This window comes from Vicugna pacos, chromosome X, assembly GCF_048564905.1.
Source record: "Vicugna pacos chromosome X, VicPac4, whole genome shotgun sequence".
NCBI classification, from domain to species: domain Eukaryota; kingdom Metazoa; phylum Chordata; class Mammalia; order Artiodactyla; family Camelidae; genus Vicugna; species Vicugna pacos.
In genome coordinates this window covers 71,518,965-71,591,053 of record NC_133023.1, presented here as the reverse complement: position 1 = coordinate 71,591,053, position 72,089 = coordinate 71,518,965, and the positions used below count along the sequence as shown (strand labels likewise).

Genomic DNA, 72,089 nt, shown 5'->3' with positions numbered 1-72,089 from the left:
TTGATTATTTTCACTCATGGAAGTAAGTTCCCCCTACTGTGTCCCTGTCCCGTTGTCACATGGATAATTGGCATTATGTTGGAGGATGGGGTGAACCATGGAAGGTACTTGGAACTGCTTATAGCAACAGATATTTACTGAGTATCTACTGTGTACCAGGCACTGTTCTAGGCACTTGTGGTACACCAATGACCAAAACAAAAGTAAACAAAACCCCTACCTTCATAAAATTTACCTTCTAGTGGAGCTTGGTGAAAATGTATGTCTTCCCTTGTTTTTGTCTCTCTCTTACACTATCAGCCAGACTTGAACTAGGACTTTTCCTTATAGCCTATGGCATTGAAGGCACTAAGAAACCAAGCAAACATTTTAACATTCTGTTCGCCAAGAGTCTTTAACTTTCTTTAAGTTACTTGCAAAGCTCCAAAAGGTCATAAGTGAGGTGGAAGCTACATCCTGCTGGCAGCATATTGTTTCCAAAGTGCCAGATAAGCCTGCTTTTGCAACAGCCTGGGAGCTAAAGACACAATCAGACTTAACTTCTGCTGGTTGTTGTTGCTGGGTACAGTAATAATAATAACCAGCCTAGCATTCACTTTGTGCCAGATACTATTCTAAGTTTTTACAAGTAAAAACTCATGTAATTCTCACAAGAACCTAACGAGGTAAGTGCTATTATTAATGTTTCCATTTTACAGATCAGGACACTGAGGCACAGAGAGGTTAAGGAACTTTGCCCAACTATTCACAGATGGTTTACAACCAGGACTCGAATCCAGACCATCTATCTCCAGAAACTGGGCTCTTAATCAATGCACTTGGGCTTCTTTGTTATGTCAAGAAGATGATTTTCTAAGAACTCAACACTAGAGAAATTGTCCTGAAGCACTGATTACAAATAGGAGCACTTTCCTCTTCCAATGTCAAGAATAGAATGGCTAATTTCTTCTAAGAACTGTTAGCCAAATAACTAGCACTGCCTCCGGCCACTACCTCAGTCTTGGAAGAATTCCTCACATGTTCATTTAATTTCTCATTCTTTTCTTTCCATCTCGTGCTTTCTCTCATATTTCTTTTCTCTAATATAGATTTGTAAATTCCGTGTTGTATTTGTGCGTGCTTCCTTTTTAGCTCTCATTCTCTCCCCAAACTTCATCATCAAACTCACACAAATAACCTTTTGGAGATGCTGAAATAAGTCTGTTTCCATAGCAGCAGTTTTCAAATAACTTTTTTTTTTCCAATTGGTACAGTCTTTTAAGGTCAATTAGAAAATTACATTAGCTATTCATGAATATGCTGATATTTCAAGAGCTGCATTGTTCTTATTCTGATGAAATTCTATTAATGAATTACAGCTATGGAAGGACAGAATCAAATAACTTGCAGAAAAAACTGTTCTTTAAAAAAGAAATATAGCTCAGGTTTCCTGAATCTCAGAATTTAAGTAGCTTTTAGTCTTCACTATCAGTACTTTAAGGTCAGGAAGAACATCCTATCTTTTTTTTTTTTTTTGCCCGGTATCTCACAGTGCATAGAAGGTACTCAGTAAACATTTGTTTATTAATTAATTAGTTAAAAATTAAAGATTAGGACTTCTGGTGTCAGTCAAGATAGAGTAAGTCAACTATAGCTTATTTTTTCCACTGATTACAATTGGAACCTCTGGGAAAACTATAAAAAGCAACCACCAGAAGGAAAATATAGTAGCATGTTCTTCCTCTTGCTAACTTGTGTATATTGAGGTAGGTAGAATGGCCACCAAAGCCGTCCATGCCCTAATCTCTGGAACCTGTGACTATGTTATGTTACATGGCAAAAGGGACAGTGACATGCATTTGCGGTCATGGCCGAAGTTAGAGGCAGAGGAAAGAGAAGTCAGAGAGATTTAAAGTATGAAAGGGACTCAACATGCCATTGTTGGACATGGAAAGCATGAGAAGGAATGCAGGCATCTTTTAGAAGCAAAGACTGTCCCCAGCTGACAGTCAACAAGGAACTGTAATAGGGAAGAACAAATCTGACTCCATATTTGATCCGTTTAAAGAAACGGATCTTTCTTTTTCTTGGATCCATTTCTTTTATTTTAACCTTTGTATTCTATTGCTTTTGCTACAAGTTAATCACTGAAGGGATGTTTCCTATAGCTTAAAGTTATATAATGGTCCATCTCCTGGAACCCTGCCTCCCATTGCCTGAGTGTTAAGCTAAAATACCTTTGTTTAAGCTCATAGGAAACATCTTGACCAGGCCCACCTGTGAATGGCTACAGGAAAAAGAAATTAATACTGTCCACCAACCAGAGTCTGGCCAGAACCAGGACATATTTGTAACAACTTACCACATTTTTTACTTTACCCCCTCATCTCTCTCTCTTTGTTCTATAAAAAAAAAAACAGAACATCCAAACCCAGGCAAGATGGTTCTTTGGGACACTAGTTCACCATCTTCTCTATCTGCTGGCTTTCCGAACAAAATCGCTATTCCTTGCCCTAATAACTTGTCTCTCGATTTATTGGCCTTCTGGGCAGGAGTAGTACAAGCTTCGAATAGGTAACCAGAAGAGGGGACCTTAGTGGTCCAGATGCAAGGAAATGTATTGGCTTACACCTGAATAAGCTTGGAAGCAAATTCTTCTCCAGATTATTCTGTAAGAAATGCAGCCCTGCTAACATCTTGACTTAGGTTTTGTGAGGCCTTGAGCAGAGAGGATCCAACTGAGCCATGTTGTGCCTGGGTTTCTGGCCCGCAGAACTGTGAGATAATAAATGAGTGTTATTGTAAGATATTTTATTTGCGGTAATTTGTTAAGGCAGCAGTGGAAAAATAATGCATATTTGGGTATCAGAAGCGGGATGGTTACACAACAAATACCGAAAAATGTGCAAGTGGGTTTGGAACCCTGTAGTAAGTGCTGGTTGGAAGAATTTTGAAGAACATGATAGAAAAAGCCTATGTTGCCTTAATGCACTGTCAGCAGAAAAATAGATGCTGCCCGTGAGGGCTTGGAAGAGGAAATTTAAAAGAAATCGGAAATCACTTTAGAGAAAGCCTACACTATATAAAATCTACACTTGGAGGATACTATTGGTGAAGGCTCAAAAAAAAGGTGAGGGGAGGAACATATTTTTAAAAACTGTAGGACAGGGACCCTAGTCATGCACTGACCAACAGTTTAGTGGAATTGTGTCCTACAGTTCTGTGGAAAGCAGAATTTGTAAATAAAAGTCTGGTCATTTAGATGAGATTTCCAAGCAAAGTATTGAAGGTACAGTCTTTTTTTTTTCTTGATGTTTATAGTAGAATGCAAGAAGAGAGAGTTAGTTTAAAGGATGTATGGTGAAACAACAAGGAATCGGGACTTAATAATCTGGGAAATTTAGTGTATTCAGATGCTAAAAGGTCAGAGTATTCAGTCAGACACAATGCTTTTTGAAGAGATTAATGGCATGACTCAGATCCCCTCAAACAAATCAGGGAACTCCTAGGAATTTTAAGGATGTTATCCCTTAGACATCTCAGCAGAAGCCAAAAATAGAGAAGGGATTATCTCAGAAAGATTTGTAGACCTAACTTCCAATGAGCTGAATCTTTGTGACATCCACAGGAGATCCACAAAGTTCTTAAAATTTTATACCAGTAGAAACACCTGCCAGCTTGGATTGAAAAGGACAAAGAGAGTACAGAATGAAAGAAGGCTGCTGAACTTCCAAAATGCTACTGGCAGTAAGCAGACTGATAAAACTACTCAGCTGCAAACATGTGCTATCAATCATGAAAAAGGAAAAATGACTCAGAGGGCAGAGCCAAGAGCTGAGAGAGATGAGCTTAGAGCGTAGAGGGCAAAGCTGAGAGCTACAGAAAATTATTTCCAGGTAGTGAATGATAAGGGAGCTTGACTGGCTGGATTTCCAAACTCTTTTGGGCTGGTGATTCTTTTTTTACTATCCAATATCTGCTTTTGGAAATGAAACATCTCTGATCTACTATCGTATGCCTGTGCTACAAGTGCATGCTCGGAGCAGATAACTTGTTTCTTTAGTTTCACAGGTCCATGGATGGGAAGAAACTGTGCCCTAAGAGTTGAACTTAATGGATTATAGTCAGAGCCTCATCCACATCTGATTTAGATAATGAGACTTGGGATTATTAAACTGATGACATTTATATGATTTTTTTTTGGATTTGGAGTTGATGCTATAATGGTATGAGAACTTTGAGGACCTTTGGATGAAGTGAACATATTTTTCATTTGGGAGGGATATGAATCTTAGTGAGTCAGAGGTATTCTGGTCAATAGAATAGCCCCAAAATTGTCCACAGCCCTAACACCAGGAATTTATTAATATGTTAACATTATATGGCAGAAAGGAATTTGCAGATGTAATTAATGTCACCAACATTGAGATACAGAGATTATCCTTGATTATCTAAGTAGACCCACTGTAATTACATGAGCCCTGAAATGCACAGAACTTTTTTTTCATCTGAAATTAGATAGGGCACAAGGGAATGTCAGAAAGATTTAAAGCATGGGAGGGACTCAACTCCTTGTTGCAAAAGGGAAACACGGAAAGCATGAGAAGTAACACAGGTGTCCTTTAGGAGCAAAGACCTGCCTCAGCTGTCAGCCAGCAAGGAAATGGGGACCTCAGTCTTACAACAACAATTGGGTGTCCATATGCAAATACATAAATAAGCAAATAAACTGTGATTTAATCTGGCAGCAAAGTATAATCATCACAAGGAATATAAGTGGCCTAGATTCATCCATTAAATTATACAACATCTCAGACTGAGTTAAAAATAAAATTCAATAATATGTTGCTTACAAGAGACATGCTTTGAGCAAACAGATAAAGAAAAGCTAAAACATATGAAGCCAAACTAGTTAGAAAGTACTAGAAATGAACAGAAATTGAGGGAAACCAAATTGTAGCCTGATATGTTCAACTCATCAATCCACAACAGATAACACAAAACAAAAACTATATAGCATAGAGGAAAATTAAATTAAATAAATAAGACAGAATTAACAAACTTGCTTTGAAGTCTATAATTCACTAATTAAGATCATACCTTTTTTCAAAATGTTTCTTTTTGTACACAAAATTTTACAACATAATATATCAAACAAAGTCAATTGTGCAGAAATATCACAGGCTTATTTTTGGTAATGAAACTTAAAATTAGTACTATTGAACAAGATCAAAAGCTTAGGAACAAAAATGGTGCACTCCTAAATAATGATTTGGTCACACACTACATTAGAAATATCTGATTATCTTAAAATAATATTTATAAAGCAACAATATTTATGCAGCCCTTACTATATACAAGACATTGTTCTTTATGTATATAGTAATCTTTTTATTCCTCTCCATGACTCTATGAGATATATGTGTGTATGATTATTATTATTAAAACAATTCTCAGTTAAAAGGGAATTATACAGGCAAAGAAGTAGTCAAAAGTAAGTTAACTAACTTTAGCAGTTCCTTTTATTGAGAAGATAAAGCAACTGTCCTTGACTGTACAGATAAAACTCATCGAGTTGAAACCTACAAAAAATTGTATAGGGATATGACAAGTTCAGTTGGGGTATCTTGAATTAGAAGTGGCTGAGAATATGAAAGTGAAGTTATCCAGCATTGTTCTAGAATTGTAAAGCTGGGGACATCAGGCTCCAGTTAATAGCTGAGGCAATTTACCTTGCTATGTTAAATCAATCTCTTCACATATCTTCTATTGAAATAGACTCTGAGCTCCTTCAGGGAAGAGACTGTGTCATATTCATAAATGTGATTCCTCAGGTAGAGAGTAAAGAATGAGAAGGGACAAAATCAATATTCTTTGAAGGTAGATAAGTTTGAAGGTGAATAAAAATGGAAATTGAAGAGCTGTATGCCTAAAGGTGTAGTTGACAAGATATTTAGGCTAGAATGGGCCAGTTGTGAAACCTGGAGGGGCCTGACAGATTGGGAGAATTGGGAGGTATCACAGGCCCGTATAGAACACTAAAGAATGGGAAATGAGAAAGTGGAAGAAGCGGAAAGATATGAGGATGTGGTTAGAAAGAATAGTTTCAGAATTCAAGAATCCAGATATTTACAAGTCCTAGGGCATGGCCACGAGAGAGAATTACAGGCATGTTGGTGAGACTCTTTGATGGACTAAAAGATAGATATTAGCATTGTGAAGCTAGGTTATTAAATGAGTCATTACCATGATTTTGAATTTGCTGAGAACAAATTTATTCATGATGACAAGAGAATAAATGAATGGGAAACTGAGTGAAATATCAGATCCCTTCTTGGAGATGGGGAGCGCCCAAGATATTTGTTCAAAAAAATTGAGTCTAAGAAAAGCATGGGCAAGAGGTGGCAGCTTCAAAGAAGGAGATGTTAGAGAGCAAAAGTGGTGGGAAAATTATCTAGATCTTATAAGACTTTGAGCTTCACTCTTCTACAAGTCAAATATCCCCCAATATGTTCCATCCATCCCTTTGGTTTGGCATGCATGCACCTCAAACATCTCTCCCTTCATGGACTCATCTTCTACCTACTCTTTAAGATTCAGCTCAGGTGTCACCACCTCCAAAAACACCCTGTTGACTTCCTTAGTCTGGGTTAGGTGTCCCTCTTCTGTGTCTCCATTATAAATTCACCAATTACAATTAATTATAATGATTATAATTATAATTATAACTTGCATGTCTTTCTCCTCCACCAGGACCATGTCATAATAAACACTCTATCCCTAGTTCCCAATAGTGTCTGACACGTAGTAGGCACTCTTTAAGTATGTATTGAATGAATATTCTACTTAATCAAGTTCAATTTTATTAAGGTTTTACTTCACTAACTCTCATGTAAAAACCTCATATATAGCAAACATGACCTCTAATTTCCTTTTCATTTCATAAACTACTTCTCAGTTAGAAGCTAATGTTCAAGATTTGGCTTAGAACTTTGCTAAAAATGAAGAGCCTCAAGTCTCCACCTAGAAAGTTTGATTTAGACAGTCTAGCATGGGGCTCAGAAGACTAACAAGTACCCCCATGTGATTCTGCTACATGTAATCTGAGCACCACATTTTGAAAAAAATTTCCTTAAATGAAGTGCTGGTGATAAGGTGAGGTTAATGATACACAAAGAATGTCCTGAAAGACATATTTGGCATGATTGTTTTAGCATTTTTCATTTCTGACATAGATTTTGTCACAGTGAACCATCATCCAGTCATGTCAAGGTTAGTTTTTCAATAATCTCTAAATATGAGTTGAAGGATTGATAGTACACTGTGTTATACACAAGATGAAAAGATAGTTGTAGCCATAATTCATAACAAAAACCCAACATGACTGGATTTTGATTTTTTTCAACAGCTTTACCCAGGTGTCAATAGCAGAAACAGTTACCTTGCTAATAAGCAAAATACAAAATATTTTGTTCAATAATTCTTAAAGCTAATCATTTGATTAAAAAAACAAAGAATTTTTCATGATTTCAGTCCCCTTTTGTTATTATGTAATATGTTAGATAAATAAAAAGGTAAGAGGAATAATATACATACATACATACACCTGTACCACCATTACAAATACAGTTATATTCTGTTACTACTGTCCAATCAACGTTCCCTCCTCACACTCAGAAGAAGGTAATATCCTGAATTTGGTGGTTATCGTTCCCATGCTTAGCTTCCCACCTTTATCAGAAATATATTTATCCATAAATAAAACATGGAATTATTTATACAATTTCATTGTATTCCTATACTAAAATTTATTTTCCCTTTTTCCTGTTAATATTGCAGTTTCTTATTTCAACTTTGAGTTTTAAGTTCTCCAGTTTCAACCTCCCAGCTCCAACATCTTTTTAATGCTCCTAATTTGTCTAGTTCCCTTTTGACAAACTTGAGAGGCTCAAAGTCTTCCCATTCTCTATTGCCACCATCAATTTTTTATTAGTTCTTTCTAATCCTAATTTATATGAAGACTTTTGGACAATTGAGTATTCAGAGTAGACATGCAAATGATTTTCCTGTACATAAAAGTTGAGATTATCCTTAACTTTTGTTTATGGAAACTTTTCAAATACACCTGGCATAAAGGAGCATGTGTTGGTATGTAGCCAAAGTGACTCTGCAATTCAAGGAGGTTAACAAGTGAATTATTATCATGTGTTTTGGAGGAGAACCATAAATATTTGTTGAATAGCACTAATGAATAGCACACCAAGAAAAGTCTATTAGACAACTGGTAGGTTGAACTGCTTTACAGAATTGATCAAGTTGTTAAATGATGATATGTCAAGTAGGAGTCAGGACCTAGGCAACACGATGGACAAGATTTGAGAGCAGAATGGGAACATGTCCAGTCAGGGCTCAAGTTTCCACAGGCACAGACTGATCAACAGATGGATCCCTGTGATCGATATCTATTTGCCACGCCAGCTCCACTCCCACCCTTCTCCATCTCTATGTCCTGGGAGTCTAATCATTATGGATTACATCAATAAGCTTCCATGCTCACTGACTTACAGTTGGGTTTGGCCTAAAGGGAGCCCTGGAAGGGGATAGCAGAGAGGGAGCTGAGTGAGTCGTTAGTGTTTATGCTCCTGGCTCTCACCCTGTGAGGTCAGCTCAGGCTCCTTTGTCCCTTAGTCTCTTGCCAGCAGAGGCAATAACTCTGAAGAAAACCCTTCCAGCTGTAGCACCAGGAATGGTTGCCTTATCAATTGGAATTATTCTTCTTTGTGAATCACCATGTATCAGTGTCTTCAGGACCGCAAGAATGTGGAGGGCACTATGGGAGTGGAATATAAGGATGTTAAAACAAGGTGGATGAGACTTAAGACTCTAAAGAATGAATGCATTGGCATGGGTATATTTACTTAAGATTCAGCATTTAATACACTGGCTCAAGAACCTGGGAATAGCATTAACAGTCTACTAGATTAGCTAATTGAATTTTGGACTCAACTATGGCCTACAGCTAATGAGGTAGAAATGCTAGGATTTTCTTTGCATACACTGGAGAAGTGGTTCTCAAAAGTCATCCCTAGACCAGCACTGTAAGCCTAACTTGGGAACTTATTTTATTGCAAATTCTTGGGGACCGCCCCAGAATTACTTAATCAGAAATCCTTGGCATAGGACCCAGTAATGTGTGGTTTACTAAACCCTCCAGGTGATTTTGATGCCCACTCATGTTTGAGAACCACTGCACTAGAGGAAAGAGGCCAAAGGCCCAGGGAAATGGAAGTGTTGGAATGGACTCATTATATGTAATCTTCTCAGCTCTGTAATGGCTATGTTACTGAGTCCAGGCTCATACTGCTCACTGCACAATAAGCCAATAAATCAATAGATGAAATGTTGGGGGCAAGGAATAGAGACTTTATTCAGAAAGCCAGCAGAGGGAGAAGATGGTACACTAGTGTCCCAAAGAACCATCTTATCTGAGTTAGAATTCAAGCTTCATTTATACTAAAAGGGGAGAGGGTATGGCTGGTTGTTGCAAACTTGTTGGTGCTGACCAGACCCTCCAGGGGATGTGATAATCTTGTCCACGTAGGTCTGGTCATGAAGTTCATGTAAACCTCCAAGGAGACAAATGTTATTCTCTGTTCTGCAACTTTTTAACTCTATATGAATGAACAGTGTTATACTTTTAAAAGTCAAGCCTGGGAGGCAGAGCCTTGAGAAAGAGCAATTATGTATATTTCAGGCTACCGGCAATATTCCTTTACAAAGGTGCAGAGCCAGCATGACTAAGCACAGGCAACAGAGCACAAAGCTTACAGATAAAGGAATAGATCTAATATGGAGTCAGGTTTGTTCTTCTCTGTTACAGCTGAACTCTGGAAGTCAGAGATAACAATAGAGGGTGTTGTGGTGGATTTGTGTTACCTGACATCAGTGGGAACAATGGGATGCTGGTGTGGTAGAGGTTAAGTAGCAACATTTAACTATCAGAGATGAGATATGTGCCATTTTTCCAAAGCCAAGGAATGTAATGATAATCAGAGTATTTTGACCTAAAGCAAACCATGGCAATGCCCAATTCATCACAGAGTCCCTAGAATTAAATAGATTGGCAACCTACCAAGTTGCTAGTTAATAATGAAGGCTTGAAAAATCCCAAATCAAGTTAGAAACCTAACTTGAGTCACCACCCTGGGATCCATGGCCTCTTCTCAAAAATCCTCACATTTAATCGGGTCAAAGCCCTTCAACTGAGGTACAAATTGTGAACATTTGAGGAGGGACTTTGCAATTTGTGGCCACAGGCTTACATTATGAGCCCTCCCTCAATTCTTCCCCAGTGAGACCTTCAGCTATTAACCCAAGTAACTGTGCACTAGAGGAAGGAAAATACCGTGACCTTCTGGGGATTAATAGGTACTTACCTGGAATTCAGGCTGATGAGTACTAGAGACAAAAATGCCAGCGTAGTCCACTGGGCAAACTAGAGACTTAGTGAAATTAGGTGAGAGATGGAGTCTTGCCCCACATCCATTTCACAATATATCCATTTGGAATGTGGAGCTTTTCTGTTATTTCTCTGATTGCAGAGTATATACAGGAATCGGTAAGTAACTGGCAGAATTTCACAATATCTCCTTTCCTCATGGAGATAAACTGAAATACGTTATAGAATTGATCTAAGTGATGATTTGTCAAGTGGGAGGGCTATTATGGTAGAAAAATAACTTCATGGAGGGCTATTATGGTAGAAGAAGTGAGATGGGGGCCTCTTCCTAGATAACAAACCAAAAACTCTTGGAGAATTTGCAGAGATTAGTGCCACCATCAAAGACTTTAGAGAGGCAGGGGAAATGATACCTATAACACTCCCATTTATCACACTTGTTTGGCTGGTGAAAAAGCCAGATGGATCATGGAAAATGACAGTAGATTATTGCAAATAATCAGGAGGTTATGTCAATTGTAGCTGTGATTTCAAATGTGGTATATTTACTGGAGCAAATCCGCACAGCCTGGAATCTCGCATGTGGCTACTGACCTGTAAAATGCTTTCCTGTACCTTCTAATCAGTAAGGAATATCAGAAACAGTTCACATTTGCATGGCATGAACAATGGTATGTTATTTACTATGTTGCATCAGGGCTGTGAACGCTCCTGCTCTCAGTTATAATATAATCCAGAGGGACTTTGATCATCTTGACATCCTGCCGAATATCACTTTGGCCTATTAGACTGATGATATTATGTTAATTGGACCTACTGAGTAAGCAGTAGCAAGCACCGTAGATCAGCTCTTATTAAACTTCACTGGTGAAGGATCATTACTTTTTTAACTTCCATTTTCAAAAAATTTTAATTAATTAATTTTTTTCATTTCCTCAAAGACTGACACTTTTGCAAAATATAATAAACGTGAATTAGTAGAAAAATATTTATGTGATTGGATGTTTCAACTCTGTCAAGTTGCTATATGCGTTTTAAGACATTTTTCTCATTTCTATTTCTATTTATCTTGTTGCAAATGACAAACAGTTTAGGAACTGGCACAAATCCATGGAACATACTTTCAGTAGCACTGCCAGAGATGCCTTAGTAAGACATATGAATGCCAGAGAGTAGGAGATAAACTATGAAAAAACACAAGACCCATCATATTAGTGAAGCTTCTAGGAGTTCACTGGTCTTTCATACATTAGGATATTTCCTTCCGTAATGAGAGATAAATTGCCTAACGTTTTAACACTCGCCACAAAAAAAATAGGCATATTTTTGGCGGTCTTCTCTGGATTTGGGAAGCAACATAAAACACATTTGTGCTGCTCTGACAGATCCACTGGTAGTCTGTAAATCTTCTAATTTTAAGTGGGTTCTAGAAAAGAATGGGCTCTCCTTCAGTTCCAGGCTGCAGGGCAATACAGTTGACGACTAAGGCTTTATGAACCAGAGGTCCCAAAGACTTGAGAAGTTTCTGTGGCAAATAGATGTGTTATATGGAGCTTCTGGCAAACCCCAATGGCATGATAATAACACCAAATCCTTTGGTTTAGGAGAAAGGTCTTACCCTACTCTATTTTCAATTAATAAAGCAGTTTCTGGCTTAAGAATAGGCTCCAAAAGAGACTTGTTCATCATGAAGTGATGTTATCTGATCCACACAGCCATGAATTTGGTCGTGCACAGGAGAATTACATTAGAAAATGGAAGTGGCATATACCTGGCCTAAACAGATCCAGAGGGGAAATGGAAAAATAATGAGCAGATGACCCAGTAATTGTGTTCCTTGGTATTTAATCAAATGAATCAAAAACTTTTGTCCACACAAAAATTTGCACATGAATGTTTATAGCTGTTTTAGTCATAAGTGCCAAACTTGAAAACAACCAAGATGTCCTTCAGTAGGAATGGATAAACTGTGGATGAACATCCCGACAATGGAATAATACCCAACAATAAAAAGAAATGAGCTGTCTAAACCACAAAAATACAAGGAGGAAACTTACAGTGCATATTACTAAGTGAGAGAAACCGATCTGAAAAGTCTGCATGTTGGATGATTCCAACTATATCACTTTCTGGAAAAGGCAAAACTATAGAGACAGTAAAAAGATCAGTGGTTGCCAGGGGTTGAGGCAGGGGTCGGGGGCAAGGAGAAGGAATAAATAGGCAAAGCACAGAGGATTTTTAAGGCATTGAAACTATTCTGCATTATGTTATAATGGTGGATATGTTATTATACATTTTTCCAAACCCAAAGACAGTACAATACCAAGCGTGTACTCTGTTGTAAACCATGGGTAATAACAATGTACCAGTGTAGGTTCATCAGTTGTAACAAATGTATCCCTCTGGTGCAGAACATTGATAGCGGGGAGGCTGTGTGTGTGGAGAAAGGGGGTGTATGTGAACTCTTTGTTCTTTCTACTTAATTTTGCTGTGAACCTAAAATTGCTCTGCAAATAAAGTTTATTAAAAGTTATGAGCAGATATCTCAGATTCTCATGACACTTGGTTATACTGGTTTACCATCTCTCACTCAAACACATCTATTACTTTATGAGGAGTTCCTTATGAATAGTTAATGAGGAAGAAAAAGTATGGGCCTGATTTACAGATGGAACTGCATGGTGAGCTAATATCACTTAGAAGGAATGGCTGTGAAAGTCACTGGTGAAGGGCAATCCTTCCACTGGGCAGACTATTTAGCAGTATATGACGTAGCACATTAGTGGGAAGAGAGATGATCTGAAATATGGATCTGTATCAATTCATGAGCAAAGGCTAATGGGTTGGTTAGGGATTTGGAAAGATCAGAACTGGGAAATCAGTGACAGGAAAGTCACAGGGGGTGGGGAGGTATTTGAATAGATCTCGTCAAATGAGCTAAGAACATGAAGATATTCGTAACATATGCAGATACTGACCAGAGAGCCTCCATATTAGAGGAAGCTCTCAATAATTGATTGGACAAGATGACTGGCTCTTTGGTTAGTCAACCTCTTTCCCCAGTCACTCTGATGTTTATTCAATTGGCCCATGTATAAAGTATACATGGTGGCAGGGGTAGCAGCTATGCATGGGTTCAACAATATGTTCTCCATTGCCAGAGCTGACTTGGCTACCACCACTTTTGAGCGTCCAACCTGCTTACAGCAGAGGCCAACGTTGAGCTCCTAATATGGTGCCATTTCCTGTGTACCAGCGGAGTATCTGGTGTCTCTTAGGTCAATTGTAGTGGACACCTTCTCTTATGGAGGAAGCAACACTTTGTCCTTGATGGGATAGACATGTATTCTGGTTATGAATTTCCCTTCTCTGCCTGGAAATATTTTGCCAGCACCACTGTTCATGAACTTATAGAATGCTTTTTATCAATTGCCATAGTATCCTATATGATATTATTCTTAACCAGGGGATACATTTTATAGCAACAGGCTCACACCCACAGAATTCACTGTTGTTTTTTTTTTAATGTGCCTTATGTGATCTGCTGAAGACTCATTTGTTATGTCAAATAAAAGAAAACAACATGCAAGTTTAAGATGCTATCCTAACGGATGCAGTATATGCCTTAAACCAGTGGTCAATAAATGGTGCAATTTCTCCCATAGCCAGGAATTAAGTGGTGGGTGGGTATGGTCCTTTCTACAATCACAGCTCATAATATACTTCAAGAATGTTTGGTTCCACTCCCACAACCTTGGGCTTGACAGGTTTGAAAATCCTAGTGTACAAGGGAGGAATATTTCCTCCAGGAAACATGGTCATGGGTCTGATGGGTGGGAAGCTGGGACTAGATTTTTTAGCTATTCATACCAGTAAACCAATATGTAAAGAAGGGAGTCACTGTATTGAACTCGGTAATTGATTATAATTTTAGGGGGAAATTGAGTTGTTGTTACACAGTGGGACAAAAAGGATTATGTTTGGAAAGCAGGGGCTTGATGTCTGGGCAAGAGATTAATAAGAGGCACTCCCTCTTGTACCTCTTGTTACTCCCTTGCCCAACTGTCCTTATCAACTGAAAACTGCAACAACCCAACAAAGGTAGAACCAGAGGACTCAGATCCCTCAGGGATGAAGGTTTGTTACATCCAACCAAGTACCCATCCACATAGTTCCTGGCTATGGGAGAAATTGCACCATTTATTGGCCACTGGTTTAAGGCATACACTGCATCCTTTAGGACATACCTTCCCTTAGAGGGTAAGGGGAGCACGGAATGGGAGAGGGAAGGCAGCTGTGATTACCAGTATAACCTAATGAATAGTCACAGAGGAGAAAAATATAGCTCTATATGTTCCTTTTATCTCCTCCGCTATACTCCACCACTATTTTAATGAATAATTTCAGTACTGGTAATATTTTAGGTGGAGTATGATCCAAATGACACCACCCTGCAATGACATGTAACTTGTGTGACTTCATGAGCCCTTTGGGTGGAGACATGAAATCTTCACTCAGATGAAGGACAAGAATGGATGCTCAGGTACAAAAGGGGTGTGCAGTACTGGTTTTCTTTCACTTGCCCCTGCAGCTCAATTCTCCACTCTTTTTCAACTGGCCTGGTGCCCCAGGAGGCTGACCTATGTTGGACTCTATTGATGAGATCCCATGACTTCTGATTTCCAGTTGGGTTCAGCTAATGGGGAACTAGAGCCGGAGATCAGAAAGAAAGAGGGAAGTGAGATCAGGGTATTTGTTCTCTGAAATGTCAGCTAAAGCTGACTGTGACCATGCTCAGCTCAAGATGGCCTTCTATACACAGAAGTCTTACCTCTTCAGGCCTAGAAGTCATAACAGCCCATTATTACTAGCCCCAGGTCACTGCACTGTATCGCATGTGGTTCTCCTACATTCTGCCAACAATTTTGTAAATAACCTTTTCATAAATAAGCCCTTTCAAATTATCCTAATTTTTGTGTGCATTCTGTTAAGTGATCGGATCTCTGATTGATACAATCCCCTGGGCAGTGTTCTTGGTACAGCCTACTATCTATAGCTGAATGGGTATGTGTCAGATTATCTATAGGCAGTTTCTAAAGTTTTCATGTGCATATATGGATATATATTGCGGGTGATCATTGTTTGTCCTGTTACATAATTGCAATTGTCTTTTAGAATTTGATTTTTAAAGATTTGTGCAATATTACAAAGGGCTATTAGGCTTATAGAAATCGTTCATATGGGATTCTTGCTTAGGTCTAGAAACATATGGCCTTTGGGCTTGAGCAGTCATTAAGTGACTATTTAATGCCAATAGTATGTCTTTTTTAAAGTTTCAAATTTGAGGGGTGGATATTTTTCTGTTTTATCTTGTTTTTATGTACTGAAATATTATTGAGATTGTTTTGAGCTATACCAGGTCACGGATTTTATTAACTGGTTTCCCTCCTCGTCATTTGTGGTAGATGTAATGGGGTTTTAATATGGTTCTTCACTTTCTATCAAGTTTGTTGTACTGGTAAAATCTTTATCTGAGTAAAGAGGCTATAGTAAAGGAAAACATGTTCTTGTAGATTATATATGAAGAAGATCTAGATAAAGTAATCCTGTGAAGGTTGAGGTAGGGAATAAATGGGATATATCTTAAAAATAATTTAAGAAAAACTAATTGAATAAAGATTAGAATGTGGAGTAGATGGGTTGAAAATGAGATATACTGATAACAAAATAATTAAGATATTTTGTTTTGGGATATTAAAGACAAAAAGAGGATTACAATTACCTCTGTAAAAGGAGACAGACGATCTGGATCAAGAAGAGAAGAGAAAATGAGATCTTAAAAAATACAGGGAATTAATTTTACTATTTGCACTTTGGTGACATATTGATATAGATGAATACACACATATACAAAGCAAGCAAGTACTAAGAATTGGGGGCAGTAGGGTGCCATAATGGGATGCAAGCGATATCTGTTGCTTTTGAGATGAAATAGATGGGAGTGCTTGAAAAGCTAGAGAGTTTTAAAACCTAAATATGTTCCATGGATTAACTCATTTAATTGTAGGGTTGCTGTAAGGCACTCTGTCTCCAAGGCCTGCACACTCCTTCTCCACACTGTACTGCCTCTAAATTCGGTATTAAGTTTTTGTATCTAAGTTTGCAAGTTAAGTTTATGGCAAAAGCTGCAAAGTAGACTAATCAAAACCAAGTAACTTACACCAAGCCCCTGTCCCATAGCATTTAATGTCAACTACATAATAACAGTGTTTAGGCAAAAAGATTGGCAGCTAAGGTCTGCCTAGGTCTGAACTGGGATGGGATCCCATGGACAGGTCATGGCTATCAATGGACAGCTGCAGTTGTCTATGTATAGAAAAGACTTAGAAATACTCATATGAAGAGGGGTTTTCAAGTCCAGAAACAAAGTATATAAATGCTTATTTTAAATGTATGCAACAACAATCTTGCCATAAAGCTGGGGAGTAGATCATACAGTTCCTTTCACGTGATACTTAATTGTCCACAGTACTCCTTCAGAGAAGGGGGGGGTGGTGTCTTTTGGTCATACAGTGTATTTGAATCCTATAAGAGGATTTCCTTTGATACAATTCTGTTAAAGGAAAAGAATTGGGCAACAAGTTGAAAACCTTTAATTTTTAGTATAAACTAAAAGTTTTAAAAGATATCCTTTAGAATTACTTCTGTGAAGCAGGCTTTTCATGAAACTACTGAATAGTCAGACTCCTTAAGTAAAATAATAAGCAGTGAATGAATGAATGAATGAATGCTTTCCTGGGTTGTCAGCATTATTATCTAAAGCTCTTTGATGTAATTCCACAAAGTCTAAAACTATTAGGGGATAGTCTGAATGGTGGGAACACTAACCTCATAGCAGGCAGGCCTGTCACAGAGTAGGATGTAGAAATCAAATGCAGAGACTTTCAAACCACCCAGGTTTTTCTTCTTGTGTGGAGAATAATCTGGCTTTTACAAGATCATAGTTTCACTGGCTATTCTTAGTATTATTACTGAAAATATTTGATCAAGCTTTTTTTGAAAAATGAAGTTCATACAAACATTTGATGACTTAACATAACCATTTAAAGGATACAAATGGTTATTTTAATGATTCATAAATTGGTTTCTATTTATATTTCTTAAGTTTCCACAGAGCTATAGCATTTTGAGTTCTCAGTAAGATGGCAAAACGGGTGATCATTTTGCAGGATATAAAATAATCCTATAAACTGCATTTCAGCTTAAATTCAAGGAAAAAATAAAAGGTTCATTTTCCCTACATGGGAAACAAGATGCTAAAAATAACTAGCAGTAAGATGATTTATCATGGCAACATTATTAATGATAATCATTTGATTTTTGTAAACAGCTTCTGAGAAAAGACATCTGAAAACACCATATATAGAGTTCTTGATTATACCATTCAAAGTAGTTGCTTATTGGAGGGAATATTAGCATATCCAAGCTGTCCTTAAAACAGTTCTGCTCTTGCCAAGTTTCTGAGCACAGAATTATACTCGCGTTGTGTTAATATTATCATCATAAAAATTGATCCAATTTCTTCTTATGAATACCTATTTGAACATTTTTACATCCAGAAAATATAATTCCTCAAATAGCTTGCTGTGTAATAAGGACTTTTAAAGAAGTGTAAGTCAGATTAATGATGCCCAGCATATCTACGTATGGAAAGTGGCATTTCTCCTGGTTCTAGCAGAAATTTGGTAAGATACACTAGAGTTTCTTTCATTTTTATCTTGGTATAAACATTCTTGATACATGCTACAAAACACATGAACCTTGAAAGTATTATACTAAGGGAAAGAAGCCACAAAAGACCACCTGTGGTATAATTCGATTTATATGAAATCTATAGAGACAAAGTATTTGGAGGCTGGGGGGTGGTAGAGAGGCTATGATACGGAGTTTCTTTGTGGGATGATAAAGCGTCCTAACACTGATTGTGGTCATGCCTGCATATATGTGTGAGTATACTGAAAAAACACTGAATGACACTGATTTTTAGAATGTGAATTGTATGGTATGTGAATTATGTCTCAATAAACTGTTTAAAAAGTTAGGCAGGGAGCTTATACATAGCATTGTTTCTTTGCATTCACTCATATTCTCCTTTCTCCCAGGGTCTGACCAACTAATTCAATTTAATGAAAATCACGAGGCACTTATCATGTGCAAAACACTGTACTGTCATTGGAAGAGACAAAAGATGGAACAGCCTCTATCTTTCAGGAGGTTACAGTGCAGTAGGGGGGATGTTGATATAATAATGCTGATGATGATGATGGAGGAGGGTAAAAAAGAGTGAGCATTTCTTGCTATGTTTCAGGAACTGTGTTAAGTACTTTCAATGTTATTTTGTGTTATTCTCAGAGCAATCCTACAGATAGATACTGTTATTTTTCTGATTTTTGTATCCGAGGAAACAGACACATAGAGGTGAACTAACTTATTTAGGGTCACATACCAAGAAATGGCAGAGTGAGAATTTTAACCTAGTGCTCAGCCAAGAGCCAGCCCTCTTAACAACTTGAGTCCATAGATACACAAAATACAAAATACAAGGCAGATTAAGGTTAAGTGTCATGAAAGAATCAAGTAAAAGTGATAGGGTCATTTGAAGAAAGAACACATCTCGTTTGCAGCTCAGAAAGGACTAGGAAAGTCAGTTTAGCTCTAAAACACATAGGTATGTTTGAATGTTTGACTACAATTTTCATCAGTCATGAAGTAGCTTCAAACCTACATCACAGATGAAATTTTCTCTTTTTTTGCAAAATGAATATGGTCAAGCAGAAAGTGATCAAAGTCACATGTGCCATGTCAAAGGCACAACTTTCTCAAGATAAATTTATAATAAAGAAACTATCACAAGATATAAAGCCAGAACCATTTTTATTCATTCTCCTTATCTCCAATCTAATCTCTTATCTGCAGCCTGAGATCTTTCAAATTCTTCTTTTTGTGTTTGCAATTACATTCCTAATCTAGACTGTATTGATTTCCCCCCTCTCCTGTCTCCTTTCTTATTGACTTTCCCACTGCTTCCCTTCCCACAAAGTTAGCTGAATGTTCTGGCTCAAGCTACTCTTATGAATTACAGAAAGCACATCACTAATAACTTCATTGCTTTTCACGTAAGGGATAAGTTATTTTGCTTTCAGTCTAGAGGCTACATATTAAATGTTCACCTAAATCTACTTAGTCTCTTGTCCTCTACATATTTCCATACTACTTTTCTCTGCTGTTGTCTATACTTACATCTAAAAAACAGCATTCCTGTTCTTTATCGAGTTTCCATGAGTGCTTTTAAAATTTCCTTCCTAAAACCTTTACTGGAAGATTGTTTTGGCCATAATCAGAGGAATAATGAAGTAGTTTTACTTCCTAGACAGTCAGCATTGCTGATAAGCATGAAATATGCTAGACCACCCTTTTCCTCAGTCATTACACAAAAACCAATGCAAATAAAATAACATTTCCTTCTGTTATGGCATAAATGATCACCTCTGAACCACTGTGCAGACTACAGGAAGATGTGACAGAAAATAATTATTTGTGTAAACACTCTAGAGTTCTACGTTACGATTCAGAGTAGGATAGGTGATTGCTGTGGTAAGGAAAAAAGACTCCAAATCTCAATGGCTCAACACATAACAGTTTATTTCTCACTTTCAAAATATTCACTGCAAATCCATCAGCTCTCTAGGGCAGGTCCCTTACAAATAGTGACTTAGAGATCAAGGTGGCATTCATTCTGTAGGTAAGTACACTATTTGGAACATGCTGCTTTCAGGTGACAGTGGCAGGCAGAGAGCTGGAGTGTTGTGCAGGACACTTTACTGCTCCGGCATTGAAATGACACATCACTTCTGTTTACAATCTCGTTGCAATCCCTCTACTAGAAGTAGTCAAATGGCATTGCTTAACTACGAGGGGTGGGAAGTGAATGGGAGCACACAGATATTTGATAAGCTGTTAACATCTTTGCCACAGTCTACAAATAATATAAACTTTTTTTTAATATTTTAATGAAAAACAATATTTGAAAAACTCTATGTGGATACAAAATATCCCTTAAATATAACAGTTTTAAATTAGCATATATAGATATATTTTAGGAAACAGCTAAAGTTATGAAGCTTCAAGTTGATCTAACATGGCATTATAATTACAATGTTGCAAGAATGTTACTGAGAGATTCTAGCATATGCACTGCAAAAATTTGGGGAGCCAATATATTATTTATCTACCAGATGTTTTCTATCTTTATAATAATTTTACTTGTGATTCAAGGGAGCTGACATGAAATCAGCTATTTAAAAAAATAGCTATTTATTCTCCCACCATGCCAAAATACTTTGTACATATGACATTACAATGAGCACATTCTCTGTAACAGGTGTTTTCTTAGACATCAATTTGTAATTCATACTATTCTGATATAAAACATGTAAAGTAAAAATAAATTTCAACTCATTTCAGCATAGTGGTAAACGTGAATCAGCAACAAACACGAGACAATAAATACCAAATCTTAGTAAAATATGAAATAGAAAGATTATAATCTCCTAAATTTAATTCTTATTTTAATTTAGTATTAACGTTTAAGACAACAACTTTTAAAACAGCATACTTACTAAGATTTTGGCAGTAGTTTTATGTAACAAGACATACAGCGTACTAGAGGTCTGGCACTCAACTTGCTTACAGTAAACCAGCTTCAATATGAAGGCATTCAGTATTGTTTAAAAACCTTCTTTTTACATGCTAAATATTTTGGCAAGTATGCAATTAAACAGTAATGAAATTAATATAGTAAGATTAGGAAATTACAAACTTGAAACTTGTATCCTAAGCATAAATCATATAAAAAAAGGATTACTGGTTATATAGAATATCCCTGGATAATCAAAACTTAATAGTATAAAACATGCGAAATATTTCAGAATATTAATCAAAAAATACCAGGGTCTATTTAAAATGATTCCCATCTAAAGGGTATCAAAGTTAATTCAAATCATGTAACACTCTAACACTAAATATTTTTCAGTACTGTCAAAGTAGAGGTAAATTTCATAAATTTGGGGGTTTGCTTATACTGTAAATTGCTGTCTTGTTCACTTGAAGCAGCATAAAACAACATCCCAGAATGTCACTAAGTAAGAAAAGAATGGCTGCTGCACTGGCAAAAATAGGATGTAAGGATCAAAGGCACACTATTCAGCTAGCCAAAGGGATAGCAAACTCTTTTTCCCCCCCAAGCCCTTTCCCCATGTAAACAAAAGTTTATTAAGGAGAAAAGTATAATAAGCTAAACTTTAAATTTTCAAAAGTAAGCATTTGGAGATACTAATGCTAAGTCCAGGCTTCAAAAATGTCAACTATTGTCGCCTGGATACTTCTGTTCTATTTTAAAGATGTATTCAACTTAGATACTTCAAACATTAGATTCATTTTTTGGTGGTCAAAATTATTTATCATCTAAAACATTTTACTTTAATTCCAAACATTTTAACTACTAGTATGACAACAGGGTTTTAACTATCAGAGGAATTAACCAGTGGAAAGAAAAAGAGACAAACAAGACAAAATCCTATATTTAAGCCGCAGGCAACAATTAAGGCCCTTTCCGGCACAGTGGCATTGGACTGGCAACTCAAAAGTCCAGGAATAATTCTACTAACACAGGGAAACTCATGCATTTTGGTAAATATGCCCTAACATTCACAGTTGGAGCTTCTTCTAGACCTTGCTTTTTTCAATAGGGCAATTTTGACTTTTTCCTTCTTATTATGCTGCCTTGTGACTTGAACTCGACTTCTTTTTCTTCTTACTATGTTTTTTGTGCTGTTTCTTCTTCTTCTTCTTTGCTTTCTCCGTTGCTTTTTCTCGCTCTTCACGTCTTCTCTTCTTTTTTGCTTGAGCCTCCTCTTCGTAATCTGATTCTGATGAGGAATCTGGTGATGAAGGTTTCTCCTCAGGACAGGCCTTCTTCCTTTTTTTGCTGAGACTTCTGACATGCTTTTCTTTCTCTGTGTCATCCTTTAACTTCTTCCTCTTTTTGACAGACACCTTGCTCTCTGATTCAGATTCACAGGTAGAGCTTTCTGATGATTTGTGTGAATGGTTCTTCTTTTTCTTTCTCTTTTTTCCATGTTTCTTTTCCTCCTCCTCAGAATCTGAAGAGCTGCTTGAAGAATCAGAGCTTGATGAAGAAGGTGAAGACTGACAATATTTCTTCTTCTTCTTCTTTTTCTTCTTTTCTTTCTTTTTGGATGAGCCCTCCTTTCCACTCAACAACTTCTCTCTCCTTTTTTCTAATTCTTTCTTCCAATTCTCAGTCATTTTTTCTTCGAATTCCGCTAGTGCCTTGGAGCCTTTCTTTTTGTTTTCTAATTGTTTCTTCACTTCTTCCCAGGTGGGCCTTGGTCGATTCAGATAATCTTGTATTGTTGGGCCTAAGGAGTGTGATGGGCCCCTCCATCTGGCCATTGCTATAGGATTCATATAGGCCACCCGGTTATCCCGCTTTCCCATGAGGCCTGATGGCGCCCAGAGCAGACTCTCAATTGCTAAAGAGAATAAGGATAGACCCCCTTTTTAGAGTCTTCATCTGCTGGTATACCAGGCGGGCTTGACTCTGTGAGAGAAGCAGATGGGATGATTACAAAACACCTTTAATAAGAGACAAAGTAAGCATGTTTAAGTTTCACTGCTCGGTATCACATAATACAGTAGAAAGATTTCCAAAATCACAGACCTTGGGAACAAAGAATATACACACTTAAGATTTTTGCATATTTTAGATATTGTGGTACAAATGGAACATACAGTGCTTTTTATACCTCACGTTAGGTTCTGTTATCTAAATGTTTTAATAACGATTTCCTTTTATACTGTATGATACTTGTCCTTTTTTAGCCTTACAGGTTATAAAGAGAGAGAGAGAAATTTCTATAGCTAAATTCTGTACCAGGCAGACCTCCTCCATCTTAGGAAAGTACAACCCAATTCCCTCTACTCTGACAAAAGTCCAGAGTCATCCCTGAAAAATCCTCCTCCCTCAACTCTCACATTCATTCTATTACTAAATCCTGCTGTTAAAATCCCACAATAGGTCTCATGTCTGTTCATGTCTCTCCAAATATATTGTCAACACAGTCCATGTCCTATCATCTCTTGCTTAGACTACTTATATCTAGTATCTATCAAGTGTTTACTACCCACCAGGGACTGCTTAGTTGTGCAATGGATTATCTCACTCAGTCTCTAGAATAGCCCTATAAGGTTGATCCTATTGTTATTCCCATTTTGCAGCTGAAGAAACTGAGGCTTAGACAATTTGAGTAACTTGCACAGAGTAACAGCTAATAAATGGCAAATGGCAAAACCTGGATTTAACTTGAAGCACCCTGATGCCAAATCCTGCACACCTAACACAACACTATATTGCCTCCTTACAGCAACCTCTTAATTGATAGCCCTATTTTTACCCCCCTTACTCTCTTCCACTCCAGTTCCATGCTGCAATTAGAAGGATCTTAAAATACCCTAGTGGTTTTACATTTTAATGAGAATCAAATCCAGACTCCTATAAAGGTCTTATATGATCTGTCCTGTTATCTCTCTTACTTTCACATAAAGCTACTCAATCCTTTTCTCAAGTCTATCTTTTCCAATCTTCTCTTGGTTTCTGGAACATGCTAAGCTCCAAGCCTAGTCACCATGGTCATTCCACCTTATCTTCAGGTCTCAATTTAAATGTCAATTCCTCAGAAGGACAACTGTTAGATTGAATTATATAAAATCACTAATTATACAGGATAAAAATAGTCAAATGTCAGCAATTTCACATGGCTCAACCTTATATTAAATTATGTTGCCTCTGTATCAATCCCTCATACTCATTATTCTGTATCACAGTTCCCTGCTTCTTTAATTCATGGCACTTAGAAAATTGATGATTATCTTATTTGTCTGATTATTTGAATGTATTTGTGTGTGTGAGTGCATGTGTGAGGGTGTGTATGTATGTGTGTGTGTGTATATCCATGGAAAAATATAAGGCCAAGAAGAGTAAGACCATGTTTGATCTGTTTTATCACCATGGTATTCCAGTATCCAACATGGCATCTGGCCCACACTAAGAACTCAATAAATATTTGCCCAATAACAAACAAACAAATGAATGGATTGATGGATGGGTAACTCTGTGAGAGAGGGGAATTCAGAGAAGCCTCTTGGAGTTGGTGATGTCTGTACAGGATTTTGAAGGATAAAGAGGAGTTTTCCCAGGAAACAAGGAAATGAAGGACATTCTGGGCAGAGGAAAGAATATGTGAAAAAACAGAGAGATCTGAAAGAGCACCACGTATATAGTGTTGATGGAGCCTAAAGTGCGAGAGGGCAGTGGCAGGAGGGAGGCTGCATAGGAATAAACAGCCTGATCACAGAGGCCCTCTTAGGTCATTTTAAGATCTTAGAATTTGTTCTATAGTTGATAGGAAGCTAACAAAATCTGAAGAGAAAGATAATCAGACATATCACAGATTTTTCTCTTAATCTCCATCTTGACTATGACCCTTTAAGTCAACCTAACATACCAACCCATCAAAAGCTCAATGTCACAGACTTCACAGAGATTCTTGGTGATAGTTTCCTGCATTTGATTTATTGTGTTCTTTACCTTATTCTCTTCCTCTTCAGTTCTGTCCAGCTCCTCTTAGGGCTTTCTATCATTTTCATTGTTACCACTACTCCAAAGAGCTGTCAAATATCATTGTTTCCCAGACTTGATCATCAAAAGCCCTTAAGGATTTTAGTTCATGTTCAACCGGCTGGTTGTTTCTGCTACTACACACTTAGAATAGCATAATCCATTCTAATTTCAGTTCCTTGAGACCTAGTCCTGACATCATCTGGAAAGACAGGTAAAGATCAGCTCACAAAGGATTTGGATGTGATGCTGAGGTTGGAATTTAGTCTCTGGGACTTAGAATGAAGCTGATGGGGGAAATATTGACTATTTTAAGCAGGAGAGTGATATGGTCACATATGTGACCATATGTGTTTAAGAGACAATTTTTTACAGCATGAAAAATGAATTGGAGGCAGGTAAGACTAAGGACAATGAGATTCATTTAAGTATTCACACAGACAAGAAATGAAAGAGTCTGAACTAAAACACTGGCATTATGAATGAAAAGAGTGGGAAATATATGAGACATGTTAAGGAGAGTCTACTGAAATTAATGATCAATTGGATACAAAGGGTGAGGAAGAGAAAGGAATCTAGGGCAAAGTTCTGGCTTGTGAGACTAGATAAAAGGGTGATGGCAATGACTGGGTAACATAGGAAATGGCATAGACTTTGAGAAAATGTCTAGGTTCAGTGCTGGTTTCATAAAGTTTGAGGTTCCTGTGAAACATCTGAATGAATCTACATGTAGGAAATTGGATGCATAGGTGTTAGCATTCTGGAATGTAACCTGAGTTAGAGATATGGGATTGGCAGTTGCTGAGTGATGGCTAAGGCTACGAGAGAAAATTAAATTACCTTGGGGAGGATTTCAAATGAAAAAAGATTTGAGCGCTGGATCCAATTTAATAACAACACACAGGGGTTGGCAGAGAAAGTAAAGCCTACAAAGAACACTTCAGAAAATTAGCCAGAGTGGTAAGAGCTAGACCAGCATCAGGAGAAAAAAAAAAAAAAAGGAAGAGTCACAGAAACACAGCAGGGAGAATAAACTTTCAAGGTGAGGATAATAATTGCCAAAGGCCTATGTTCATGAATTTCATTTGAGCAATATTTAAACATTAAAATCTGGGGGAAAAAACCCTAAATGTCCATCAATAATGAACAGGTTATATACAGGTTATATGAATTATAGTACATGTATACAACGAGATAGTATGTCCACAACATACTGTTGAGTGAAAAGTTCGCCAGATGTAAACATAAGTTATCACTGCATTTGGGGAGGCATTATTTCCTTTTGTAGATTTTTCTATACTATTCACATTTTTTTTTTTTACAATGAGCAGGTATTACCTTTACCTTTAAAAAAAATCCAGAAAAAAGATGTCATGGACAGTATTAAATGCAGCAGATAAGTCAAGTAAGATAAAATCAGAAAATGTCCATTATATTTGGTTATGAAGAAATCATTAGTTACTTTTGCTAATGTAATTTCAATGAATTAGTGAGGGTAGAAGCCAGATGATGGTGGATTAAAAACCAAATGGGAGGTGAGAAATTAGAGATATAAGGTACATAGACTCATTTGATACAGAAAGTAAAGAGATAGGAAGGTAACTAAAATAAGGGATGAAGAATTAAGGAAAATTGTTTTTTGGTGTTGTTTGTTTTTATCATAGAAGAAACTTGAACATGTTTATAGGGTGACAAAGTATAAATAGAAAGAGTTTAAAGAAGATAAGAAGGAAAGGGAATAATTCTTTGCAGCAAACTACAGAAGAAACAGGAATCAAAGTCACAGTTAGAAGATGCCTCTTCTTGAAAGAGCAGAGGCAAAGAATAAAGAAAGAATATAGGTGTAGGGTTGTTTTTTTCTTTTAATGGGAGGGAGATGAAAGGGTGAAAGTTGAAGTGTTTCTCACAAAATAGCCTGAATTTTCATTCAGTGGTAGGTGCCAAGGTCATCTGCTAAGAATAAGGCAGGTTGAGGTAGCACAGAAGTTTTGAGACCAATAATTAAAATTTGGAATAACTGCAGAGGGGAATGGGGGAGAATGCTGACAGCAGACAAGAGTTGTGGGAGGCCCTCAGAACTGCAGAATCTGTGTGTTCTGTTCTCAGAAGATAAAGCACACTGAGAAAAAAGAAAAAGTAACAGCTACAAGGTTTCTTGCTCAAGGCTCTTTGTTTAAAAAGTATTATGGTTTAACTTCTGTTTCTATTTTAGAAGAGAAAATTGATTCTCTATATCTCTTTTTGTATGAAGTATGTTAATTTTGTATAAAGATTAGATACAGACTCTAACAGCCCTATGGTAATCTGGGTGTTATAACAGTTATTTGTTCTTTCATTCTTACAACTCCCTTTTGATCACCTATACCAGACATTATGTTATATGCCATGGAGATTATGGTCTAGTAAAGGTCTAGTCATTAAACAAATACCAAACAAATGAGTATAAAATTACAACTGTGATTAGAATGACAAAGGAAAAGTATAGGATGCTATGAAAAGTATAATGAGTGACCTCATTTAGAATGGAAGGTCAACTCTGAGATACTGACATGTAACTAACATGTGATCTGAGACCTGATGGATAAATCAGAGATAGCCAGATGAAAAGGTTAAACAGTATAGGAGTAATAAAAGAGCCAAAGTTAATTGAATGTTCCAAGAAAAAAGAATACCAGATGGTTAAGGCCCTGAGGTGAAAAGGAAAATCCAAATACAATGCAAATATTCACATTATTACACTGTTGTAGACCAGTCATAATATCAACTTCTTCTTGAAAGTGATTGTATCTATACCATTTTTTTCATTGAATATGCTCAGGTAAAAGTCAATATGAATTTAAGTTAATTAAAAGCATATTTTAATGTTTCACAGTGTAATTTCAATTGTAACTATTACCAAGGCTAGTTACTTTGAAGACATACCCTATTTTACAAATCATTTCACTGAATTTTTAGTGCTATGTCTAGCTGTAAGCATCACACTGTGTCTCACAGACACATGCACTGGAAAACTCTTTAAAATAGTTGGCAATTGTACTGAGACTTAACATGAAACATCCAACTCTTCTGAAAAGGTCTGGACAATCAGATGAGACCCCTATACAAAACAATGTTCTTTGTTCCCACTAGCTAATGTAAGTTTAAGTACCACGCTACCGAAATAAATGACTCTTATAAAGCTACTTAAAGGCTTAAAGACAGCAATGCATCTACTAATTTATAAAATAATAATAATAATAATCTGCACATATATACTAACAATACCTTTAATTATCACACTATGTTTCTGCCATTTCACATTGAATAATAACATAGAAAAAAAGCCACAGCATAATATAATTCACAGGCTGAATAAGAGACAAAGACAGTTTCTGGAGACATTTAATTATACTTGACAATTTCCTGAAAATATCGAGCTTTAGCCAGTGTACATAATATGATATCCTTTCTTCTAAATTAAACTCAAGCAACTACACATTTTATTCCAGTTGTTAACATGACTGTCTTGAAGGAGAAGTTATCACTCTTATTTTGACTGGGATCAACATGATAGAAAGCTGTGCTGTGTTAAAAGCATTCACCTCAGGTGAATTTCCTCTAGCATAGTTGTGTCATGGAGCATTTCTCATCTGAGGAAAAAGGTGTAGAATTTGAAAGACTGCCTCCTCTTTTTCCGTCTACAGAATTGTCAAATGACAAGGGATCAGTCTCTACCATCTTAAGGATGACACCAGAAAGCTTACAGCAGCAACAAAATATTGCAGATGTAAGAGATAAAATAAAAAAGAATGGTTATGAGAGGGTAGAAGCACCAAGTATGAATTTTAGCTAGGTGTTTATTCTAAAGAAATGAGTGCTTCACCCTCATTTATCTTAATAGAGTAATACATTTTGGATTTTATATTCAGAAAAATAAATCATTGTTATCATTTAATTGAATTGAAATTAAAAAAAATAAACTTTCTGTTTTAGAGTATCTTTAGATTCATAGAAAAGTTGCAAGTATACTAGAGTATCTTTTATATCCAGTTTTCTTAATGATAATATCTTACATTAATACGTACATTTGTACATTTGCCACAACTAATGAGCCAATACTAACACATTCATATTAACTAAAGTCCATTCTTCATTTGAATTCCCTTAGTTTTTAACCTACTGTCCTTTTTCTGTTCCAGGATTCCATCCAGGACACCACATCACATTTAGTCATTATGTCTCCCAGGCTCCTCTAGACTGTGGCAGTTTCTTAGAACTTCCTTGGTTTTGAGGAATACTGATTAGTATTGATTTTTTAGAATGTTCTTCATTTTGGGTTTGTCTGATGTATTCATTGGCCATAATTTGAACATTGTTAAAGTCTATATAAATATAAAGACTTGATATTCCATCAGTCATGTGAAAATGATTACAACTATTCAGTGTTCACCACAAATAGGTACTATTCCAAGTGGTTTACCTTGATTATCTCAATTAATTCTCACTACTTCATGAAGTAGGTACTATTATTTTCCCCACTTGACAGATGAGCAAACTCAGTCTCAGAAAGGTTAAGTAATTTTTCCAAGGTCTCACAGTAGTAGAGCCAAGACTGGACCCCTAGCAGCCTGATTTAAAGCCAGCATTGTTAAAGAATGCCATTGTAGCATGAAAAGTAGCTGCAAATTCTAGCTGAGGACTCTAATGAAAATATGATGGTTATTGTAGCTGTACACCTATCCCTTAAGTTCAGAAGGTCATATGGCAAATGCTCTCCTGAAAGGGTATAAAAATGTCTAATGTTAATATAATTTAAGAGGGAGGGTATAGCTCAGAGGTAGAGTGTGTGCCTAGCATGCACAAGGTCCTGGGTTCAATCCCCAGTGCCTCCATTAAAGATAAACAAACCTAATTACCTCCCCTGCTAAAAATGTAAAATTATAAAAAAAAAAAAGCTCAAAGAAAATATAACTTACATTGGTTGATGTTATCAGTTTATATAAATTGGGACTACTTGAAGCAGGTGTTCTACATATTTATCAGATCAATCTCAAATTTTCAGATACATGAAGCATAAATCTCTCTTGGAGTGGGAGAGGAGATGGGAGTCTAGCTTAAACCAGTCAATGTATTTTTCTGCATTACTATGTGGCTGGATATAACTAACGGTTACAATAATGAGGAGAACCTGGGAAAATGGAAATGTACAGAAGACTCAAAAACACCGTTTAACTTATTATTTTCAACTTTTTTCCTTACCCAACCTGATTACCTGATTTAAGTTTTCCCTTCTCTCTTCACACCTGCAAGTACAGGGATGCTTAAGGAAAAGCGTTAACCATAATCAGCAAAAAGCAAATGGAAACTGTCCAAATCAACCTGGATAATCTATAAACTATCAAGAGTTTCTCCTTTTTATACTCCAGATTACTTACTACCTATCTCTGTTCCTTCACATGGCTGTATATGTTCCTCTATTTATATGTGTAAAGTGTCACTTGTAGTTTCCTTTTCCCCCACTGGATTGCAGATCCCTAAAGGGTAAAGGCTTCAGCGTTGCTCAGACTACCATGTTTTCTATCCACTGCTATGGCAGATATTCTGAGTCACAGAATTTGCTAACCTAACACTTAACAACATGTCATATCAGTTATTTTGACCTATTTATTATATCATTGCCAGCAGCAGTTGTCATGCAAGACTCAGGAATACAGGAAAGTTCCACACTAGGAAGTCAGTTGTTTTTACCCAGACTCCCTTAAATCTTTTTCACCTTTTGACTGACATTGAAATAATCGGCCTATATAACTGCCTGAATCAGGAACCTGAAGATTCCAGTACATTTGCTTGATTTACTTCAAACTCAGTAACTCTAGATAACTGTTTCTCTCTATGGAAGAAGTCAATCCTAACCCTAAATCCCTCAAAGGTCCTGAATATGAGTGTACAGATTACTTATGCCATCCCTTAACTCTTCTGATAAGCAGCTCTAGCAAAACTTTGTACTCTATTTGGCTTATCTATTCCAAAATGTTTGAGGATGAAATTCCTCATCTTGAAAATAAATTTGATATCCTAGAACTTAGAGAGACATCTAAAATGTTATAGCATGCTGAAATGGAAGAAAACTTGGTTTTTATCAGCCTGAATTACTGGCTTAGAAAATAAATCATGGTTCTATAACTTTATTTTGACCATAACATACAATTTAAAATGGAAAAATAATCTTAAAATAAGGTTGAATATGTTTGACAAAAATACATAATATCAATGTATGTATTTCACTTATGCACTCAACAAATGTTTATTGTGATCCTACAATGAGCCAGGCAAGTATTAATCTAAACAAGGAAGATAAAGTCCATGAATTCATGTGGTTTACATGTTACAGGAGGGAGGTGATGAACAAATTTGAGCTTTATTCCAAATATGCCAGAAGGAATCTAATCAAGACTTTAAAAGAAAATACTGGCTGGTGGTTGAGGGGTAGGGGGAACAGAGGAACAAGTTAAATGATGTAATAAGGAAACACAGCTAACTGCAGAAGGTGGGACATTCTATAAAACAGATATCTGGCCTTTTCTAGAAATTACATGGGAAAAATGAAAACTGCTCTAGAAAAAAAGAAGATTTAAAGAGACATGATTAAATGCCATGCATGAACTTTGATTTTATCCTAGTTCAGTAAAAAACAAAAAGGTATATGAGGTTTCTTTCTGGAGTGATCAAAACGTTCCAAAATTACATTGTGGTGATGGGTGCACAACTTTCATAAATTTGCAGTAAAACATTAAATCTTAAACTTAAATAATTTTCATAATGTGAAAATTATACTCCAATAAAGCTGTTAAAATGATTCTGAGGGCACACTTAGGGATATCTCATACTGGAAGGTAGTAGATGATATCAGGGAATTTAAAAAAATAACTTAAATATTACAATATTGAGAGTATGGGAGAGAATGCCCTTATTTTTAGGAGATGCAAGCTGAAAAAACTGCAAATGAAGCATCATGAGGTCTGTAACTTTCAAATTGTGCTTTTTCTTTTAATATTCATCACAATGAAAATGATCTAATTATTTGTGTGATCATTTGTTTAATACCATTTCCACACACTAAATGATGGGTTCTATAAGGAAAAGATCTATGTGTACTGTGGTCACCACCAAAGCTCTCAAAATCATTAGCATACCAATACGTTATTTCATTTAAAAATCAATGAAAACCACCTTTCTTAATCCCATTTCCCCTGTTATCTACTGCTCCATTTCTCTGTTGTTTTTTTTTTCAGTAAAACTCCTGGAAAGTGACATTTATACAGTTTTCAACCCTTCTCCTCCCATTCTCTCTTGAACCCACACCCATGGGGTGTTCACTTCAACCACTCTATGGGAACTTTTGTTGCCCAGGTCACTAATGACCTCCATGTTACTGTATCTAATGATCAATTCTCATTTTTATCTTAACTTAATCATTTGGCATCAATTAACAGAGTGGATCACTCCCTCCTCCTTGAAACACTTACCTCAAATGGCTTCGAAGATTACAAATGCTCAGTTTTCCTCTCACTTTCCCAGCTGCTGCTTTCCAGTCTCCCTTTCAGGTTCTTCCACTTTGACCAAAGATGAAAAATGAGATAATATTTGTTAAAGTCCTTTGCAGAAGTTGGCAGTAAGTTTTAACTTAGTAAGTAAGAACTAAAACTTGAAGTAACAACAACAAAAATGTAACCAAATTTGAAAAGGTATACTGACCAGAAGAAAAGGTTCTTTTATTCAGGCAAAGTAATAACCCTCTTTAAAAGGTTATAATTAGCCCATTCTCGCCATTATAGTTATTTATTCAATTGTAAATATCTTAGTAACTACAGATTATTCCCTGCTTTCATACTTTTCCTACCTATAATTGGTCATCTAATGTATTCCTTCCTCATTGCCTATTGAAACTCCTCTAACCTCAAAGGAATCTGGTCTGAAACCCAACCTCTTTAAACAAAATTCTGCCCCAACATCTGGACTCCTATTTTATATTTCTATAGTACTTTCAAATTTACGAAGTGAATTAATAAATAAAGGAGCAATACTGGGGTAAATTGTATGAAATAATTTAACAACTCTAAACAATCTAAGGAATACAATTTCTACCTTCCTTGGTGTCCCTAAATTTTGATGACCAACGTAGACTAACCAACATAAACATTTCTGACAGCAATAATAGATATTACTCTAAGACTGTAACTCAAAGTGTGGTTCCAGGACCTATGGGGTTCTCCAAGATCCTTTCAGGAGGTCTGCAAGGTTCTCTTTTTTCCAGATATCTTATTTGTGTGAGGCCTGATTTTTTAAATATACTTCAACTAAAGCAACCTATCACAACAGATTAAATGTAAAAGCAGATAAGAGAGTTATTAAGTTGGCACTAAAGAGATTTAAAAGTGTAAAATAATACATCTCTGTTCATTAAATATTTTTAATTTCAAAAATATAATTACATTCTATAAAACGTTATCTAGTTAAAATTTAATGGTCTTATTACTGGTATTTTCAAATGGATTAATCAATAGCTTAAATTTTTCTCAGTTTTAGTTTTTAATACCATAAATATCAATAGCTGTTATTTACCAGATACTATTTACGACATAAACAAATGTTCTTTGGGGTCCTCAGTAATTTCTAATAGTCTAAAGGAATCCTGAAACCAAATGGTTAGAGAACTATTCCTCTGAGAAAATGTTTCTCGAAGTATGTCCACTGACCATCTACATCAGCGCTATCTGGGACACTTGTTACAAATACAGATTTCAGGACTCCACGTAAGACCTACTAAATCGTAACTTCTGGGGTCATGAACTTACATTTTAAACCCGATCCTCAGTGACTCTTACGCACACTAATGTTAGAAAACTCTAATAAAGAGGTATGTAGACTTCAGAGTCTGATAGTCAGTCTCTAGCTCGGCCACCTCCTGTTTGTAACCGTAGCCCATACCACCCTTCGACCAACCGATTTCTGGCTCTCATTTTCCCCATCCGCTGAACCCTCTTCAAACTGCAAATCCTCAGTTAAACCGTTCCTTATTTCCAGAGGAAACTCAAAGATTCCTATGTAAGAGGAGTTTAGGGGCAGCAATCTGGTTGTTAGAGAAAGTTAGGGACTTCAAGTTGCACTTCTGTAGGAAGTACGCTGCTTCACTCAGACTGCTTCACTCAGACTGCTTCATTTGGTGTAGCTGTGTGGAGAAAGTAAGATTTCGGAGGTGGGTAAGACATTCTAGGCTACACCTTGGCATCACCCCTTACCTATGTCCTTCCCCTGCGGGTCGGGAACGACCTCAGAGGACCGTGCCACCGTGGAAGCCGGCAGCCGGTTTGTCTTCCCTTAGCCCCGCCCCCAATCCGTTATCCTTACAAAGTTGCTGCCCACTTTCTCAATGCAGGCTGTGATTTGCATACAGAGTTCTGACCAATCAGAGGTCTGAAACTGGTCATGATGTCACTGATTTGACAGAAATCCGTGAAATTTTGCCCAGCCGTGAACGATTACTTTAAGAGCCAAAGGCTTATTTAAATATATAAAGTTTTCTGTAGAACGCTATTAAAGGTACAGACCACTAACGCTCAAGATCAGAATCATCTAGGTTTTTTAAAAACCTACAAAATAGCTACATAATTAAAACTGTGACAGTGCTGTAAAGAAAATGCATAGGGTTTGATGACAGCACATATCTAGTACTTAGTCAATGGGATCAAGGAAGACCTCTCTTTGAAAGCAGGATTTAAAATAAGACCTGAAAGATGAATAGTCACTAGTCAGGTAAACAGGATGAGGGCTAGTTCAAAGCAGAAGAAAAAAACATGCGAAAGCACTGAGACAGGAACCATGTTGGCCCCTTCAAGAAACAATAGGCTAACGTGACTGGAGGGTAACGATCAATGGTGATGGTGGCATGGGATGATGCTGAAGAAATGGGCAGAAGCATGATCATGAAGGACCTGAGAGGCAATATTAAAGATTTTGAACTTTGTCCAAAAACTATGGGAAGATTTTTGAATAGAAAGAGAGACATGCTCATATTTGTATTTTAGAAAAATCATTCTCTCTAGTATGTGGAAAATACAGAGGAGATAAGATTGGATACAGAAGGAACGTTAATCTACATGAGAGATGATGGTTAGTCAGATTAGGATGGGGCTAGAAGGCCATGGCTCATGAATAACACCCTTAACTGAGTACCATACTGTATACCAGGTGTGGAATCACTGAATATTTTAAACAGGGAAGTGACATGATCATATTTTCATTTTTAAAAAGTCACTTTGCCCCACATATGGAGAAAGGATACTAGTGGTCTATAAAGGAATGCAGGGTGATGAATTAGGCAGTAGCATAGGTATGATAGTTTGGACTGGGTAGTGGCAGCAGATGAAGATGGTCTGAGATGGTCTGGATTAGGATGCTGGCACTAAAGCAGGAGACAAATGGACAGATATGAGATACTATTTTGGAGGCAGAACCAAGAGGACTTGGTGACTGGGTAAGGGAGAAAAAGAAATCAAACATAACTATCTGGAACTCGGCAGCCAGAAGTGCCATTTATTGTATCATTAAAGAAGTGGTAAAGGGTGGATGAGCAAATTTGTTTTTGTACATGTTAATTCAGAGATGTCTGCTAGACACCCAAATAGAGATTCTGACTAGGCAGCTGATTATATGAGTCTGGGGCTCCAAAGGGATGCATGTTTGGCTGTCTACCTTACACTTCAGACTCTGAAGACTTGTAGACTTGAAGAATATACTTGTAGACTCAAAGTATATACTTGAGGACTCTCACATTACATGGAGAATTTCTTTAGGGCAGCAGTAATGATTTATTCATCTATTATTTCCCATGGTATCAAACACATAAGAAGTACTCAATATATCTGTTTATTTGAATTAAATTATGTAATCAATTTCAGTCACTGTTTCATCACAATTCTAAACACATAATCAATACTACACAAAAAATTATTCAGTAATCCATATGTTTTGTCTTTACAAGACAAGTGATAGTTTAACATGTGTTTTGACTGAATTGGCATAGCTCAATTGATATTCTGTCACTGGACTTTTGAAGTTAAAAGTGTTTGGAACACAAATTCTCATAGCCTAGAACTTCCACCTATGCCTAGGTGAGGAGGTCAGGAAATCTTTCCCAAAAGCACTATAAACCTGGACAAAATTAACAAAAGCAACCATTTCAGCACTCTGGAAATTGAACAAAACTATAAATCCATCTGAGTAGTGTTTATTTTTGAAACATCGCTGACCTTGGGGTACAATGAGCAGGAATCGGTGGCATTAGGACCTAGAGCTGCTCCCATACCCCCCAGCCCCCTAGTTCAATCAGTACAGAGGACTTACACACTGAAAAACCACAAAACACTGTTGAGAGAAATTAAAGAACATCTAAGTAATTAGGCAGATATTTCATGCTCTTGGATTGGAAGACTCAATACTATCAAGATAGTAATTCTCCCCAAATTGGTGGACAGACTAAATGCAACCCCTATTAAAACCCCAGCTGGCTTCTTTGCAGAAATTGACATTGACCAGTTGATCTTAAAATTAATATGGAAATACAAGGAACCAGAATAGTCAAAACAAATTTGCAAATGTGGAACAAAATTGGGAGGACTCACACTTTCCAATTTCAAAATTTAAGATAAAATCACAATTAATCAGACAGTGTGGTATTGGCCCAAGGATAGGCATATAGATAAGTAGAACAGAATTCAAAATTCAGAAATAAAGTCTAACATTTATGGTCAATTGATTTCCCACAAAGGTACGAAGACAATTTAGTAGGGGAAAGGTTAGTCTTTTCAACAAAGGAGCTGGGACACTTTTTTTTTAAACAGGAAGGAAATTAGACCCTTGCTTCATACTATATACAAAAAATTAACTCAAGATGGATCACAGACCCAAATTTAAGAGCTAAAAAACATAATTTCTGGAAGAAAATATACGATAAAATTTCATGACCTGGAGTAGGACAGAGAGTTCTTAGGTACAATATTGAAACCATGATCCACAGAAGAAAAAATTGATTGATTTGAATTTGTCAACTTTGACTCCTCAAAAGTCACCAATAAATGCAAGCCACAGACTAGAAGACAGCATTTGTAAATCATAGATCTAACAAAAAGCTCAGAAACAGAATATCTGAATAACTCTTACAACTCAGTAATTATTAGGAAGCAAAAAACCCCATTAAAAATAGGCACATAATTTGAAAAGACATTTCCTCAAAGAAGATATGAGTGGCTAAAAAGGATATAAAAAGATACACGTCATTAGTCATTAGGGAAATGTAAATCAGAACCTCAATTAGAAACTACTACATATCCACTAGAATGGCTATAATAAAAAAGACAAATGATACCAAATGTCGAGGATGCAGAGAAAACAGACCACTTGTGCATTGTTGGTGAGGATATAATATGGTACAGATACTTTGTAAACTATTTTGGAAGTTTCTTAACAAAGTAAATATAAATTTCCCATAAATAGCAGTTTTACTCCTAGGAATCTAACCATAGGAAATAAAAATGTATGTCCATACAGAGGCATGTGTATAACTGTTCATAGTAGCATTACCGGTAATAGCAAAAAAACTGGAAAAAATGCAAACATCCATCGCCTAGTAAGTGGATGAACAATATGTGATATATTTACACTATGGAATACTATTAATCAATTAAAAGAAACAAGCTATTGATACATGCTACAACATGGATGCACCTTAAAAACATTATGCTCAGTGACAGAAGATAGATACAATGGACCACATATTATATGATTCCATTTATATGAAGTATACAGAAAAGGCAAAGTTACAGAGGAAGAAAACAGAAGAGTAGTTGCTTAAGCCTAGGCATGGAAGAAGAAATTAACCGCTAATGGGTCCCACAGAACTTTTGGGGATGATGGAAAAATTTTAAAACTGATTTGTGGTGATGGTTGCACAACTCAATTACTTTACTAAAATCATTGAATTATACACTAATAAGAGTGAATTTTATAGTATGTATATTACATTTCAATATATCTGTTTTAAAAAACACAGGGATATTTTAAAGGGAAGAATTTGATGGACTTCCTTTAAGGCACCTACAATGGCTTTCTTTAGGCTTACTGTATGTACTAATTTTCATAATTTCTCCGTTTACATAACACTCCTTACACAACAATGAATCACAAGCCCTGACTGCTAAGCCTTTTCCCAGTTGTAATCTTACATATCCAGTTACCTTTCCGACTACTCCCTGATAACTAACTCCTCTTCTCCATCTCAATAAGTTTTCCTTCTCAATTTTCTCAAGGCTATTAGTTATGCCTGCTTTTTACATCTTCTCATACTCTTAGTACTAATATATGACATTCTCACATGATTTTTTTTACTTATTAACATAACTGCTCCTGGGATGCTTCATGCTTTTATTTTTTACCTCCTAAATTAGACTGTGAGCTACATCAAAGGCAACTTTCAAGGTTTAACTTTTTCTGTACTCTCAAAACAAGCAGCACAGTGCTGAGAACAAAGCAGACAGTCATTAAATGAATGTTGATTTAAATTAATAACCCACATTCTTGCATTTATTTATCACAAGTTTATGAGCACCTAATACATGTAAAACACTGGGTTAAGTGCCATCAAGAAACCGAAGAAATGTATGATACATGCTCTCTCTTCTGAAGGAATTTATAAACAAGCTGGGCATGTAAAGGGTTAGAAAATACAAGACTATCATTCAAAAAAGATGTCAAGAAGCAATCCATGATTAAGAGAAAATGAGGAAACAAAATCAGTGAGTCATGGATCAGAAAAAGAGCTAAAATGAGTCTTAGAAGAGATAAGTTGGATACTAAAATGTGAGAGAGGTTGAGATTTCAGGCAGGAAAGATGGACTGAGTAAGAAGGGCAGAGGTGAGAATTCAAAGTTTATGTAGAGAATTTGGGAGAAAATTAAGGTTGAAAATTGGGTTGAGGCTAGAAAGTGAATGGCCATGAATGCCTGATTAAGTTGTCCAGACTTTATTCTGCTAAAATAGCCATTCGCTGAGCACCTACTATGTGACTGGTGGGTTACATGCATTGTTGTATGTTGGATACTGGATGTCCATTTCCTCGGTCTCATAGCCCTCAGATTTTCTTTCGAGAAGAGTCCAGTGGGACCGTAACTAGAGGGCTCACACTATTGTAGTGAAGGGGCAAGCAATTACATTGCAAAATGACTGAAGTTTCAGTTTATTTCATCCTATTCTGGTTATGATGATAAGACTGTTCTGGTTATGAGGCCCTTGCGTTTTCTGCTTCCTTGGTATCCAGAGCTACTTCAATTCCTGCCTATTTCCAGCCCCGACTCACTAGCCTTCCACAGATTCTGTGAGATCTTGTTATTTTTCCAATGAATTAAATTTTAAGATAGCCAGAGTTGATTTATGTTGCTTGCAACTAAAATGTCCTAATTGATGGAGTTATATATTATTCCACATTTCACTGATAAAGAGACTGTGTGTTAGTGTGATTAAGTTAACTTCCCCAAGGCCATACAGCTAGCAAGAGGCAAACGTGGGTAACGTTTGACTCAGGAATCTAATTTCTATAAAATTACTTACCAGAGGCTACATGGCACGACCAAGACTCAAACTCTTGTTTGTCTGACTTCAAAACTTGTGTTTTTTTTAACTTCCCTACACGACTCTGCCTTTCAATGAGGAATCACTGCAGATTTTCGAAAAGGGCATGACATGATGAAAATGGCATTTTCAAAAGGTTAATTTCACAACAGAGGATAGCCTGGAAGGGAAGCAAGAGACCGTGAGGTAGGCAGATAGATGACAATGATGAGGTAAATAATCCAGATGGAAAATGACAGTGGTCTGAAATAGTGAAATGACGGTTGGAATGCAGGAGAATATAGAAGGGAACAGTAACTAGAGTACTTTATCAGTTGTCATAGAGCTCTCTCTCTGAAATGTGCATCCCATTAATTTTTTACTGTTTTATAATAACTTCGGTTCAGTGATTTCAAATTTCAGTCCAGTAAGCATATGTGTTTTACTGAATTAAACAGAATCTCTTAGTAAGCATATTATAAACTTATAAGCAAATGTACATCATCTGCAGCTAAATTATATCTACATCATTTACAGAAAAAAATGCAATTTGCCTGTGATTTTATGATCAAGCAATATTTTAGGTCTTTAAATTTCTTCAAATCATCAGAACCACAGGAAAGAAAGGATATCACAAAATCCAAACAGTTATTTGTAAGAATTAGCTGAAGTTTTTCCACAAAACTAAAAATAAACTTTGCAACAAAACGGTTGATCTACTTGTGATCTTCATTTTCCCGGCAACCTAAGTGTCTAGAAGCAAGAGTCATTTTCTCCATTAGAGATAGCTGCACAAGTCAATAGGAAAAATGATATGAGTTTTGAAATAAGAGGAAAGGAAACAATTTGAATGAAAGAACTGTGTACAGGTCAGACTATGTGAGTGCTGCTCAAGCAAAATATATTTCCTCATTTGCAGAAGCAGTAATTGGGACAGCACTCGAGCTCTCTATATAAACCTTGCTTGACTAAATAGCAACACCAATTTTGTTCAAACAATGTTACTCATTGTTGCCTTAATTGTTTCCTTTTGAGTTACAAAAATAATGCCTGCTCATTGTTTAAATATTCAAAAAATGCTTCAGAATAGAAAATAAAAAGTTAAACTTTTTCCTTCTATCTAATCACATCAGTTGGGTGTGTATCTTTTCAGACATTTTTCTATGAACATGAAAACACACACACATGCGCACCCCAAAAATACATCTTTTTATATGTACTTTTATATGGATGAGATCATACTGCAGATATTGTTTTGCAACATGTCTTTTTATTTGACACTTTACTGTGGGCATCTTTTGCACATACTGAGAACCAGCTCTTTTGTTCTCAGTTACCAAGGCCGGTATGGTCTCAAGTCCTAGTTCATGGCATTTTCCCAATCATTTAAATTCTTCAATAACTGGTTTTTTTTGGGGGGTGTGTGTGTGTTTAAAAAAACTTGACTTCCCAAGGAAAAGTATCTTTTAAATAATAAAGAAATTGGGGAATTTGTTTTCTTTTTAATATCCTACAAGAAAGGAAGATTCAATGTGACATGTAGATGCTTAATTCAAATCGCAAAGCTCTGATAACAAATAAACACAATCTGGTTCACAGAGTAGTTCTTTTTAAAAAAAACTACTTTATTTTATTGTGGTTAAGAACCCTTAACATGAGATCTATCCTCTTAAATTTTAACTGTACAATGTATTATTGTTGACTAAATGTACAATGTTGTACAACAGATCTCTAGGGCTTATTCATCTTACTTAACTGAAACTTTATGAGTAGCTTTTTTTATGATATCCAGAGTACAATTTATTGAAAGGAGATGCCTTGAAATTTTGATACATTTTTTACTTTAAATGTCTATTATTTGTAAAGCAGTTTTCGGATAATTATTTTCTAGAAATCTCATCTTACAAAGGAAAATACTAATGAAACAGAGGATTAAGTAAACAGACATTTTAATTTAATATTAAATATAGATCCTTGTTAAATCAGAATTTTTCTTCTAAAGACTCTGCATAGCCTCCTAGCTTTTAATAAACTGTGTGAAGTGCTCCTATTTAGAAGTTGGTTGCTAAAACACTAATTCTTTAAATCCTGAAAATGTACTAATGTGATTTTCTGCATGGCAGTTATGCACCAGTAAATTTGGCACATTATTATTAGACCTCTGTGAGGATGGAAAGTTACATACAAGAAAATATCTCAGTCTCTGTCCTAGGGAAATTTAAAATATACTGGGGAAAATAACTCGTTTTGTCAAAGAAATGAACTATATGGCTCTGTTATGTTTATCAAAAAGTATATGAAACTTTATTGTAGCTTTAGTAAAATAAGCCCTGAAAAAAATGAGTCAAAGAACTACATTCCACTGGGTAAGCGTTTCTGGAGAAGATAAGTTAAGTAAGGAAGTTAGAATTCACTGGCTGAACATGCACCACATTCAAAGCATTTTACATGTATTATGCTATTTAAAGTTTACCATGGTTCTATGAGGAAGGTACAATTATTATCCCCATTTTGCAGATGAGGAAACTGGGGCAAAAAGGGACTAGAAAAATTTGTCCAAGGTCACCGGAGGGTAAAGACACAGCTTATACTTATATGCACAAGATCTGATTCCAGACAGTTGAGTATCATCAAAATTTTGGGATTAGAACAGGGATAGGATAAGTATTTTCAGGAAGATTTTTCAAAGAAGTATCTATAGCATATATTAGAAGCTAGGGAGCAGCATGGAGAGTGCTGCAAGCAGATTGGCCATTTAGTCTAATTATTTCTGTAATTCTTTGGGTCATTTTTAACCTTTCTTCTGGAGAAGGCTAGGCGCATTCTCCTAATGCCAGATAATGAAATTGTGTTCATCAGAGCATTTGGTTATCTCTAAACAAACAATGTTTACTTTGTCTTCTAGATAGACAAAACACTGGTTATAAAACAAGACAGTCAAAGCTGCTCAATATCACAGTTTTGAAATTTTGGTTACATCTGTTTTAAAAGAGTCACTAAAACAAAGTAATGAATCTGGAGAGTTTATGGCTCCATTTCTTGTTTCTTTCTCTGTATTAAGTAGATTTTTTGATAACTAAAACAACAATGAGTTCATTAGCCATCCTGTTCATTTACTCACTTGCAGTCAGTCAAGATTTAATTTCCTTGCTGCTTCTCTTTCACGGAAGAGTTAGAGAAGAGTGAGTTGTTAGCTATCTTCACTTTGGAAGTATTAATACTGGATTTACTGAAGCATTAGTCTTTACTACATGCTAAGTATGTAATTTAACTGAAAAGCCTGCCATAGTGGAGAATAACTAAACCAAGGATATTAGTTCTCACCTTAACAACAGAATGTGACTTTGGGACACAAGGTAAATTCAATTTATTTTGTAAGTTGAACGGTATGGTGCACATATAAAAAAATAGCAATTCAAGCTGGTTAAACTCATTAGCCTTGGCCTTGGATCACACTTATGTAACTGGAATAGGAGTCCCTATGTGGCCCTGTGAATGGTATAATAAAAAAAGATACTTATCGAGTCTTTATGCATCTGATAAATAATTTACACAGATTAGTCCCTTAACTGTTACATAACAATCCCATAGGGCTGTTCCTATCATCAGCCTCTTTTTATAAAAAAGAAAACTGAGGGTTGGAGACGTGTGACTTGTCCGGGGTCATACAGAGAGTAATGGGCAGGATTTAAATCCAGGCAGTCTGACCTCAGAGCCTGTGCTGTTGCCTGAAACTCATCAGATCATCATAGTGCATCTTCCTGCGTGTCAATTTTACTCAGGGACAGGGAATCTTACATAAAAAAAAACTATGTCAATAAATTATGGAACACAAGTCAAATATTGGAAAGAAATGTATAGGTAAAATATATAGATTTTTAAGGGAGTTTTCTGCCTTAATTGGTAGCTTCAGGTTCTATCTTCAGGCTCCTCAAAGTACAGGTTCCTCTGCTGCTGGGGATACTAAGTGGAAAAATTCCTAGGATATTTTTCATTTAATTGTGGATTGAATACATTGGCATTTACTTTAAGCTCTGACCTCCCAGTGTTTGGCTGTTCACCAAATAAAGTCCTTAGGCATGTTAAATTTAATGAAAACCATCTTTTTCATTAAATTAGCTTGTTCTAATATACCGTGTCAATTCAAGCTAAGACTCTTGTGTAAGTCAGAGGAACTTGAGTCCGGATGTCCCTAAGGATGCTAATACCACGAGGACATAACTATTACCAGAGGAATGGAAGAGTGGCCAGGGTTGTGACTTAACTCCAGTTCCAGCACCTCTGTCCAGGAGTTCATTCACTTTTGTTCATTAAAGATGTATCGTAGAGTGTTAAGAACTCAACCTCTGGAATCAAATCATCTGGTTTCATATCTGGGCTCTTTTGATTATAAACTATGTGAACTTGGACAAGTTATGCACTTAGTATCCTCATTGAGGATACAGTGCTAAGGATGATATGAGGATAATATCATATAAGGATGGTATGAGGATGATAATGAACCCCTCAAGGGAGTCATTAAAATTAAATAGTAAAAGTAAAGCACTTGGTCCATTGTCTGATACATTGAAAGTGATAAATATAGTTATTATTATTCAGTGACAACTATGTCACTTACTACTTACTACAAGATGCTTATGCTTAGGGTAATTATCCATTATTAGAAGACCTAAACAATCTATTTACTCCTTAATCTGCCCCTAAACCAAAATCATTAACATTTGTGAAAATGACTTTCGAATATGTAACAATATATGTAAAAGTGTGTTAACTGCAGAATTGTTTGTAGTGACGAACGCATGGAAAGTCCTAGAATGTCCAGGAAGTCCAAGTCTGTGTACGGGGACTGGACTAGATGATCTCTAAAATCCCTTCCACCTCCAACAAGGACAATATTTTCACCCAGTGAGTTAGGCTTGACACCAATACTCTAAGCAATAGAAATGAGACAGGAAAATCTAAGGCATTGGCTGGGTGTTGAAAATTAGATCACATGCACAGTACTCTAAAATAAACCAACAGATAAAAAGTGAAAAAACGGTTATTAATATCAAGAACAGAATTCATTATTTAACACATTAGAAGTTTTTATATTTTAAGATACATGTAATTAACTGTATGCAAATTTTATATTCTTAACCTTCATAATGGTTAAACTAAAAAGTATCAAAAATAAACATGAGATGTGAGTTTGAGGTTTAGATAATGAAGATGTATAATTTAAGACTGTTAGGAAGTTTGAAAGCTCTCAAGAAAGAAAAGGGGCTGTGTGTGCTGTAAAACACTAAAACAATACTTGGTTTGGAGTTTTGTTTAAAACAGTGTTGATTTTTTTCCCCTTTGAAACAACAGGAGACATTCTATAGGTAGATAATGTCAAGCCGGATGAATGGCTGTCTGACTTTAGAACAATGAAGACCTATTATTATTATTAATATCACAGAGTTGCCAATATCATGAAATTTCCACCCTCATGCATGTTAGAGTTGGAAAATCTCTATTTGTAGAGGCCTATGATGCTTCCAAAATAGAAGTCACAGTATAGTCAGAAAGAAATGCTATGAGTGGCTTGAGACGATATAATAAGAAAGGTTTCTTTACATATAACCTTGATCGGTAATAATACCATGAAAAATAGCAAACAATATTGAATTTGAGATCTCTGTGCTATTATTAGCCCTGTTTTAGAGAGGGAGAATAGAAGCAATAAAAGTGAGGTAGTCTGCCCACCATCTAATACAGCTAGTAAGAGGAAAAGCCAGAATTCAGGCTCAGCAATTCTGACTCCCGAATCTGTACTAAATCACTTGGGTCATAATGTCTCACCAAGGAAATCAAATGCTGAAACTTGGTTATTATTGGGATTCTACTCTTTTAAATTCTGAGAAAGGGTTTTTAAAATTTTGTGTATGTTATCTGATAGAAAAATGACCACCGCCTCTGAAGAGCTGTGGAATAGGTATTTGTTCCCACCAGCAGGAATATTTGCAATTCCATAAGACTTATTTTTTCCTCAGAGGATGCATTTAACCAAATTAATTAAATATATTTGGGTATTCTGGATGAAAAATGGCAGGAAATACCATTTGGGCTTGTTCTACACACTGCCCAAATATAATGCATAATTTAGAAATAGTTACTGTAGTCATACATGCGTTTATGGACATCGCTCAGCATTCAAATCCTTTGAATTTTTCCTCTCTTTTCTAGTAGAATGAAATAAAATGCTTCCAAACTTGCAATTAAAAAGATTTACTTTATTTGAATTTTAGTGGGCGAATTCTTCAAATGAGTACTGTGGGCAAAAGATTCTTGAGCGTCCTTGTAAAAGTGTTCCTCCGTGATGTGGATTTACATTTTTGAACAGCGTATGCTATTTTTAAGTTGAAAACTAGCATCAGAGTAAATAATTAGTAACTAATTCTCCTTCTCTGCCATTGCATTAATTGTATCTGTTCTTTTAGATTCTATGCAGTTAAGGCTATAATGCCAGAAATGTAACTCACAAGTATTTCCTTTTAAAAATCAAATGTTATAGCTACATACCATAGCCTATTCATTTGTGTGTATTCTTATTTTAGGGATGAGTATGGAATGACATCATTTTGCTTTGAAAAACCAGACTGTGAAATAATAACCAATTTTATTACTATTCCTTTTTAAACCACAATTATTAACAGCTTGAAAATGCTTTCTATTTAATTTTACCAAACAGGTCTCTCTTAACAAAGGCGAGAAAAACAAAGGCATTATTTGTGCTCCTGAATAACGCTAGCTACCATTCCTGTGGCTGGGCTGTATAGACAGCCACACAACTGGCAACTCCACAAAATAGAAGAGCATTTGTGTTTCTTGTTTTGATTGGTTTTTCTAGGTTATTACTTCTGTTACTTGGCCCTTTCTGTCAGATATTTGCAAGAAGAAGTGAAAGGCTAAGGATGAAGATTTAGTTTCTGTAACTCTCCATTCCAATGAAATTCTGTTATCCAACAATTTGGTTCTATTTTCCGTTCAAATTAGGTGATTAAAATCAGTACACAAGGGAACAGCATAGAGAGTCCAACATAAACCCACATGAATATGGACAACAAATTTTTGACAAAGGTACAAAAGTAACTCAGTAGAGAAAGGAGAGTCTTTGCAACAAATGATTCTGGAACAATTGGATATCTATATGCAAAAAAGAATTTCAATTCACATCTTGTACTGCATGCAAAAATAGATCAGATCGAAATGTAAAACATAAAAGTATAATACTTTAAAAAAAAAAGAGGAATATCCTTGCGACCTTAGGCTAGGTAAAGACTTCTTAGAGATGATACCAAAAGCATGGCCCATAAAAGGAAAAAAAAAAGATGATACATTGGACTTCATTAAAATTACAAACTTTTTGTCTTTGAAAAACTGTAAAAGGCACTGTTAAGAGGATGAAAAAAATTAATGGATTGGGAGAAAATATTTGAAGAGCTTATATATGATAAAGGACTTGTATCCAGAATAGAAAAAGAATTCTTAAAACTCAATAGTAAGGCAACAATCTAATGGAAAAATGGCCAAAATATGAATAGATACTTCACCAAAGAAGATAAGTAGATGGTAAATTGGTACACAAAATGATGTTTAACATTGTCACTGGGGAAATGCAAAGTAAAAACACAGTGAAATACTCTTGCATACCTATTAGAAAGGCTAAGCTGCAAATTGTGCAACTATTTTGAAAAATAGCTAATTTCTTAGACGTTAAACATACACATACCATATGGTCCAGTCATTCCATGCTTAGGTATTTTTCTAAAGGAAATGAAACTATACGTCTATACAAAGACTTACACACAAATGAACATAGAAGCTTTATTCATAACAGCCAAAAACTCAAAACACAAATGCCCATCAATGAATTGTGATATATCCAAGCAGCAGAAAACTACTCAGTAACAAAATAGGAAAATGATTCTTAGGCATATAACAATATGGAAAAATCTAAAAATAATTATGCTAAGTGAAAGAAGATAAGCAAAAAGAGGGATATATTGTATGATTCCAATTATATAAGTTTCTAGAAAATGCAAACCAATCTATAGAAACAGAGAGCTGGTCAGTGGTTACCGAGGGATGGGAGGGGCATGATGAAACTTTGGGGGTGATAGATATACTTATTATCTTGACTGTGGTGGTAACATCACAGGTATATAGATTTATCAAAATTTATCATATTGTATACTTTATGTACAATTGTATCTATTATACAGTTGACCCTTGGACAACTCTGGAGTTAGGGGCGCTGATCCTCTACACAGTGGAAAATCTGTGTATAACTTTATAGTTGGCCCCCTGTATCCATGATTTTGCATCCAGGGATAAATTGAAAAAAATTCATGTATAAGTGGGTCCATGCAGCTCAAACCTCTGTTGTTCAAGGGTCAACTGTACTTCAGTAAAATTGTTTTACTAACACAACATTGTAAATCAACTATACTTCAATAAAAAAAGAATTAACTTGTTTATTCAGATAAAAATCTGTCTAGATGAACTCCCCAAAATAAAGAACAAAAAAGAAGCCCCCAAATAAAATGAATTTGCAATGGTTGGCTTCTTGAATATCTACAACAAAAGATAATGCTATAGCAGTTATCACTGTGTATTATGTATGTGTGTTTGTGTGGCAGGGGTGTGGGTGAGATTGCATATATGTTCATAACAGGGAAGGTGTAAACAGATGTCCAAGAGCCATGTTCCGCCTGAAATATACCAATAGATTCTGTGTTAAGCATCATCTCACATAGAACTATGAACATTTAACCCCCAAAAAAGAATATCATAAAATAATGAAACAAAGAACAGATTACTATGCAAGTAAATTATAGCTAGCCTTATGAAGAAAAATAGCATATTACATGCTAGCACTAATACTTATAAAAATAGAAAAAATAAGGTATTATACATAAATTAAATTCCTTATATGAATAAAATACTTATTTTCTTTTAGGGACTTGCCATTATAAAAGTAAGTAACAGACCAACAAAAGCTACAAAAATAAAAGTGTGTTATGAGATACTCAAGGTAGTGCATACACGTTAAAAGTAGATGGTTTAGAAGTCACCTAAAATCTATGGCTTGGGGAAAAATACTTCCAAATCAAAAGTCAGAATAGCTCATGAATATATTATCTTTGTATGAGGTTTTTTACAAGCTTTTCCCCCTTCTTTTTATTCTCCCTATTCTGTTCCAAGCTTTTCTGTGTCAGTGTGAGTGATTAAGTACTAATCCTTGAAAAGCATCTAAACAACCCTCTAAGTAGGTAATTTTAGAATGAAAGCTGTGGTTGAGTCACATTTGTCCGATATCATAAATCAGAAGAGAGGTATTTTCTATAGGAGTCACAGTTGTCTTAAATCAAGGCCAAAATTATTTTACCCTTAGGATTTCACCACGGATTAATTTCTTTCTCAGTTCAGTAGAAAAACAAGCAAGGGATATGAATAAGCAATTCCCAAATGGACGATAAATAGATGAAAAGACATTCAATCTTACCACTAATCTAAGAAATACAAATACATTATAATAAGAAATTAATTTGGAAATGTTCACTAAAATGTGAATAGTGATCATCTCAGGATATTTTAAGTTATTTTAAATTTCTTATTTGGAGTTCATTGTATTGACTTTTTTCAATCTACATGATTTTCACAAAATCTAAAGTTATTAAAAAACTGCCTCATTAGTTATTTGCAGAAAAATTACGGACAATGGATCCAAAAACAGAATTCAGAAACAGAACCAAGCAATTTAGTTAATACAGTAAAGGTGGTATTTCAAATAAATGTTAAGACAGGAACATGATCAAATAAATGGAACTAAGAAAAATAACTATTAGCTAAAAAAAAAACATTAAAAAACCTGGATCCCTAACTCATTACTTCAGAATACTAATTCCTGATCATACAAAATTTAACATGTATATGAAGGGGGAGAGGGTATAGCTCAGTGGTAGAGCAGGTACTTAGCATGTATGATGTCCTGGGTTCAATCCCCAGTACTTCCATTAAATAAATAAATAAACCTAATCACCTCCCCCCTCCAAACAAACAAAAACAAATAAACAAAAATAACATGTGTATGAAACAATTAAAGTACTATAAAAATATGAGTATTCATTAAAAAACATGTTCATCATTTTAAAGGAAAATAATAATTTGTAGAACAATATTTACAGCATATCTTCATTGAATTAAACCATTGAACTAAACCATTGTTTAGTACATGTTTTAACTAAAATTATAAAATGAAAGGATATGCACCCAGTAAGTTTTATTCACCATTATACCGTTATTGTCTACCACCTGTGCCAGGCACATGGCAGGCACAAAAATATATTAGCTGAATGACTAAATAAATGAACTTTACGTATTGTTGGTGGGACTGTAAATTGTGATAATTTTTCTGGAGAGAAGTTTGGCAATATGTATCAGAGAGTAACATGAGCATACAATTTATTCCAGCATTCCCATTTCTAGGAATTCATCATATGACTAATTTTTACAAGTGCATATAGTAGGTATCCAGGGGTAACTTTTTTACAACAGGAAAAAAATATGGTATGTTAGTGGAGAGATGATGTGGAAGTAGCTGCCCTACAATAGGAATCTGGTTAAATAAACTAAGGCAAATATTTCCATGGAATATGCATCTATTTTGAAAGAAGATGTTGATCATTTACTATGAAAGTATGGCCACAATTAATTGATAAATGAGGACATTATAAAACATACTGTCACATAGATAAAACAATGTATATAAATAGACAGCTGTGTATATGTACAAAGAAATTTCTGGAAGGAAATGCATCAAAATGCTAACAAGTTATTTGATTAAGACTGCATGTTTTTATTATCACTGGAATTTTCTATATTGTATTTTTCCTTACAATGTTTACATACTTTGACAATCAGGAATAAACAATAAAAGTAAATTCATTTACAAAATAGAAAATAATAATGTTTCCTAACTTTTAAAAAAAGGGCTAAATGACACAGCATAAATCCTATAACAAAAAAGGCAACAGAAAGGTTACTCTAACTTTAATATTTTTCCTCATTTGAAATGAATAATTGATCATATTTTATATTTTAATTTGCTACTTGTCTTCTATGAGCAGGTTTAGAAAGTGAATGTGATTAACTAGGTTATTTTCTACAGTAGTATTCCAAGTCACCTCTGGATTTTTCTGCTTCCATAGAACTATTAAGATAGCTTCCAATTAAGTCTTTAAAGTAGTGTACCTTGTGAATTTTTATTCAAATACAGATAGGAAATGCTTGTCAATCATAAAAACGGGCTAAATATGTTCCTTACCTTTTAATGAAAAGTAAACACTGGTCTTTTGGGTTGGACCAATGGAGTTGTTCTGTAGCAGAAAAGAATCCTGTAAAAAACAAGATACCTCTTTTTAAACTTCATTTTGCAAGTGTATTCACATATTACTGGACTGTAGATCATACTTCAGTATGGCTAGAATTTTACAATGTTAGAAGGAAACTGGTGGCAGATGACACTGTAAAGTACACCCTGATAAGAGGACACAGTTTCATCAGCACAGATTCCCCCTCCCATCCTGCTATTCGTGTAACTGAAAACTGCTGCACCAAAGTATAGAACAAACCGTCTGCTTTTAAATCATACTACCTAACATTTGAATACCCTCTTATTTTATCTACCAGGTTGTTACAAGCATTGAGAAGGACTACGTGGCAAATTAGCAGCAAGGTTGGGGTCTAGTATATGCCAGCTGAAAAAGAGAAATAGAGTAAAAATGGTGTAACTGACTCACGGCAACATGGGTTCGCAAACCTTGTAGATGCATATAAACCAGACTTGCCAAACATCACAGACAGCACTTATTAAAACTGCTACGTGTAATGCAATATGCCTGCTTTCTAGCCCCTCCCCCCTTTGCCAATAAACGACTCCCCTTTTATCCCCCCGGTGTAAAAACACATGCTCATAGCATATTAAGATAAAATAAAGAGAACTTTAAAAATCACCCATAATCACACTACCCAATGATGTCATTTGGAGTATTTTCATCCAATTTTTTAAAAACAGATTTTTGTCACGAGGCCCCTGACAAACCAAACGGGAATTAAGGATGAGCGGATGGGAGAAGGATAGTCCTCTTCCCTTGTTAGGAACCATGACTGGTATTTTTACCTCATATCTAAGCTTTTTTTTTTTTAAATTATAAAACTAAGACAGAGTTTTGAGGGGAAAAAACATCTTCCAGGGGTGTGTGCCTCTGCTACCAAGGAGCGCCTGGGAAGGTGGGCGGAGTCTCGAGGGGGGGCGGTGCGTTTGGTCACTCATTGGGCTTAGTGACTATCAATCAAGTTTGGCCAGCAAATGAGGGGCGAGCTAAAGGCACACTGGGAACTAAATTAACGGGAGGTCTGACTACGAGGGGAGGGGGCTCGCTATCCAAACCGTGAAGAGATCGTGGGGTCTCGCACTGCGCCATTCGGCTGCGGCACGCGTCTGTCGGCCGCAGCTGCAGCCGGGAGAGGCCTTGCCTCCTCCGCTCTCGCCCAGGCCAACACCGCCGGTGCCACCTCTGCTGCGATCGCCTCAGCCCAGCCCAGCCCCGCCCCGCCCTGAGCTACTGCTGCCTTCGCCGCTGCCACCTCCGCAGCCCGGGCCTCCGCCGCTTCCACCCAAGCATCCGTGAGTCATTTTCTGCCCATCTCTGGGCGCGCGGTCTCGGCGGTAGTCACCACCCTCAGTGGTTTGCAGGCTTGCAAAAATGGCAGAAGCGGATCCGAACAGGGTCTCGGAACCTGCCGCCCAGGGGGTTGATGAAGAGATGATGGCTAGCTCCTCTAGCGATTCTGGGGAAGAATCTGACAGCAGCAGCTCTAGCAGCAGCACTAGTTGCAGCAGCAGCAGCAGTAGCAGTGGCAGCAGCAGTAGCCGCAGCCGCTACTATAGAAAGAAGAGGGTACCTGGGCCTTCCAGAAGGGCGCGGCGGGCTCCGTCGGGTAGAAGTTTCGTGGATCAGCTGCCTCGGGCAGTTCGAAATCGTGTGCAGGCGCTCAGAAATATTCAAGATGAATGTGACAAGGTAGACGCCCTGTTCTTAAAGGCAATTCACGATCTTGAACGAAAATATGCCGAACTCAATAGGCCTCTATATGATCGGCGATTCCAGATCATCAATGCAGAATATGAGCCTACGGAAGAAGAATATGAATGGAATTCAGAGGATGAGGTGTTCAGCAGTGATGAGGAGGCGCAGGAAGAAGGTCCCAGTGAAATGCCTGCCTTGGAGGGTGAGGAAGAAGATGACCCTAAAGCAAACCCCGAGGTCAAGGCTGAAGAGAAGGAAGCTCCTAAAGAAAATCCAGAGGCCAAGGCAGACGAAAAAGCAGAGTCCAAAGATGTTCTGGAGGCCAAGCCTGAAGTGAAGGAAGAGCTTAAAGAAGCCCCTCAGGCAAAGGCAGAAGATAAAGAACAGCCCAAAGCAACAGAGGTGAGAGCAAGGGCTGTGGGAAAAGAGGCTCCTAAAAGAGTTCCTGAGGTCAGGCCTAAAGAAAGAGCTCTTAAAAGAGCTCGTAAGGGAAAGCCTAAAAGAGAGGATCCTAAAGGCATTCCCGACTATTGGCTGACTGTGTTAAAGAATGTTGACAAGCTGGGGCCCATGATTCAGAAGTATGATGAGCCCATTCTGAAGTTCCTGTCGGACGTGAGCCTGAAGTTCTCAAAACCTGGCCGGCCCATAAGTTACACATTTGAATTTTGCTTCCTACCCAATCCATACTTCAGAAATGAGGTGCTGACCAAGACATACATAATAAAGTCAAAACCAGATCACAACGATCCCTTCTTCTCTTGGGGATGGGAAATCCAAGATTGCAAAGGCTGTAAGATAGATTGGAGAAGAGGAAAGGATGTTACAGTGACGACCACCCGGAGTCGCATGACTGCGACTGGAGAAGTTGAAATCCAGCCAAGAGTGGTTCCTAATGCATCATTCTTCAATTTCTTTAGCCCTCCTGAGATTCCTACGATTGGAAAGCTTGAACCACGAGAAGACGCTATCCTGGATGAGGACTTTGAAATTGGTCAGATTTTACATGATAACGTCATCCTGAAATCAATCTATTACTATACAGGAGAAGTCAAGGGTACCTATGATGTTGGTAAAGATTATGGAAACAGAAAATATCGAAAATAAAAAAGAGGCTGCCTTAACGAATTGGCAAGAATCTCAAATAAGTGAAGCAGGTTTATATAGCCTTGAGGGGAAAATAAAACCTGCCCTATAACCTTAACACTAGTATTTCACACAGTCTTGTGTTTTCATATTTTCTTGGTAGCCTAAAATATTGTCTTAAAGTGTCTAAGTATCAGTTTATTCTATCTAGCCTGTTGTAGTGTAATATTCTTCAAAATATGTAAACTGCTGTCAGTTATCTAAAGCATGTGAGTTTGGTGCTACAGAGTTTTGATTTTTGTGAAATCCTTTTGTCATATTCCTCTTAGAATGCAGCTGTGAAAACTGTCAGAATTGTTAACTGAGACAAATATTTGCTTGAAAAAAAGTTCCTAAAGTATCAATGCAAGTGTCTTTTTTTTTCCTTTTTCCAGCCCAGAAGACCAAGGGTTTAAATCTGCTTGCACTAGCTGTGCCTTCATTACTTTGCTATAGAAATACAGTATTATACTAACTAGAACAGTGCATTGTGAAATTTGACTGCTTGAAAAAAGATTAATATACAATTAATAATGATAATGTCCATCAAGACCATACATGATATGACTGTGAGCTTGTTAATGTGACATAGTGGTTTACAAATTTAAGCATAACGAAGTTACTGTTTACCACTGAGGTGTTAATATGACCTAGTATTTAAAAAAATTTGCTCCTCTTATACTGTGTAACTGTAAACTAAAGGTACTAACCACATTTTCTTTGTAATATGTTCTATTTTGCCTTTCACTGGAAATGATCACTTTACATCCTTTGGTATTTTTTTTTTCATGTTCTTCTTGCAACCTAAAATAAATAAATGTCAAATAAAGTGTATCGTGTTATAAAAATCTACCATTTTTTCCTCATTACAAAAAAATGGGTGCTTATTATAGAAAAAGTAGAGAATCGGGAGGAAGAGGGACATTTGAAAAATTATAACTATAATTAACATTCTCATGCATTTCCCAGATCTTAGCTCTTTTTTGGAGGCTATACATTCAAGTGACTGGGACTGGGGAGGAGGAAGAGAAGGGGAGGAGGGAGGAAGAGGGAAGGGGGAGTAGGGTAGATGAATAGAAAGTGAGGAGGCAGAAGGGAGAGGGAGGGGAAGAGGGTGGGAGGGAGAAGGAAGGGAAAGGAGAGGTGGGAGGGGAGGGAGGGAAGTGAGGAGGGAGTGGGAAGGGAGGAGGGAGAAGGGGAAAGGAAGGAGGGTGGGGAGCAGAAAGGATGGAAGGGAATCGGGGTTGGGGAAGGGAGGTAGGCAGAAGTCCCTCACCCAGCAAAAACATCTATATAAGCTGTTGCTTTCACCTCCAAGAGTAGGTTGGGTAAATGACCCAGGCCCACCTTCCACAGTAACTTGGGAGGAGGTCTCACTCCGAAGTGTGGTTTATTTTTCCTTATAGGTGACATGATGCTTTCACCACTTCTGCACCATGCAGCTGGTTACAGAGTAATTTGATCCTGAGATTTTGCTTTGAACTTCAGGTGAGGAAGAGGCCTCTTAAACTCAGTTTACCAGGGAGTTTTATACTGGGCACCAGGTCACGAGCACAACAGATACCTTATTTCACAACTGCCCTTTCCCCATCTGCATATATTTTCCTTCAAGACCTTACAGGAAAGAGGTGTGACAGGAGGAGGACAGCATTTTGGGAATCTCTGGGTCTCTAGGCATAAAATTATGTAACAGTCTTCCCAAATCCCACCATATATATAGTTTAGTATCAACATTTATCCTTGCTTAACAATAATCCCCCTGTCCATAAACGTAAACATATTTTAATCCATGGAATATATATTTAACCAATCACTCATGTTTGGATATTTAGGTTATGATTTATACAAAATCAGAAAGCAAATTCTTGCTTTTATCAATAGCACTGCAATTCTGAGAATGCCTTTTAGTTCTTAGATTTTTGCATACATCAAGGAGTTGCGGCAGCAGATTTATTTATACGCCAGTGCCAAAACGAAGACTATAATAAATAGTGTGTACCTGGCTCACTGCTGCAGAGGTTCTCAAATCGGGTATATACTGTGCATGTCAGACATCACAGATAGAGCCCTTAAAACTTCTACATGGAATACAACATCCTTATTGCGTCTTAGAACACTTCCTCAAGTATTTAGCCCCTTCCCGCTCTGTATTTTCCAGTATTAAAGGAAAGCATGTCATTGTAGCATATTTGCAAAACAGAAGGAGAAATTCAGATAATATCAATCATTCAGAAGCACACTACAGAAGGGTATGCCCTGCAGGTAGATTGGTGTATTTTTTCCCGGTCCGTCAATTGATTAGGTTTTTATCACAAGTTCTTGGCTGAAATCAAGTTGGATGGGTGTAAAAAAGCTAATTAGAAAGACAGCTTATTGGCATTTTTACCTTTTTCTTAAGTCTGGGGACTGGGGGGCGGGCAGGTGCCAAGGACTTTTGCATCAGTAAAGCTAGGATTCCGGAAATGCCTGCGGTGGGCGGTGGGTGCTTCAACCACCTAGGCTAAGTCAAAGGTGACCGGAGCCTGGAAACCCGATGGGCTCGCACGTTCGTTGGGCTGCAGACTTGTCCATCACACTCGCTCAGCCAATGAACGGTGTCAGAAAGAAGAGCCGGCTGGGAGCGAAGCTCGCGGGCCGTGGGTAGGGGCGTGAGAGGAGTTGTGCGAGGTCTTCCGTGCTTTCTTGTGGGGAGTGCTGTTTCCTTTTGCCGAGATTCAAGGCTGAGGCCAGTCGTTCCCTTCTCGGCCCCCAGCCCCACCGAAGAGGTCGGCACCTCCTCCGCCGCTGCCATCGTCCCCGCCTTCTCCTTTGTGAGTTTTCCCCACGCCGAATCGGGCGCTGAGCGTCCCGGGTCCTCATTCTAAAAGTTTGCCTTTTTCCTTTTACGTGACAGACTCAGATAAGGAGAGGCTTTCCTAAGCAGCAGCAGGGGCTGCTGAAGAGGTAATGGAAGAAACTTCTAGAGCTAAGTGAAGGAAAGGACCACACGGATAGTCAAATGATGCAAATGCCCCCATTCTGACAGGGTGTCACGGTCCAGGTGTCCTTGCGCTCAAGTAACTTCAGCGGGCCAGTGATAAGATAGAAGCCGAATTTGAAAAGTAATTGCAGGCTCTTGAAAAAAGGGGAAACCTTCACTTGATGAGGTGTTTGTGCCCACCAGCGCGTGTATTAGGACAACCTGCACTGTAACTTAAGCACGGTTATGTATTACTTCAAATTTTATGTTTTGTGGTTTTTTTTTTTGTGGTGTATATTTTTTAAGTTAAAAACGAAATATTTAACTATTAAACACATAGCATTTAGAAGTATACTTCTTTTTATTGAGAAATAGTTGATTTACAATGTTGTGTTGGTTTCTGTGTACAGCATAGTGATTCATTTATATATATATTATTTTTCGTTATAGGCTATTACAAGATATTGAATATAGTTCCCTGTGCTATGCAGTAGGACCTTGTTGTTTATCTGTTTTATAAATAGTAGTTTGTATCTGCTAATCCGGAATTCCTAATTTATCCCTCCACCCCGAGAAGTACACTTCTTTACAAGAGATGCAGGACACAGCAAATTCTCTAAAGCATCTATGTAGTTTAGTCTTTTTGATGTCTTTTTGTCACATGGCTTTTAGAGAGTAACTGGGAAATTATCAGAACTCTTCACTGAAGCTAATATTTACTTGGGGAAAAAAAAGTAATTTAAAGGGCCAATTCATGTATGTGTTTTGCCTCCACCTCAGAAGTAGGAAGAGTTTAAGTCATTTTGGACCAGGTGTACCTTCATTATCGTGCTATAAATTGTGACTTATTTGTCATGCTTTGGTACATTACAGATTTTTATCACTTGAATAAAGTAGCATACAATTAAAATTTAAAAATAACACGTTAATATCAAGTCTCCTAGATTGCTTGTTTTTGAATTTTGCTTGACTCAGGGATTTATAAAGAAAAAAATAAACATAATGAAGTTGTTACTTTCCACTGTGTTGCTAATAGTAGTTAGTTTTTGCAAGTTGTTTTCTCATCTTTTATTCATAAGTTATGTAAACGAAGGTGATTAAGTATATTTTCTTTGCAGTATGCTTCACTGAAAGTTATCACTTTATTATAATTTTATTACATCTTCTGATTATAAAATTTAATTATAGAAAATTTGGAAAATATACTGAAAGGTATAAAAATTATTTTAAACAATTCTACCTTCAAAGATATCCACACTTTACACGAAAAGGAAATATCTATCTTTAACATAACTACGGTTCTATGTCTTTCACTTTTCATTTAATATATTTTGGAACCTTTTCTACATCAGTGCATGTAAAACAGAAATTTCTCATATGCACTATATTATCTGGTAAGGATAGTTCCTGATGAAACTTGTTTTTAAGATTTTGGGGGGATATTTTTCACCTATTCATTTTGCCAGGTGAACGGCATTATCACTTTTTCTCAGGCTCCCTCCCTAAAGCCTATGGATAGTTTGATTAGGGTTTGTTTGAATTTGTAGATTCATTTACAGAGAATCAGAAATACCATGTTCATTTTTCTTGTCCAAGGACAAACTGTGTCTTTCTATTTAATCAAGTATTTTTATAGCCTTCAGTAGAAGTTTATAGTTTAACCATTAAAACAGACTTTAAAAAAATTTTCAGAATCTGTTCTTGAGTTTCTTCCTTTGTCTGCCTTTTGCTTATGCTGTTTCACTTCTTATTTTTAAATCATCTGTGCTTAGGCTTTGTCCTCTTTTTTTGCAGCTTTGAATAGAGGCAACTGTTTGCTGAAGTGTGATATGTGAAGAGGTGGGAGGAAATGAGCCTGAGCATCTCAAAAGCTTCATCTCAGGTTTGTCTCATATCCTTGTCTTTCCAAATTGCTATATTTTCTGCCGGAAGCCATTTCTCTCCTCAGTTTTTGGTATTCTTTCCTTTCTTAGCCCTTACCAGCGCCAGCTTTGGAATGAGCAGGTCAGCATGACTCAGTGAAATGCCTTGAGTTAGGGGTGTTCTGTGGCAATCTGGTAGTTAATTTCTGCTCAATGGACTGGCCAGCATCTGGAGACTTACTTGTTGCTCATCTGTCTCCTCATAGTGAAGCAGTCTCTAGAGGCTCTCAGAAAATGAAAATGATGTGCTAGTATAATTTCCCCTTTACATCAGTTCCCTTTTATTCTGTGTTACGGAGCTGTTTCCCTTAGGGGTCGTTTCTTGCTGCTTTCGATGTCTGCCACAGGCCTAAATCAAATGTTCAGGCCTTGAACATTTAAGGGAAAAGCAAGCATGAACTCAGATGCTTGCGGGTTTTTTTTTTTTGGTTCAAATGTCATTGTAAATGGAAGATATTCTTTCCGATGTGTGGCTTGGACTTGTGGCCATTTCTTTGATTTGAAGATCATTTCTGTCTTTAATTTTTATTCAGATGATTCTGCATAGGCAGGATTGAAAACTACAGAGCACTGTAGAAGGGAATCTCCAAGAAGGGAAGGAGTATGTAGTGGTCTCTAAATGTATTGACCTCAGAAAACTTTTCTGCAGCACATCTGTTAATAATTCTCAGAACTTAACAGTGTTCCTGAAAAATCAGTTTGGTGTATTTGGCTTTGGCCAAATACATAAATTAGCCCAGCCCTATCTATTGACAAGAGCATTCTTAATCAACATTTAAAAATGTTTTTATTTTGAGACAATTAAAGACCCACAGAAAGTTGCAATGATAGTACAGAAAGGTCCTGTGTACCCTTCACCCAGCTGCCCCTAATGGTAACACCTTGTATGACCAAAGTGTAGCAAACCAGGAAATTGACATTGGTACAATCTACAGACTTCATTTAGATTTTACATTCATTCCTGTGTGTGTGTGTGTAGTTCTGTGTAGTTTTATCACATGTATAGATTCATGGAACTACCACTAAAATCAAGATTCAAAACTGTTCCATTACCAGAAGGAAACACCCTCATTCTAATCTTCCTGTCTCTAAATTCTGGCAGCTATTAATTTGTTCTCAGTCTTGAAGTGAAAAAAATTACAAACATGGTTATGTAAAGGGACTTACATAGTATGTAACCTTTTGAGAATGACCTGTTTTCTCTCGGCAAAAAAACCATACGATCCATCCAAGTTGTACCCGTATCAGTAAGTTGTTCTTTTTATTGCTGAGTAGTATTCACGTGTGTTAATCACTGATCTGTGACTCCTCTGTAGGGGAATAAAATTTGGTGGGAAGGAAACAGGACTGCCAGTGGCCAGAACCTCCCATAGGGACAAAAGAAGAAATTACAAAGTCCTTCTTCCTAAAATTTGAAATTTTAATAATATCAATAGAAAATGCTTATGCAATGCTTATTATGTATCATAAATACGCAAATTGTTATTCATATAATTCTTAGTCTTATTAATTAGGTTCAAGTATTATCTCTAACAAATGGAGAGACTGAGGTACAGAGAGGTTATGTCACTTGTCCAAGCACACACAACCAGTAAGTGACAAGGCCAGGTTTTAAAGTTGGCAGTCTGGCTCTAGTCCATGTTATCAACTGCTCTGTTGCACCACCTCCCTACCGTGCTGTACCACCTAGAGAAGCACCTGCTTTGTCCATACTTGGGACCAGATAGGGCCCAAGGGAAGCAGCAGAGAAGGAAAGGGGGTGCCCATGTATACAGGAAAACTAAGAATTCCATCTTACCCAGCAGCAGTGCCTCCTGAATCCACTTGTAGCTCATCTCTAAGAAACCTTATCAAGGGTTATAGCTTAGTGAGACCACTGCGTAGGGGTTAGCCCCTAGGTCATATCCATCACACTCAGGGGTATGATGGGAATGAGCTTAGTCAATTTCTATTTCAATGAATTGTAGGGTGATCCGTTACTATTAAAGATTTTTTACCTATCCAACTTCTTATATTTTTATTATTCCCTTCTGTTTTCCTGTAATTAGCAGCAATAAAGAGCCTTTAAATCAATAAGTGTAGGAAGGGAAATGAAGCTGAAAAAGTAATTTATTCCTAAGCGTCTTTGAGCAGAACCCAAAGGGACATTTACAGGAATTGGACATCATACAGAATGAAAGCACGGATTTGAAGTCTAACAGACTTGGTATTGACTCCCACCTTTGTCACTTCTTGGCTGTGTGACCTTATGCAAGTGGCTTAACCCCTCTAATCCTCATTTTTCCTATTTATAAAATGAGGCTGTTTCCTGACTACTTCAGAGAATTATTGTAAGGCTTAAATGAGATATTGTTTATCAAGCACTTAGCAGAGTTTGGCCTGCAGTAACCATTCAAATAATAATTATTGTGTAATTAGGATAACTGAGTTTTACTTGGTAAATCCAGGTAAAGTATCATGATATTAAAGATGTTACAATTGGTATTAACTCATCCAAGTTTGTCTTCAAGAAAGAAAATCCTCCTTCATGGACTTCATGTAACGGCTCCTGTTCTTCCTTGGATTTTCCTAAATCAACAGCTCTGAACTGATTCCTGGTAAACACCTACCTGCCTACATCATCCCTGTTTTCAGTCTTTGAAATCCTTTTGAGTTTTTATCCATTCCTCCAAGGAGTCAGTACTCTACCCAGCTTGTTGCCCAGCTCTATGTCTATTACATAAACTCTTTTCTTTAGTAATGTTGAATACAACCGGACCATTTCCAGACCCTAGATGTGCATTTATATGTAAGATAGTGATTTACAAACTATTTCCAGTGTGGCATACTTTCCTCCCAACCTCCTCTAGTTTTGGCCTGGGTATGAACTGGGGACTAGAAGACAGATCAGTGATTTTTGCCATGGTTTCTGAAAATGTTCCTTTGGTCAGGAAGTTTTTTTATAAGAATTGCTTGCAGAAGTTTAAGAGAACATAAGAGTTAAAAAGCAATGAATGGCATATCAGATGGCACTTACTTAAAACATTTGCACCGCACCCCGTAAGAAATGAAATTTGAGGAAAGTAAAAATCTTTCTTGTAATATTTTCCTAAAACTGTCACCACTATTTACAGCTTCAGGTAAAATATCACAATGTTAGATCTGCTGAAATTGGTATTAACTCATACCAACCGTCTTGCTTTAAGGGAAAACGTCCCTTTAAATACAATAAAAATAAGGATTATGGGAATAAAATGCATTACTTATAATTATTTAAGTGTAATTCAGGTTTTGATAGAGTTCATCAGTCTTTGGATTGAAAGACAAGTAAAAAAAAATGCACCGGAGCAAATTTATAGCTTAAATTTTTTTTTTGTTATTTTTGGCTAGGTTCAGGGTGCTAGGAAAACATTTCAACAAGCGTAATATACTTTTAAATATTGGAAAAGTTGGATTTTCACAGCATGATTACAGTGTCAGCAGGTTGCCAATTAATTGTTGGAAACTTTTGTGAGAAGACTACAATTGCATTTAATTATGCCAAAAGGCTAGAGAAAGAACAGTTATTTTAAAAAACCTGTGTAGATGATGAGGCTTTATGAAAATGAATCCTGACTTTGCAATTGAATCTATACTAAATGAACAATCTCTGAGCAGCTCATGGGAAAATATCAGAAAACTTCTCTAGCTTAGAGAAATCCCTGGCTGATTTTCTGAACAACTGTTTTGGAAATAAGTTAGGTCTTTTCAAATGTGTTTAGGTTCGTTAGTTCGTGTTATTAAATAGTCCCACTAGTATAATTCTTAGTGATAAAAATAACTTTATAAGACCCAACAAAACAAATGCTATGTATTAAACTAAACGTTTGGAGAAGTATTAACTTGGCAGTTTGATTTTCATTTCAAGACACTTTCATGAGGAAGCAAGAGATCACAAATGGTATTGGCATACCTCAATTACCATAATATTTATAGGGGAAAAGAGAATATTTAGTTGTTTTATTTGATGCAGAAACACTTACTTCATATTAAAAATGGCATAAATCTCTGTATTATTCTAATGTCATCATCTTTTTATTAAACAAAAAGCATTTGTGTATAGTAAAATGTGGTTGAGTCAGTTTTGTTACTCAGGGCACGTTAACAAATTTTCATCCACCAAAAATGTGTTGAGTGATTTTTTTTAAATGCCAGAATTTGTTGATGTTCAAGATCCTTCGCTTAGTCTGTCTTCAGCTTGCTTTGTGATAATTCTTTGAGGGTACTTGTACTTAAGGAAAGGTAGGAGAGAGAGTACCGGTGATATTTGTCATCCAGTTTTAGGATGTCTTGATATTTTCAATTTAAAACCATACTAACATCATTTATAAGGCAATATATAAGGTGAATAACAAACTTAGGAAAAAACCACTTCTAAAGGAAATGAATAAGCAATTCAGAAAAACACTTTTATATGTATATTAGTCTTTAGGATAATAAATATGAAAAATGCTCACCTGCTCTACTAATAAAAAGATGAAAATTAAAATAATGAGATACTACTATTTACCTGTTTTGTTGGTAAAATTAAAATTAAAAAATCCTGATCATTTTTCTATAATGTGAAGAAAATGCCCTATCACTTGCTGCAAGCGGCAAGGTTTAATCGTATACATTTTCAGGAGGATTATTTGGCAATACTTAATTAAAAAATCCTTACTAATGTGCATACTCTTTGACCTAGAAAATCTTTAAAGAATTTATCTTAAGGAAACAATAATAAGCAAAAGCAAATATAAGAATGTCCATTTCAGTGTTGCGTATAATACTGAAGTGTCTGAAACAATTTAAATGTCTGAAAAGAAGGGATTCAATTTGTAAGCTATTGTTTATGTTCATACAGTTGAATAATGCAAAGGCATTTAGAATAATAATGTAGATCTGTGCTGACATTGAAAGGTGACCGAGATAAATTATTTAATAAAAAAGTCTCTAAAATATGGAAATATATGCATATACATGTAAATTATATATCATACACAAAAATATTGACACTGAATATCTATATGTAATGGAGTTTTAGGTAATTTAATTCATGATTTTTGGTATTCTAAATTTTATTTAATGATCAGAACTTACTGTTGTGATCAGAAAAGATATAGCAGGAGAAACAGGAACATATTAGAATTATAGACAGTTATGTGGAGCTGTACAATCAGAAAACAAATAAGAAATTGTGAAGGTGGTATATAGGCATTTATTTGAGTTATGCAATATTGGTGACTAATTTTTAAAATAATGTACTAAAAGCATGCATACAAGTGTTGTTCCCTTCACCTTAAGATAAAATGCTTATTCCAGGCATGCTGACACTAACAGAATGTTTAAGATACTCTGCTTCCTCATTTCATAGGTGAGAAATCTTGGGCTCATTGCATCTAAATACTATCCGTGTTCACACAACAGCTAACCATGCTGCTTTCCCTTTGTTTTTTTGATAATTAACTATTACTATAAAGCCAAGTTTTTCCAGCCTCTTATGATCACCAATGGCTACTTTCCCCTTTAAATACCCAAATAAACCAGCCTCAGCCTTCCTTTCCTCATGTAACCTAACTGACTTAACCAAGTAACCAAGTCTCCACCCAGTTTCCTTTCCCAAGTATTTCCAAGCAAAACTAGACAATGCTTGGTTATATGTTCCAAAACTGTGCCTGCTTGTCACTTAGTTCTTTCTTAGAGCAAATGCTTCAGCCTTTTCCACTGGTCATATTGTGCCGTCTTACAACCGCTTGACCATGCTGCTGCCTCTTAGCCCAACCCATGTTATGCTAAGAATGAACACAATCACACCACAAAGCAAATCCCTGAAACACAGTTAATATCTGACTCTCATGCTTAACAAAGCTTTTTCTTTTGGAATAGCAGCAGAAAATGATCAGACAGAAAAAGGAAAATTTAAAACTAGTCATTGGAGATCCATTGTCGACATCTTTGCTCAGAGGTCCCTGAATGGCTGTGCTCCCTGATACCACATGTTGCAAGTGCCAGATCATTTCCCACACTGGGACCCCTTAACCCCCTCCTTCTTTACAGGTGACTAGGGTTCCCATTGTTCTTGGGGATTAGAGAAAAAAGGAGTATCTTCCTCCTTCCCTGTCAAAGGCCTGTTGTTTTCCTAATGGGAAAGTAGAAAAACTCATTTCCTTAAGCAGAAACTCCATCCTTGCCACAACTGTTCTAGTCACCATGTTCCAGATAAAACAATTATAATAGCATATTTCTCAGTCTGGATTTAAAAAAAAATTTTTTATTGAAGCATGTAGTTGATTTACAATGTGTTAGTTTCTGATGTACAGCACTGATTCAGATATATATATATATATATATATATATATATATGTATATATATATTTATGTATATATGTTCTTTTTCATATTCTTTACCATTATAGGTTACTACAAGGTATGAATATAGTTCCCTGTACTATACAGTAGGACCATGTTGTTTATCTATTTTATATATAGTAGTTTGTATCTGCTATTCCCAAACTCCTAGTTTCTCCCTCACCCCCTTTCCCCTTTGGTAGCCATAAGTTTGTTTTCTATGTCTGTGAGTCTGTTTCTGTTTTGTCAATAAGCTCATTTGTCTCATTTTTTTAGATTCCACATATAAGTGATATCATGTGATACCTGTCTTCCTCTGACTGACTTCACTTAGTATGATAATCTCTAGGTCCATCCATGTTGCTGCAAATGGCATTATTTCATTCTTTTTTATGACTGAGTAGTATTCTGGATTATTTTTATCTATGCGGAGTATGTGAATTGACTTCCGTGAACCAACAAAAGGATTTTGAATTACAGGACCTAAGCCACTTTTTCAACTGCTTCTCTTTCTCTTTGTGTCTTTATCTCAGCTCATCTCTCACTTTTTCTGGTGCTCTACTTTCTCTCTAGCTTTGTCTACCTTGTCTCCTCCTTCTCTTCTCTTTTCACATGTTCTCTTCCTTTTGGCTTCCTAGACAGATGACTAAATCAATAATTTTGCCTTGGCTTCTCTTTCTGTACAATTTTTGGGGATCATTAGATGTACTATAATCTGTAAAGATGAAGTGGAAGTCCCAGGCAGAGGGATTGTTTTTACTTCTAAATTGGGTAAGATAAATTTACCAATTAATCTGCTTCTAAAAAAATCCCAGCAAGGAAATAACTAGCCAACAGAGATCAATGTCTTCATAAGGATACAAAATATACCAACAGCAGTACCCTCAGTGGTAGAAAATGCCTGAAAAAAACTAAAACATCCCCAATATAGCCATCAAAATTGAGTGAATTTTGATACTGAACATAGTTCATACCTTTTTTTTTTTACATTCTTCACTTTGAGACTTCAGGATCTCTTGTTAGTAATTGATAAGCTGTGTTTTCTGTAGTTGCCACATACCTGAGACAAGTCTATGACTTTCTGTTTTAAATAATACTGAAGTAAAAGGAACCCAGCATTTTTCCTCTCCACACGCCCTCATTCCCCTTTACAGGATCACAGAGAAAAAAATCAAGAACTTCTCTCCTTCCTTCAACCATTAAAAGTTATTATTTTGCTCTTCTGTTCTTTTGAAAATAACGGCTTTATTGAGAGATAGTTCACAAACACTACAATTTGCTTTTAAGATATGCAATTCAGTGGCTTTTGGCATATTTACAGAGTTGTGCAATCATCACCATAATCTGCATGTTCATCACCATATAAAGAAATCCTGTACCCATTATCAGTCACCCCTTATTTCTCCCAGTTCTCCCTTCCTCCTGCCCTAGGCAGCCACTAATCTACTATCTGTTTCTGTAGATTTTCCTCCTCTGGAAATTTCATATAAATGAAATCATATGAAATGCGGTCTTTTGTGACTGGCTTCTTTCACTTGCCGTAATGTTTTCAAGGTTCATCCATGTTGTAGCATGTGTCAATACTTCACTCCTTTTCATGGCCAAATAATATTCCTTTTGTATAGCTATATCATATTTTGCTGTATAATATGGACATGATGACATTTATTTAGGTCATTTCCACATTTTGGCTGTTATGAATAATACAATTATGAACATATATGTGGGCATGTGTTTTTATTTCTCTTGGGTGTGTACCTAGGGAGTGAAACTACTGGGTCATGTAGGTAACTCTATTTAACCTTTGAGGAAGTGCCAGAGTAGATACACCATTTTATATTCCAAAGTAGATGTACCATTTTACAATCCTGTCTGCAATATTTGAGAGATTCATTTTTCTATATCTTTGCCAATACTTGTTATTATCTCTCTTCTTGTTTCCAGACATTCTAGAGGGTATGAAGTGGTTTCTCAATATAGTTTTGATTTGAATATCCTTGAGGGCTAATGATGTTGAGCCAGATCTAAAAGAAGATGTCTAATTGTTGATTATTAATTGGCTTTTCGGAGTGAAGAGGAAGAAAGAGTAGAATATCTCTTTCCTTTTAATAATAATAAACATCACTTCCAAAGCCAAATATAGATGGTTTGTATATATCCCCCCTTTTAAAGATATTGGGCATAACTGAGAGTCTTCACTCAGGACCAATGAGATGACATTCATTTTCTTTTCACAAACACCATTTGCATTTTTTCTTTAAGTTGAGGATTTGCTGCTTGGAAATCTCCTTAGAAGGGAGCTGAATGACATGTCCCTCCTTTCTTCCTCTACTTTCCACATCTGAGTTGTGTGTATTAGCTTTTTTATTACTGATAATATAATTTGCTATAAATTTAGCAGCTTTAAGTAACACAGGATTGTTATCTTACAGGTCTGTAGGTCAGAAGTCCAGTATGGGTTGCATTAGGCTAAAATCAAGGTGTCAGTAGTTCTGGGTTCCTTTCTGGAGGCTCTAGAGGAGAATCATTTCCTTGCTCATTTAGGTTGCTAGCAGAATTCAGTTCCTTGTGGTTGTAGGACTGATATCTCCATTTCCTTGCTGGCTGTCAACTGAAGAGTGTTCCTAGCTTCTAGAGGCCATTCACATGCTTTGCTTCATCAATCTCTTCCTTCATCTTCAAAGCCAGCAACTCTTCAGCCTTCCTTTTCTACTCTTAATTTTATTTTTTAGCTTTATTGAGCTATAATTGACAAAATTGTAAAGTATTTAAAGTGTACATTGTGGTGACTTGACATGCATATACATTGTGAAAGGGTTCCCTCCTTCTAGTTAATTTACATATTCATTACCTCAGATACTGATTGATTGATTGATTGGTGAGAACATTTAGGTTCTAGTCTCTTAGCAAATTTCAAGTATGTAATATAATATTATCAACACTTTGCATTTATCTTGAATTTTTTTCCCTTTTTGTATAGGTCCCTTACTTTATTTTTTGTTTGTTTACCTATTGTCTAGTATCCTGTAGGCTTTCTTTAGTTTATCAGTCTTGTGTAAGGATCTGTATTTCTTCCTAAAAAAGTTATTAATTGCCCACTTTCTTTCTCTTGGAGAGCAGGAAATTGGGCTAAGCATTTGCACTGTATTTGGTAATAATTCTTTCAGTGAGAGTTCCCATTTTCATATAGGCCTTCCCTTTGCATCCCTCACAGAAATTTCTGACTTCTGTGATATGTTAGGATATTTTTTTCCCTGTTGGTTGCTTGTGTAGTTCTGGGTTAAAGGAGAGAGAGATTGGAGATACACTATTTTGTTGAACAGTAGTTTTCCAATATACAGTGTAAAGGCCAGACTCATTCTTGGAAGCCCCTGTCCTTGAGGAGTTTCTAAGCAAAGAGTAGCTTTTTAATGATGTTGCATTCCAGTTGCTCAAGTAGACCACTGCTTGTATTTTTACAAAAGTCAAAATTCATTCATGGATAAGCTTAAAAACATTTTCTTTGCATACACAGAAGAGTATTCTTAGCAACATATTCATACCCATTTTACATTCTTCACTCAAGAGTGACCCAGACTTGGGATCCAAATACGTACTGCTTCTCCAGTTATTAGTTATGTCATCTTAGAGAAGAGAAGCACGTTTAAAACTAGGGAATATATACAATTATGGATCATGTCTCCGTGACCATATTCTTTATACCATTTATTCACCTTTGCAGTTAAATTGTGCATATATCCATAGTGGAAAAGAATTCATATCATTATGTTGAGTCTATTGTGGGGCACTTGTTAGAAGGCAGGGAATTTACATTTTTAGCAAAAAGACCAGAGTATTAATTAGGAATTACTAGCTCAAATATTTCTAGAGTGTTGGGTTCGAATGTATTTCCAATTATTATTTGAAAAAAAAATCAGTTTGATCATAACAGCCCCAGACCGTGATTTTGGCCACCTACATGAAAATACAGAAATGTGATAGGAGATCTTCTCCAGGCAAGTAATGTGCCTGTTGAGCAAAACATTTTCATGAATATTTCATGAGAGATACGGTCTCTGTCAAAATACATTTTCTGCTGTCTACTATCAACTCTGCCTAAAGAATGTAGCCAGCAGGTCTTATTTTCTGTGACCCACTAAGATGACTGGGTTGGGTAGGCGGCACTGCGGTTTTTATCTATGGATTGTTGCCATCCTCAGTGTTGGGCTGGGCCGTGACAAATCAAGATGGCTGAATATATTAGTCCTATCCTGTTACCCAGTGTGTGTCACCGTGCAGATGTAGGTTTATAATATTAACAACAACAACAACATATCTTCTCTAAATCCTCTAATACTTCCATGATGAGGATATTTTGTTTCACAGAAGCGTTTCCTTGTATGGAATACACTGGGAGTAAATGAGTCTTTTCCTAGAAGCTGGGACTCAGGATCTTTTTGAAAGTCTCTACAGTACAAATTTGTGTAGAGATTTGTGTTCAAGTTGAATTTTTCCAGATCAGAAGCATGTCAGAGAAATAAGTCCCATCAAATGTCACTTTGGCTCCCCCCCGCCCCGCCTTTCACCAGCTCTCTGCAAGTGATAGGCTTTTCCATAAAGGGAAAACATTCATATTTAGTGAGAAACATTGATGGAGATACCATAGTGTGGAGAGGAAGGGTGTTCCAAGCAGTAATTGTTATCCAATTGAGCGAGATGCTTCTGGCTTCTTTCACATGACAGAGGCCACCAAGTACATTTATGAGAACATACACAGGCATTCTGGCATGGTGTTCCATATTTGTCAGTGTCTCTGAAAGTCACAGTATTCTTGTAATTTCTCTGTGGTGACATATCTTTCAATCTTGTTGGCCCTCAGATCTGCATATGCAATTTTTGAAGAACTACTGGATAACCTTTAATAAGAGAAAGGCTCCCTAAATATCAGGAAGAAATAACACTTACTCTGACCCAGAAAGTATACTGATACAAGAAAATTGTTCTCCATGTTCCTGGCTGAGGTTTTCTGCTGTTTTTATCTACTCCAGCAGTTAGTGTGGAATTGAATGCTTAGAATCTGCAGGAAAGAATACTTGCCTGGCAGACACTTGATCCTGCCATGATTATGTGAGCTTGGCAAGATTTTAACCTCTGAGCACAGGGAATCATCATTTATTAATCTGCTTCATGTGAATCTGTTAACAAGATGAACTTTAGCCAAGAATATCCTAGTTATCTATTATTATTGATGTAAAAATCCCAGTATAATTGTATGGGTAGTAGAATGATACAGGAAAAATAAAGGAGTATTATTTAGTGAGTGAGTATTATGTTTTATAACTTTAAGTCATCCCTAATAACACTCCTTTTCATATTTGTATGGGGATGACATTCAGTATTGATGTGTGTTTTTGAATACTCATCTGGAAATTATCTCAAATTATTTCCTGAGAAATCTAGGCTAAAAGCCTCCCAATCATTTTGCCTTCTTCTCTTTCACATCCTGCCCCCTGCCAAATGAATGAATTGCTAAACATGTTCTAATATTTCCTTTATACCAACTCTCAAGTCTATTCCTTTCCTTCAGGGCAGGTAGACTTTAGAAGCTGACTGCCTGAATTTGAATTCCAACTTGGGCATCTACTAATTGCATAACCTTGGGCAAATATTTAACCTTTTTATATCTCAGTTTCTTCGTCTATAAAATGGAGATAATAATTATGCTTGCTTCATGAGGTGGTTGTGCTTCTGTGTATCCCACAGAATACAACCAGTTGTTTACTCTGCAAAAATTTGAGGAATGAATGAATGCCTCTCTATCTAAATTTTAAAAAATGAATCATTTTAATGTAGTACTGTGACCTTGGGATTACTGAACAAAGATTTTCACTACTTGGCCTTGCATGTTGCCCTGATTTGGTATAATATTCTGCGTGGCTTGCAATTTTTTTTCTCCTTTTTTAACGGAGTCAACAGAACCATCGCAGCTGCAGTTATTTTTATTGCATACTTACAAGGTGTCCAGCACAGAGTTAGACATTATGTGGAATATAGAAGAAGTGTATGCTGCAGTCCCTGTACTTAATGAGCTCAGCATCTAATTAGGGAGGCAGGAAACAAATTATGTATGTGTGAAAAGTTAAATAGCAATACAGAAATGTCAGAAGGATACACAAGAAACTGTTAGTAGTAATTACTTGAGTGAGGAAAGAGGGGCTTGCTGTTTGTTGATACACTTTGCTGTACATTCTTGTTGTTACTGTTTCTGTACTGTTTGTTCTTTTTTTAAAAAAACACCTTCATTGTGGTATGATTCTGGTACAGTAAACTACACGCATGCCAGATGTACAATTTGATGAATTTTGATGGATGTATACACCACTGAAACTACCACCACAATCAAGAGAGCTAACATTTCCATCACTCTTCAAAAGGTGCAGATCTGGGACTGTTTGTTCTTATTTTAATGAAATTAGTGTAAAAATCATAAAATTCAGTATTCAAATATGACATGTAAAGTATAGTTTATAGTTAAATTCCATTCTTTAGCACAGAGTAAAAGTGCATTTCCAAGGAAGGAGTGAGCTTCAGTTCATTATTTATATGGAACACATTTGTGGAGTACTTCTTCAATACCATGAATGGGGCTGAAATAATTCGGACTCAGCTTAACAGCACACACACATCGTTGCCCATAATTCTTTTTATATTGCTAGAACACAAGTCTAATGAATACTATATGACATTAAACTGTTCGATTTCTTTATATTTTCCTGAGTTATATATGCGTTGTAGGTTGACCAAG

General features: G+C 36.4%; 2 protein-coding genes across 3 annotated transcripts; one reads left to right on the top strand and one right to left on the bottom strand.

Moving 5' to 3' along the window:
* Positions 1 to 21,827: 21,827 nt before the first annotated feature.
* FAM133A (family with sequence similarity 133 member A) lies at positions 21,828 to 52,152 on the bottom strand. 2 transcript variants are annotated; one of them, XM_072956410.1, is made up of 4 exons: positions 52,045 to 52,152; positions 51,190 to 51,259; positions 32,702 to 32,788; positions 21,828 to 23,120 (listed from the first exon to the last, which is right to left on the bottom strand). In XM_072956410.1, exon 4 carries the CDS (start codon positions 23,015 to 23,017, stop codon positions 22,271 to 22,273), a length of 747 nt encoding a protein of 248 aa, XP_072812511.1. In that variant the 5' UTR covers positions 23,018 to 23,120; positions 32,702 to 32,788; positions 51,190 to 51,259; positions 52,045 to 52,152; the 3' UTR covers positions 21,828 to 22,270. The 2 variants fall into 2 exon arrangements, with proteins under 2 accessions (XP_072812511.1, XP_072812512.1); XM_072956411.1 differs by lacking the exon at positions 52,045 to 52,152 and adding an exon at positions 51,665 to 51,764.
* A 108-nt stretch (positions 52,153 to 52,260) lies between these two features.
* NAP1L3 (nucleosome assembly protein 1 like 3) lies at positions 52,261 to 54,931 on the top strand. The gene has a single exon (XM_006210244.4). The coding sequence runs from the start codon at positions 52,631 to 52,633 to the stop codon at positions 54,059 to 54,061; it is 1,431 nt and encodes a 476-aa protein (XP_006210306.1). The 5' UTR covers positions 52,261 to 52,630; the 3' UTR covers positions 54,062 to 54,931.
* Positions 54,932 to 72,089: the final 17,158 nt, after the last annotated feature.

Coding starts and splice junctions, on each gene's coding strand:
- FAM133A (XM_072956410.1), bottom strand. CDS start 23,017: ATGGGAAAGCGGGATAACCGGGTGGCCTATATGAATCCTATAGCAATG.
- NAP1L3 (XM_006210244.4), top strand. CDS start 52,631: ATGGCAGAAGCGGATCCGAACAGGGTCTCGGAACCTGCCGCCCAGGGG.